The following is a 72,089-nucleotide window of genomic DNA, read 5'->3' as shown; positions in this document are numbered from 1 at the left end:
TATATGCAAAAATGTATCAATCAGTCAATACGTTAAAGCTATTATTCACAGAATCTATTTAACGTGTTATATGACACGCATGCACTACAAAGGATTTCAGATTAAAGTCAATGCAGTATAATAATGTACAGCTACTGAACTATTGTGCAGAGTGTGTTCATAGAATAGCGGTTAGGCAATTGAACCGTTCACTGTTCGGAAAACGCTTTCCAACACTTGAAGTGCCTCAATTCAACTTTTTATAGTTGTTGTGCACACCTCATTGCAACACGTGTTTATTTTTGGTCATATTATCTACTGAATTAACTTTATGAATCTTCTTATCGTCTCAGTAAAATATACAATTTTCGAATTCCTATCGTGTTTAGTTGTAACTTACATAACTGTTAACGCTTTGGAAATTATTAGCATTTCCGTTTTGAATAGAAAAAAAGGTAGGTACTAGGTATGTAAGTATACGTTTTGATTTAGTTTTGGTTGTTTTTTCAGATACAAAGCTACGTTTTATCGTTAAACTACATTAAATATTATTAGTTTATGATATAGAAAGTGAAAATAGGGATAATGCAATAAGCTGTAGAGAACATTATATTACAATTTATTTATTTATTTCCTTTTTGTATATTTTACTTTGACTTGTTTTGTGAATAATATTACAACTCATAGATTGCATTTTTTACATTTGGTATGGGCCTACAATCTTTGTATGTTATTGTCGTATATTTTTATTTTATTTTTCTTTGTCGTGTTTTGTATCAAATATCACAACTCAATAGCATAACTCAATAACATTTTGTTGGGCCTAAGTCTTCACATATAGTTTGCGATTATATTTATATATATTTTTTTATTAATCACCTACTTGGTTATAGTCCGTTTGAAAATTAAGGTGAGATGAGGGGAATTCCCCCAGTACTTCTTTTACTTAATGTATATGTTGCAGCAGATTGACGTTTAGGCACCCCTCAGCTGTTGATATATTGCATTAAAGGTAGGATTAACTGGGGAGAAATAGTTTTCTTCCTCTAAATTCACATGTTTTTTGTCAAAGATAATACGTAAGCAATATTGAATAAATATAACTAAGCACTCAGCCGCAATCTATTTAAAATGTTTTTACTTATATATAATGTATTAAATAATATTTATTTTATTTGAGAACAAAACTTTAATAGAGGTGAGCTTTTAAAAACAAATACATAGCAACAAGAAACCATTTATTATTATATGGTTAAATTAAAATATTCAAACACATGACACTATACAATACTATAAAAGTTGTAATTGTTTGAAAGCTTAAGTGCATCGCTCCAATGCACCGCGTCTTGTTAATCAATGTCAAAACTTTGCCCTTACGCTTCAGCTTGAGAAACTTGGCTTGAATATCTCAGCATTATGAATAAATAACTCATGCTTATAATATTACTATAGGATGGCTTTTTACAGTTGAAATATAATCTTTGACTATCAATACAACTATGTAACTGGCTCACAGAACTACATTCTTTTTTATAAAAGAAAAGCTACAGCTGATCCATATGGATAAGAAGTCTACTTCAGTATCCAATAGTCAATGATATCAGTGTTTAAATCGCTATCTTTTGCCTTATGCGTTGTATTGAAAATATTACAAAAAAGGACTTCAAACATATGTTTTATAAGCTTTTTATTTTTAGTTGAGAAAAAATGTCTTAATTTACTAATTGCTTGAAACAAAATGTCCAAAGGATAGTTTTTCTTTCAAACTGCAATACTAAACACAATAAATCTTAACCAAACCCAGGTAAAATGTTATCAAACATGTTCAGTGAGGTAGGCCAATAATAACATACCGTTTCTTAAACCGTGTATGCAGAGAGATTTTCCAAAAGCATAAACTAGGCATAATTACAAAGCCCCAGAAACCACTACAGCTGTGCAATGATATTAAACCATAGAACCAGTTGAATGTAGTACTTACGTATCCTTCCAAATCAAAATTACATCGATAATATCATTTTTGCTATTTAATTAATGGTAATTGACTGTGACTAGAGCTTAACGTGTGTTTGATATATTACCTTCAGAACCAAAGGCGTTTGATATATTTTTCAGAAACAAAATAAATTACATAGACTGTTATCTAACTGAGAATTGTATATCCTCAAATGAAAATCAGTAATAAAAATCATTTGAAACATTAAATAAGTAATGTGTTGTTTTCGTAATAATGCGGTAATTTTGTATCCATAGGTACAGTAAACATATTTAATTCCGTATCTAGAAATTTACCAGAAGATTCGTAGCAATGTTTTAATTAGGTTTATCTGCTTACTATAATACAAATTTATTTGGAATTTATAAAGTTTACGAACGTCAGTCTTCAGTTTCTCTAGTTACAGTGATTACAAATAAAACTAGTGGTTTGTAGGGGCAATAGACCCTATATAATATATTCTCGTAATTATCTTGTACAAATTATCAGTCTCATGGGTCACCCTACCTTGAGTTATCGAATGTTTGTATATTACAATATGTAGCCTAAAATATTTATTACATACCTGCATATTGCATTTTTATGTCTGCTCTGTTTAAAATAAAAATTCCAACGTACTGTTCATTAGAGGTGTTTATAATATAAACTTTCAAATCATAATACAACTAAGGAACATTTTATATAATAATCTTCATGACTATTAATTAAATATATTATATACTTTTCTTTGAATATAGACAAATTCACTTAGATAAAACACATAGAGATAATGTCATCCTCTAAATTTAAAATTATAATTCCATAACAAAATCTCTCTGAAAACAACATTTGTTGTATAGTATCCATTTTGGTCGATTCTTCGGTCTTTATTTGGTTCTAGTGCTATTTTAACATCATCTGGCCGCTTTACCCGGCTAAAAGCAACATAAAGTTGACCATGAATAAATACTGGGTTTTTTTTTCAAATAGATGCTAACTTTTGTGAAGGTTTGGCCTTATAGTAATAGCAGAAGCTAATCACAATGGGAATTGAATCCTTGTAAACCGGCAAATTAGGATCTGTAGATATTAGTTTTATTTTTGGCATGAAAAATATGTTCCTTTTGCCTATTCCAGTAATTACTTCTAACTTTAAACTTTTTTCAGACATACCTAACACAACCAATCGTATTCCATTCACTAATCCAGACCCCTAAAATTTAGAAAAGTATATTATTTTCAGCTTTATAATACTATATATTAATGTACATATTACATATTGCCATGTGCTTTAAATAAAGTTAAACCACATGTTTTAAAGTAAACAAAACAGACATGACCTAGATTCCCATGCTATTTAAATGTGAATTATTTTATTCCGTAACAACCGTTTGGTGCAATATTAAGAAAAATTAATCATTTTCCCCAAAATTTCATGCCCAGACCTTTAAAATGAGACCTCTCCCAGCTTTCTACGACCTTCCGTTCGCTCACAATATCATTGTAAAATTTTGGGCTTACGGAATTAGATATATAGAAGATAACATTGATAAAAACAAAAACCATTTATTCAATTGTAATAATAATATCCTACTTTACGATATCATAGTTACATTGTTTGATTATTTTACATTTAGAAGTGATTATAAGTGTATAAACAAAATTATGGAACCAATCATATTACGATAAATAAAATCCAATTAGTTTTTTTTTTTATTTATATACTTTTAAAAACAATTGCACAGTTTTATGATCATGACTGGCTACACAAGAAGAGTCGAAAGTAATGAGATGTTAGGTCAACCATGAAACAAACAGCTCAATAAAACAGATTAAATTACCTATTGTTTTGTTTTCCTCTAGTTGTGCCTATACAATATTGCATTGACATATTATGGCAAAAATGCATTTTTATTAAAAAATGTGTAAAGTATTTTATCTTGGAATAAGTGCTGCTGGTTGTCTTTGTAAAATTCTTTAGATGTAAAGTATACAAAAAAGCTTTAAGCTAACTGCTAAAATTACTGCTGACATAAGCAACATAAGCAAATACAAAACAACACAGAATAAACCAATCAAATGCTAGAAATTAAATCCAAAAACACGTGTTTGAGTTACAGATGTCCCAAAGGAAAAGTATGTTTAAGTAAAAGCAAATTTGTATTACATACATATAAGACACGTAATAATGATTTCCTAAGTAATACAAACAACATGAGTTTGTAATATTTTTTTCCAAATTTTTTTATTCACAGGATGCAGGAGATTGACAGGGGTTGGTCTAGGGTATTATAACTCTCTCGTATTGTTGGATTAGAAACACTAAATAAACACGATATTAAGATAGCAAACTCCTTGTACGGATTGTACATTATAATTGGTTAAATCTGGTATAAGCATTGAACAATACTCTCTATGGATATAAATCTGTTTCAGGAATTGCGATTAGAATTCTTAACCATCTAAGAATAAGAATATAGTTTTAATTTTTTTGGTATCTCATATAAAGTTTATCTTTGAAGTCTTAAACTGTTTAATTCCATCAATATTCCAATATAATAGGTCAAACCGTTAGTAACGATAATTTACCATTGCTGTCTCTTGGGTTTTAACAACCAAAACCTTTATTATCTATGTCTTGGAATTTATCTTTTCTCCTCACTTTATTGTGATAAGGATTGTACAATACAGACCTCTTCAGTTGCTGGGTGTTCCAGCTTTCAGAAATAAAATGAAAAAAATGCATACAGCTGTGAATGAAGTACATCAAATTTTGTAAATAGCTTAAATTATAAATGTAAATAGAATTGTTTGCTTGTATATATACTTTCTGATTAGATTATACTTTCTGTTATTAGTTTTATATAGTATTAGTAAATTGACAAGAGTTATCCTGTAAAGCAGTATATACTGAGGAACGCTTACTAAATAAAGGCATTTTTGATTTGATTTTGATTTGATAAGGTTTTTAGATAAAAATACAACTGTCAAAATATGGCAATTATTAAAATAAATTTCACTGAATACAAAGACGTATAGCGAAAATAAGGAAACAAATTCCTTTAGTGTAGGAATGGTCTCCCAAAATACTGTATGTCCGAGGATCTAAAAAAGTGTATTTGGTAGTGAATATTCTTTTCAGAAAAAAAGTCCACAACAGAACCAGAGCCAGTCAAAGTGATAAATTAATTTCCTACAACAGAAGTCGACAGGCCATTTTGATTGATAGGAACAATGTTTTTGTTCAGTTGGTCGGTTGTTTATCGTTGCCAATCACGTTAAAATCATGGTCAATGTCACCCGGGGCTTACAGCATTTAAATCGTGTGAATAAAATGATTGCTTGTACATTAATGGAAAAAATGTAACTTTTATACGGAAGAAATATATTTTAAATTGTCATTTCCCATTATAATTTTTAACATAGTGTTTATTCATTATAGATTTGTCAATTTTTTTGTATGTTTTGTTGAATAAAAAATGCTTGGTTGTAATTATAATGTTTTTTTTTGTTTTTTTTTTAAATAGTGTTTTTGAAATTATTCAATATGTTTCAGTAATGGCAAACTATTGCAAGATTATTTTGCTACTCAAAATTGTTCAGTTAGATCATTCACAGGTAAGAAAAAATTCCAATACATTAACTTATTATGCGTAATGAGACCTAATACACAGAAAACCATATTTGTATATTGATACATTTGGTTTACTTTTAATGAAATATATACTACGCGTATGTCATATGTCTATAACCTATCAAACTAAACTTCCAGTGACGTAGGTTATGAAAATTAAACTAAATTTAACCATACAATTATGTTTCAAAGCGTAAATAATAATGTGTACTATGAAATACAGTATAATATAATAAACCGAACACCAAAGTTTAAAATACTGGTTGGTTTGGACTGGACACAAATTTTGTTTCAGTGAATATTGTTTTTTTTTTTTTTTTTTTTTATAAAAATATACTAAGTTCTCCAATATCATATCTTGCTTAGAGTTACGACCAAAACTCATAATTTTGGTTAAATGTGGAGCAAACGCATAACTCATACAATGCGGACTGCAAAGGTTTTTCATTAATCGCAGTTTGTTCGTGTCCAATTATTTCGTGTTTGTATTTACAGCCTCAGTGTTTGAAGTGGTGTTTAAGAGCGGAGCTTGATGAAATTGATCCTATTTTAAAATCATTGATTTGTTTATTTTTCCTAATGTATGTTCTCGTTGTTCATTTTACTGTATCTATAACTTATAATAGTGGTGTTGATTCACAGAAACATAAGCTATACATAGTTGTTTGTAAAGGAAACATTTATTTTGTAAAACAGAAGTATTGTTTTTTTTAATTTAATGTTTGTAGTTTTGAGAGAATTTACTACTATACATATATCAAGGAAAGTTACAATGTCAACAAACACATAAGTATAAATTTATGAAATTACAACCAAAGTTCTCTTATAAAATAAATAAACTTAAAATAATGATAGTGCTATAAAGTCAAAGTTTACACTATCAGTTAATTAAAAACATGTAAAATTGATTAAAATATAATTTATCTTAGGAATGCGGTATATGGTTCGTTCAGTGAAGGATTGTTAATAAAAGAGCCAAACACTGGTTAACACCTAGATAAACCATTACTTCTTTTTCGAATCACTTGATATCATTATCTCCACATAAATACAATGTGTCACAAACGAAAATTAAAAAAAATAATATGATTGTCAACAATTTTAAGTAAACATTAAAAGGGGAAGAAGGGTTTTATTTAACCCCTCGTTACAAACTACTCAGAATAGTTTAGATTTCAAAATGGAAAATAAATTCCAATACGCCTTTTCTTGGGATGATTCAGTCGTAATACCTAACCATACGTGAAATTGTTCTGGGAATAGGCTACATTTTTCTTGTATTTCAATCGTAGCTTTTATGTTTTTTTCCATTCCTTGAAACGTTTTCCAAGTTAACCGTTGTTTTTAAAATCAATTAATGTTATTGTTTTGCAGGAACATCTATGTTTTGTGTGTTATTCGTTTTAGATTAAACGAACATTCACCAAATTAAATGTTTCCTGCCATTATTAATATAAAATTGTATTGGAATTTAGGGAAAAAAATAAATAAGGTTCAAAATATACATCTGTAACTTGTCTCTAATGTATGTTAAACATCTTTTCGTATGAATCATGTTAGTTTTATTCATAATAAGTATCGAAAATACATTCAAATATGATTCAACATTTACTAGATTAATTCATAAACCGAAAGAGAAATATTTAAACAATTTGCTCATAAACTTAATGTCACAGTGAAGAAATTGACCATTTTATCTTGCTAACATTCAATATGCATTTTAAACAGTATTACTAGTCACTTTCTCTTATGGTATAGGAAAACAGAACAACTTCCACGTGCTATAAACCCAAAGACATTTCAACGTTCCTGGTTTTGATAGCTCATTTTGGACCCATAACTAACTACTTCTGTAGAAATTTGCATAATCCACGTTGGGACCAAGTTTGTTGTGTACACGACACCTGTTTTGTTTAATCGTATTCAATGTCATAGTCATTGATCTTACGTATGGTAAATATTTTCAACCTAAATAATTAATGTTCACGTCAAATTGTAAAATAATAAAATGTTATTGACATGAAATACTTTGTTTATATTAAAATATATCATGTGTTTCCGCTGAGCGTTAAAAAATGCATTAAAACTAGCTAATAAAATGTTTTAAACGTTCCTATTACTGAAAAGTCTAGCAGTTTAAAGCTTGAAATTAAGTTTTGCTTATTAAAATGGTCTTATATGCCATGTATTTTTTTTCACCTCAAATGTGTAATAACATCAACTTTTCAAAACTATTTGCGAATCTACATAAATTATATTTTCCAAAGACCCATTAAGTAGCAACATCGGTCCGGTAGAAGTCTTGATTTAGTTGTACAAATTTAAAAATAAATATATTTAATTCATTATTTTCTCACCACAATAAATTTGGAGGTTACTTAGCTTATTGCTGATAACTATTAAATGGATCGGAAATCAAAGTATATGTGATATTCTAAAAAAAATAAAGTTTACTACATATAACTACTATGCATTTCTTAAAAATACTAAATTAAGGTAAACAAAAGGTGTCTACAAATAGAAACTTTAAAACAGAAACTTATAAGAAACAGTTTTAATGTATTTTTGTTATTTTTACTTTTTTACCACAATTATTCAATGCAATTACATTTTTATGATTGTTTGCAAATCTACATTAAATTAAGCTTTCCAATGACCCATTAAACAACAAAACAAAATCCGGTAAAATTCTAGATTTAGTTGTACAAAGTTTAACAGAAATATCTCTAACTCAGTATATTCTCATTACTATAATTTTGAAGGTTGCTTAGTTTTTTTGGAAATAACTTTTAAATGGTGAAGAAATCAACCAAAGTTGCAAGTAATATTCTGATAGAGAATAATATTTCCTAAAAAATGATACCATGCACTTCTTGGAAATACTAAAAAAAAACAGCCAAAAATCGCACACAAATAAAAAGTGTAAAAAACTCTGCTTTCAATCTATTTCTTATGGAAAACATGTTTTTTTTTCACCAATAGTCATGTCAAAAACAAACTTTCATTATTATTTGCAAATCTACACGAATAAAGCTTTCCAAAGACCTATTAGTTAATAAAATCCATTAGACCCCTAAAACTGAATTATTATATGTGGAATAGATTTTTCAATTAACATTGGATGAACATATACAGAACTTTTTATCCTAACTGCCTGTGGTGCGGCTGGTCTGTGGTTTAAGCAATTTCCAGAATAGACCCGTGGTAAAATCCACACAATCATCAATACTTTTAAGCTTTATTATTATGCACTATCCATGGAATTGAATATAACTAACTTAACTTTAAGCCAAACCTGTTAAAATTCTTTAAGTTTAAAAAAGAACCTTTTAGATTTTATGATTTTTTTTCTTTTACAACACTCAACACGTATCCTACTTGTAGAACGAAGTTATACCATCCGTTAAAGAAATTGGACATGTGAAGCCTTTTACCTTTGGTTTTCATTTGATACCTAGTAGCCTAAGTAAAAACCTATAACTTGGTTGAAAGTTTTATATAGCCATGTATAATATTACATTAAACATTTAAATAACATTAAATTATTTATCGAACTCTAGGTTAGTACAGTGACGTACAGTAATTGGTATTTTGCATTTAAATTTTAATGTGTAGAGCACGTTTCGGTCACCAAACAGATTTTCAAGGCGTTAGTTTGCTAACAAACCTAATTTAAATTCACTTCAGGAGAAAATCTCCGCGTCGGGCTTTAAAAGTTTGGGATCGATTCACATCAAAGTTTTCCTTCGAGCCGATAGACCGAACTGATTGTTTCTTCGTGTTCAAGCTTAAAGCTTTCTGTACTTGTAAACTAATATACTAAACATACTCACTTGTCATCCTTATAACAAGTTATTCCAAACTTAAGGCAACCTTCTCCTTTGGTATGAAAACATAATATAGACAGGCTATAATTTTACAGGGTATTTACAAAGTGCATTACTATATCTTGCTATTTCCATAAATTTAAAACTATGTTTAAACAATACGAAAATAATTGTTCATTATTTTTTGCCATTATGTAATGGCCAAGCGAAAAGAATTTATACGTAAAATTAACCAAATATTAAAACCGTAACCGTATATTAACAGTTGCATCCAAAACTATAATTTTTTTTTCGAAAAAAAAATAAAGCTTTACAGTAATATAACAGTATTATCAACTTAAAAAATATGCTTAGACATTTAATGAAGGTATCTTGTTTTTTGTACGTATGCAAGTTTGTTAGTTAATCTATCAGATACATATTTGATTAACATTTATAAACGTTGGAACACTTGTCATAAACAATGCATACTATTGTTTCACTACATTTAATTCTTAAACACCAAAACTTACTCGATCACATAATATATCAATATTTGTCAAAGATGTGCAAATAATGTGCAATATACCATGTTATTTGTTCTAATAAAAATAAAATTACATACATTTATTGATGGTTTTGGAATTTTTAAAGCATTCACTTTGTATTATTACAAATATACTTTGATCATTTGCTGTTATTTTTTTAATTATTTCAAAACTGTGTTTTGTAAAACTATATCTTATAAAGAAATAATAAATCTGAAATATTTTGTCTATTTATGATTTTCTCAGCAATATCTGGAGAAAAGTTAGTACAATGGCATAGGGTCAGTTAGATTCACAACCACTTGAGATCATCTGTTTTAAGTATATATTGAGTAAGTTGGGACTGTAGGCAGTTTAGATACCTAGTTCTAGCTTTTATGTTATCATCTTAAGTGTTTAAAAATAACATCTAGCCATATTAGCATTTTAAGTGAACACAAATTTTATAGCTTATCCTTTCTGTGTTCATTGTTTATTTTCCAGTTTTCGTGGAAACAAAAAATTAAACTCTTGACATAAAACAGTGTTTTTACTTTCTCCATTTGGTTATATTGGCAAAAAATGGTAATCAACCATAAATATTATTCTTAAAGTTATAAAAACATGTAAATCTTACTCTTCAACAACTAAACATTTTCAAGATTTTCAGCTTAGCTAAGTAGACTGTATACAGTATGTAAATTAAGTCCGGCACACATTTTTTATCTTTTTTTCTATAGTAGATAGAAGAAATCAATTTGCGGGACTGATTAATAACAAATGTTAGACACTTTTTAGAAATTTTGATAATAAAAATTCCCTTCAGGGCAAGAGGGGGGTAGGGGGTAACCAAAAATTTTCAAATGACAACCCCCATCTTGTGACCCCTCATTTTAAAGGTCATTCCAAATTTAACGATGTGTCTGAAAAGTCTTTTTTGCATCCTGTCTAATATGGCGGTTTAAAATGTACTTAGGGTTGAACGGGTGAACTAAGTCTGAAACACATTAAAAATTTTTCAGACACATCGTTAAATTCGTCTTCCAAAATGAGGAGTCACAAGATGGGGGTTGTCATTAGAAAATGTTTAATTACCCCCCACCTCCACCTTACCCTTAAGGGAATTTTTTTTCAAAATTATGCCAAAAAGTGCCAAACATTTGTTCGTACTCAGTCCCGAAAATTAATTCCTTCTAATCTACAAAGAGTACAAAAGATAAGAAATGTGTGCCATACCTAATTTACCCATTCAATCCTAAGTACATTTTAAACCGCCATCTTGGATAGGGTGCAAACATTTTTTTTTTATAAGGTCCAATGACCTTTAAAATAAGGGGTCACAAGGTGGGGGTTGTCATTTGAAAATTTTTAGTTACCCCCTAACCCCCCTTGCCCTTAAGGGAATTTTTATTTTCAAAATTTGTAAAAAGTGACTAACATTTGTTATTAATCAGTCCCACAAATTGATTCTTTTATCTACTATAGAAAAAAAGATAAAAAATTTGTGCCAGACTTAATTTACACACTGTATAGTAATCATCGATGCAGCCTTAGTTCAAATATCAATGTGTGTTTTTGGTCTATACAAAAATCTAAGCGTACGATTTCTGATATGTTAGAATATAATAATTTTAGAAAAAAATAATTATAGCCTAGATAAAATTAAAATTGAGCTTTTACGAGTACATTTTCTAAACAGGACACAGGTCTATAAAATATACTTATTACTCCCCCCTATATGTTGTCATATAAACCCGTCAATCAAAAAATGGAGTTATGCCAATTCATTTGTACCATAAAAATGGTAAATAAATTTTAAATCCAACGTATTATCATTTGAATTTTCTCAAAGAAACTGTAATGCAAATTCTATCTTTGCTTGTACATTTTTGAAAAAACTACAGAATGCACTATCAGGTTTATTATTTGTAACTAGTTTTTTTTTTATAATTTTGACCAGTTAGTTTTTGACGTCACATGATCATAAGTTAAAACGATCCTGTCACATAAAGTAAAAAAATCACTTAAAAAACTAAAAAAAAAAACAGCTAAAAAAACTACAACTCTGCCTCTGCTCTAATACACCTGCCTCTGCTCTAGATAACACACTTTAGTCAACTGAAGAGTAGTCGCCTTTATTAATAAATAAACAGTGTATGATCTCTTATGATTATGAAATTTGACTTAGGTACAACAAACAGTAAATAATTAAAATATTTTATTGATTCTGCCAGATAAAAATTTAATTATAAACAGGAATTGCTTTTGTGATTTTTGATTTGTTGTTCGGCTGTTAATAATTTGACCAAACAAACATTTAAAAATTTGCATACGTTATTTTAAACTAATTCTTTTATTAATAATATTAATATTTCTACTAGTTTGATGTGTAAATACTACTACTATGGGTAATTTCCACAAATATTTCTTAATAACACAATTACATGTTTGAAGCATGGAGTGTATGTTTCACTCGGGCAAAAAAAATCAATTATGAAACTTCAAAAAATATTTTAAAGTTTTAATTTTAATTATGAGATTAAATTAAGTATTAGTTTCTAGATTATCAATGCATAGGCTATATTTTTTATGTCTTTTCTTATAGGATTTACAAGTAATCAAAAGTTAATAAAAGCTTAATTATTTTTTTTCGTCTTAGATTTAGCGTTATGATTGAAAGATTTCTGTTTTAATTTTGATTTTATTATAATACCAATCCCCGTTAGCACACTATTCCTTAAGTTTAGCCATACTACATGAATTAACTCTGGTAAGAAGGCTGTCTCAAGAAACACTAGTTATATAACTTAATCAGAAATGTGTATTTAAATTTACCTGTGAATGGAAGTAATTCGTCTTACGGCAGTTTTGAAGAGGTAAAAAGACATCCCTAAGTGGTTTTGTGAGAAGATCGACTAGCAGTTTCCATGTCCCTTCCACCCTTTAACCACTTAATATTTATTGCGAACAGAAAAACCTGTTGCGAATATTTTTTTTCTATTCTAAATAAATCTGTTATGCTTCTGTCCTTCGTTTGTTTTTACGCAGAAATCCTCTTATTTTCAACTTGTTAATGGAGGTTTTGAAATATATTTATATGTATTTGAAACCAATTGTAATAGTAAAGTAACTAGACGAAATGGCGTTACATATTTTATATTGCAAAACTGTTAATGGCTCTCAAAGTGTATAAGATTTGCAAAAAAAAAAAAAAATAATTTACTAACAATTATTTTGAAGAGTTAGGTTTCTGTATTTTTGTAGAAGGGGGATGAATTATACAATACACTTAAAATGTCCATGCAGTCCATGTTGTTCTTTCTTTTATGTATACTGTGTTGAGACCTTTTTCTTAAAGGAGCGTTATTATTTGCAATTTTACCGAAGTCGGCTATGTTTAAAAGGGTGACACGTTAGTTTTACAGTTAAACTATTTAATCGAGTTATGAAAAAGCAATGAAAACTTTTGCCATGGCAGCAAATGTATTTAATTAATTCTTGAAAGTGGCATTACCTGATACATGAACAATTGCATTATTATGTTGCTTTACAAAAATTTACTCGTGCATTATAAATATCAATTTAAATCATTATTAAATTTGTTAGTCCTTGAAATTTGTTTGTAGGCTACATTTCATATTAAGAAAGACATATTTAAATATAGAAGAACATTTTAAAGTGCGTGTACTAAAAATAAGTCAACTCTTGGTTGTATAAAAGATGTATCAGTTTTGTTGCCTAAACATGTTTTGCGTTTATTTGCAATAAAAAAATGCTACGTTAGTAACCTATTTCCAGTCGTTGTGTCGTTGGTAAACCTCATAGACCACCGATTAATAATTTGTTATGGTAGTTGGTCATAGGTTATAATTTGCTCTCAAGACTTTTACCATTAAGCTGTCTGATCCTTAAGGATTTTCCCTGAGCCGTTCAACGTATTCTTAAACAAAACAATGCGCTTTTCCAAAGTGCTAATCGATTGGGTTGAATAAGAAAACAATACTTAAACAATTAACTACATTTATTTGATTTAATAACATTGTTTCGCTATTGGTATTGTTGAGATTCCAAATTGAACACATTTATCGGCCAAGTGGTCGGATTTAGCAATAACGTTGTAATCTAGTCGCAAGCAGGTGCTGTGTTAATTTATGGACGTCGAAACCACCAGTTTAGCACCATGTCTGCTTAGTAAACAGGCATTCAATAACGAACTTTGGAGACAGAACAATACCATGAATTAACTAGCAATTAATTGTGACTTTAGTTCGGCTTTAGTTGGATTTATATTACGCATACGTGAGCAGTGTGTACTGTGGAAATATGTTATAAAGGTAAAACTATATCGGTTTGTTTTAAATTACTATTTAACACATCCGTTAATCAATTCAATGATTTGTTGATGCTTTTGGTGATTATACTGAAGACTAGTATTGTTCCAAAATACATAGGTTTTAGAATATAAATAAATACTAAGAATAAAAGAACACAAATGTAAAATGGAAAATATAATTAATAAAAATGTCTTTCAAAACTATTGAAATAACAACCAGGAGTCTAAAAGAACCAGTACTCCTTTATGATGTAAAATATGTATATGGGATACTAAAATTGTGGATTAGTATATTTTAAAGAAATACAACTAGTGAAACAACGTTTTAGAAATAAATGAGTTGTACCCATACAAAGCATTTTGTCCTGCTATGAAATCATGCTATCCCTTAGTACGTGTTCTAAAATGTTCGATACTGTATTACATTTAAATCACTCACATGATTGGATATCCTTTTCTCGTCAAACCCCACTTGTTGTTATTAATTTGACCAAATGTACTCCAAAGAATATGTTGCGAAAATATAAAGTAAGAAATGTAAAGAAAATTAATGCAAGAGGTAGGCTTTATGAGGGAACCATTAATTGGAGAGCTATTTGGACTATCATAAACCCTAAGACCACAAGTACCAATATAAGCCCATGTGTGGCTTATGTAAGTGATAGCATGGGACTGGGCGTAACATTATACGAAAGGTTCATCATTATACAACAAAATGTGTTTATTAAAAGAATTAAATAAAGTGTAATTTTGCTGCCCCAGCAAACAACAAACTGGCATGATAGGATGCTTTTCACAATACTATCAGTATGCCATCAGCCAAATTAATCAGTTAGTATCTGGTAGTCTGTCAAATTGCTGCATCAGTAAATATTTAACTAACAATGGTTGTCATAATAAAATAACAGTTGCCGATACATCTTTTCGTTTAAAATCTATAACTTTTAGTAAGTAGTGTACTTTTCTGTATGAATTTTATACTTTCTACTTTTCGTGGAAACGAAAGTGTAATTCAACTCTTGACTTAGACTTTTTAAACTATCCATCAGGAATTTTTTTTCAAGCAGGGCCAAACAGTTTTTATTAATATTTGATTGTATATGGTTTTGTAAAATAAATACACTCTTTGACACTACAACAATCACAATAAATTATTTAGAATAATAAGATGGCTTTATGTCTCCGAACAAACGTTATGGATGCATATTAGAAAATTAAATAATATTTTCAATTTTTTTAAATATTTTTTTACACGGTGGTATTTTTGGAGTTTTCTAAACCAAATTTAAAAGAGCTTTCTTTACACTTGAAGATGATTACTTTTAATTATCCTACGAACTGGCTCAGTTTGATTATAAATGAACTATTGTTAAATGTCTAGTACCTATGCACTAGAAAGAGCGTGCAAGAAGTTGAATACATTTGGACTGATTGCATATACACTGCATGTATTTAGCAAATGCTACATTTATTGGAGCTGGGAAACGCAAACATCAAACCATGGTGGTCCAATGTTGCATTAATTTGCATAGTTTGGGATGGACTGCGGTTTGCAAACCAACCCATATGATTGGGTTGGCCTGCATAACTGCATGGTAAAACAATAAAACTAAATCCAGTTCAGTGTGTCAAGTATTTATATTGTTAGATACAAGTATATTTTGAAGTAAAACTATGTGAAATATAATGAAATAATAAGATACTCTAGTTCGTTAGTGAGAACTTTGGCCCTTAAAGAAATAAGGCCTTAAAACTCTTTACGTATAATACACGCGATGGAAAATATATGGTAGTTGCTGAATGATAACAAAATATGTACTACAGACAAAACCACCCCCATCAAAATACAAATGTACAAAATACTCTATGACATTAATACCTACGGGTTTGCATCAGAAAGTAAATACTTTACTCTAAATTAATACTTTTAACATCATATCACAAATAGAATTGTTCAAAAGCAGTCAATAATGAATAAATCCATTTTTAAAAGGTATTTTAAAGTATTTAATGGAATTAACTTGGCGCCTTCAATCTGGCAAGGTAATATGCAACACAGCGACGCTACATTATTGGTATTGGTTGTTAGGAACGCGTATCGTTCATACCTCCTAAGATACTGTACGGTATGGCAAGTTTTGACTCCGATCAGTATAATTATTATAAAGCGACGTTTCAGGCCATAGGAATACATTGTTGGCATGATATTACATGGCATGAAAATATTACATAAAAGTAGACTTCATACGCTATAATACAGATAATAATCTGACCTGTTGTTGTAAAACTAGCTCAGTGATTTATATTGGGATTCGTAAGACACTAATGGCACGTGACAGCATAGTTTATGACCAATGAAACCACCATAGACTAGAATGAATGAGACTAGAATGAATGAGCATTCAAACATCGACCTTTCAGTTACCTATGACAATGCCATCTACATGTCCAAGGAACATCAGCTCCGAATCAAAATGCACATTCGAAATTCAGTCGAAACTATGACATAACATTGGTCAATGATCAGGATTTTGTGTATATAAAAGTTCCATTTAAGTGATAACAAAAAATAGAAATAAAAACAAAAAATTATATACTGTTCTTTACAATGTAAGGTTATAATTTTTATACCTTTATTATGGGTAACGCGTTACCTTATAAATGCGTATATTTTTATAAAATCGTTTATGTATCTCAGTGGTTACTAAAGATTAGTGGTACGATCGTAGCATAAAAGTTACGTTAAATGTTAAAGATGACAGAATTTGGACTTTTACAAAAATCTTACAGGAACCTAAACAGATTTTAACTACGTTGAAATAAACAAAATGAAATTAAATCTAAGTAAAAGTTAAATACAAAAAACGTGATTCGTTTCTAATGGACGACAGCAAAAGTCAGTTATTTAAACACTTTTTGTACTAGCCCTACTGAAAGTTGAATGATGAACTGAGAATGTTTAACAATTTCCCTTTATGTGTGTATTCCGCCATGACGTTTTACCTGCAATTATTTAACCACAATTGTCACTGGCTCACTTCCGGCTCTGAATAGGTTTATGTGGCATTGTTGACACTGCTTACTTGATTACTTTGTTGGAATTCACCAGTAACTAACAATTTTATTCTAAATTGTTAAGTTGTGTTTGCGTAACTTTGCCTACTACTTGAGGTAACCAGCCAGTTTTGTCATATACCACATTCTTTAAGCAAAATAAAATATCGTAGGACAAAATGACAATGGCAATTTTTGTTAGTATAAATCATAATACTTAAGTTATGAACTGTGAGGATTTGTACAGACCTAAATCAAATTATACTCAAACCTATACCTACATCAATTGTAGCTCGTCAAGTTGTCGTTGAGTTATAACAACATGAATAAGTGTGTGATTATGGTTTAAGAGGCTGTCATGGGGCTTGAATACAATATACTTATCAGCCATCATTACTTGACTATCAGTCTTCAAGTAGACCTAAATTCTAAATTTTTGATACCATTATACGCTTGGAAATTAAGCTGCTCGTAAGGTGCGCACCTCCTTTTAGTCGTAGTCTAAATTTGTTTTGTACAACTTTTTGATTATGTTAACAAAAAATCTTTTGTTTTAAAATTCTGAATAAGCAATGTCCGAATGAATAGCCTCTGAATAGTTTTACAATTATATAAAATTATTTGTTTTTAAGATTCTCTGAATATTTATGAATAGTATTTTTCCAACAAATACACTGATAGCGACTGAGCCTACGCACAGGCTTCCAGCCCATGTAGGCTTATTTCCATAATGTATATGTTTAACATGGCTTCTCTGAGACCTTACATCCTTTGTTGTTATTATTAAGTTTATATGTATTTTTATATTTAATTATTTTTATCTATGCAATAGCAAGTAGGGTGTCTGTTCACTGGAAGTTATGTTATAATTTATATTCTGCATATTTTTGGAAATAAAGTATGTTTTGATTTGATTTGAATGAATACTCAAATTTAGTATACAGTCATTTTGGTGAGACAATCTAACAGTCTATTGTTGTTAATGAGTTCTTGTTTTTCACATTATATAATATAATGAATTATTACAAACTTTCACATTTATAATATTAGTAAGATAATGAATTATTGTTTTTATTACAATTTAAGCATTTACATATCTCTTTGGTAAATTGTTTAACGGTACAACAGACATCAACTTTTAGTAAACATCTTTTAAACTTCCAAGGAACCTAATAAATTGAAGAGTAGGTAAATATGTTACAGTATGTTAATAACTTTAATAATTAATGTCATTGCCTTTTTTATTTACAAGGAAATTATAAATATACGTCAATTGGATAAAGAGTGTTATCAGCATATTAATTTTGTAATTCTCAAAATGTAAAGGTGTAAGAGTTATTGGTTGGTTGTATATTTTGGCGTGTAAAAAATCTGAATGTTTTGAAAGTAGTTGTCTATATTAATGACCTTTCCAATAAAACTGAACATACTTTTGCAAACAGAAAGAGATATTTCAGAAAAACCCTACAAACCACTGGTAGTTTGGTTTGCTGTCTTTGCCCATGGGGTAGTGCCTTAGGTATTGAAACACCTTCACCAGTCGTTTAACTTTATTTCGAGTTTAACTATCAACGTATAGGTCTATTGCTACTGAAACGAGAGTTTTGAATGACATTAATATGAAAATAAATGTTAAAATGACATTAAATTTACATAAAAGTAAAATTGATTATCCTGTGAGGAAAATAATAGACATAATGGGGCTGCCTCTTTGGCAATTATTCAATGAGCTTGGAGTTGAGGTATTATTAATGCAACCCAAAGCCGTCTTACCTTGGGTTTGCTTTTGAATTGCTAAATAAATGACCAATGTTTAATGCAAACGGCCCATCTATACAATTATGACAATTATAAGGGTTTTAAACATCTATATACATCAGACATTAAACATATGTTAATATGTTCACATGTTTTAACGCTGACATAACTGCATTTACAGTTCAACAACCTATATGCCTCATTGATAACATAACCTATTTATAAATTAATGAGCCATAGTCCTATAACCAAGAATATGAGCGTTGACAATTTGAACCGACAAAAAGGTAGACCCCTCCCCTTATTTACATAAACAACTGTATTTTTGTAGCAGAGTCTATTTTAGACTTAGTATAACATATTTTGAATTAGCTTAAAGTTTTTGTTTCATTCCTTCTAAGTGGCATACTCATTCAAAATTAAACGGCGCTGAACTGAAACAAAACATAAGCAAACGACAGTGTGTTGTTCTTTTTATGTTTTGTAGCTAATAATTGTCAACACTGATAAAAAGTCAGAATAGGATGTAATTAACTTGAGTACGATTTCTTAACTAAATATAAACGGCAATAAGAGTTTTTAAATCGTGTTGACTACAAGGAAACTTGCTACTTGAATGTGGACGAGATTAAAACATCACATTCCTGCACGTAGTTATCTAATGCTCGAGTACATTTGCATGTCCTAGTTTGGCTTTATCCTCTCCTCTTGCATTGATTGTTTCTCTGGTATTTAACAAGAAATTAGCTTTAACTTCGATTTGAAAGCTCTACAACAGATTTTTTTAGCTTACCTTCTTAAGTATTTTTCAACTCTCACTAAGTCAAATGCACTTACCCTAGCTACTCTCTTACACCTTAAATCCTGTCCGCAATAATGATTCATAATTTTACCTGTTGTATTATTACACAAATTGAAGAAAATTGTGGCTACTTTATTTGTAAATGATATAATCGTAATATGAAATATTTTATTCTAACTTTTTTTGTATTTACACGGTGTTATTTGGTAGGAGTTTAGTACGTTCTTAATTAAGCAGATAACAGCGTGAAAGCAATATGTGTAGAGTATAAACCAAATCGAGACGAATTTGTTTACTTAACGACGTACAACTCTTTCCAAAACTATAGCTTTCCAGTTGATAACCCAAAAAAAATCATTAACAGATTTACACGTATTTGCATTATTCAAATATAGTATGTATAGATTTTCTACGAGGCCTTGTTATATCTCTTTTTGTTGTATTTTATTTAACTTATAACTTATATACCCACAGTTAAAGGCATTTTAACCCGTTTTGTGTTGAACGCATTATAAACTGATTTTCATAAATTAGAAACCGTATTAATATATCCAGATTCAAACCAGCTTTAAAATTATGTTAAAGCATATTACAGGAATATAATTTTACAAAATTATACGTCATATGCTTTGTACGAAATACTTGTTTTAAAAACTTCCCATAAAACCTAGTTTCCTTTGTTCTAGTAATTGGATACTTGTGTTTAGGGGTGTTCCCCTTCGTGGACTAGAAAGTACCAGGGGAAATAAAAAACTGCGTTTTCTCATTAATTTTTCGTGGAAAAGTCCTTCTTTTGCCACTTCTCTAGTTAGTCATACTGCCACCTTAACTGTGCTGAGTTTGCATTTAATTAGTAACAATTTGTTTGAACACAAATTTGTATTTAGTTTTAAGTTAACAAATTATGGTTTTTATTAGGAATTTAAACAGTTTTTCATATTCATTTAATTATTATAAAATAGCACAACCCTTTGATTTGATATATATAGAATACGTGGCTAAATTTCGAGTTATTGGTTACCTGATCTATTGATTGTAGGGCATTAAAATATAGATATGTTATTAATGCTGCGTAATTAGGTTCAATGGTATCAAATTTACCTCACAAATGATCTTTAGACTGTTTTGTGTTGTATAGGTGTTATGTATCCTCCAATAATAATGCACACTGATAGTCAACACAACTAAAAATTTTCCGGTTATGTGAAGAAATAATTTGAGGAATCATCAAAAATGATAATAAAAAGTTGCTAGGCAGCGGTGAGAATAAAAAAATTGTATTGCAATGCTATGGATACATATTGTGCTTTCAATGTGCATTTATGTTTTAAGAAAGTAAGCGGGCTGCTTATTTTGTGGCCCTAGGGATGTAAAACCCTGCTCGGTCCCCAAATAACCATGACAACTGCAGTCATGCAGTCAGCCATGGCATGACCTGCAAAATCTCACTTTCAGCCACCAATTAACGTATGTAAAACAGCTAAAAACATAAAAGTGTGATTAAAAAATAAATTTAATTAAATGTTCCAAAAGTTAAAATAAAAACGGGAGTAGAAAGTATATCATCCCTAATTTTATGATCAACATCAAATCTTTAAAATTTTAATAGGGGATAAGAAAACAAAGTATTTATTTTTTTAAATGAGAGATTGATATAAGTTTTAGTTTAGTATTGATTCGAATAAAGTGTCATTGTTCCCCAATATATGTCTATTTATTACACCAATGTTTAGAAATAAATACAAGATAACTAAAATTAAATTTTGTCATCCCTAAAAGTGTCGTAATTTTATACGGCATCCGTTAGTATTTGTATAATAGATGACATAAAGATGTTACTTAAAAATCGATTTTACATAACCGCTTATAGACATGTCTGTACAAGATACTCTACTTGCATAATTCATTATCATTCATTCATTATACATCTTCGGATATTTTATCAAAGTCTTGTTTTAACCTGCTATTTTTTATGAGAGACATTTTATATTTTGGTGTAACTTAAAACTAATTGAATCGCGTAAAAAAATATGTATGCAAATTTTGTATTTTTTCGGAAATTACAATGACTGAATTATATGAAGCCTCAATGTGTTTTAAGATCCCAACTCAAATCGAAACATACACTTCTTGCTTTAAATTAAAAAGTCATTAAGATGCTATGCTAGACGTTACAATTTGTTTCCGTTGATCTGTAACGTGCTTTAATACAATTTAAGATGTGCATACATAAGTTTATCTGTATGCGAAGTTTCACGAATAATAAATACGTTACAATGTATTGGAGACTAAAAACAGTGTTACCAGTGTTTTATCGATAGAAATTTGTTAATTTTGAAATATTTATTTACGATTTGTTCCCAGAACAAGCAACAGCAAATATGTGTTTCAGAGGGTTATTAATGTGTTGTAAAATGATTTTCCACTATTTTATCATTACGACGGAATACCTAAAATAATTAATTGAATTTCAAATCCACTAAAATTTAAAATGTCAACCTTAAGATAGTTTTACTCTCTGAAAATATAGTTATATACTTACCTTGACTATAGAAACAGTTCTAAATTTTATGCAATAGTATTTCCCTTAATAAAATTTATTTTGGATGTATTCATTCGACTGTGTAAGATAAAAATTATGTTTAAATATACTGCAATATAAATGTGCAAAAATGGCAAAACGTAGAAGCATGGTGGTATTATTACTGTTACATTTAAGTTTTATTCCTGCAGCAGGACGAAGTGGTGTAATACCTGAGGGGATTATTGAGTACTTAAGTAGGACTACTTCAAAGGGTTAAGTAGGTTCCTTCACTGAGGCATAAACCTTAATTTGTGTTCAAAATATGCTCAGTATATTCTCTCTATTTTTTTATTTTTTATTTACCCATATACGAAAAATACAAATACGTATTATTCATCTCTATGTTTTAGATGTTGTGTGCAGTTAAACATAGTCCAATGATTTGGTAGAGATGACACATGCATTTTTCTAAATGAATAACCGGATACAATGAATCATTTGCAGAAAGTTATCGTGAAATAAGGTGGAGCAAGTGTTTGATACATTACAATTGTTTAACAAATCTTAAATTTTGTTTCACAAGGTTTCTACCAGAGATGACCATTTACTAGATATTTATGTTGTTAATATTCAGTACCTTTGTTATAAATCCATCTGTTATAATAATTTGTTGTCCAACTTGTGATGTGTTATATTAAATAACAATAAATAAATGGACATCGCTCTTTAAAAAAGAAAATTCAACCACGCTGTTTATATTTTGGATCTTGTAGTTTTAGGGTAGGATAATGAATATAGATATGGGTCCTAGCTCTTATAGTCGAGTAAAATTTTTAAAGAAAGTTTATTGCCGAATATTGATGTTTTACGATTATTTGCATATTATTGATAGTATTTTGATACCAGTACATTATATACTAAAATAGTTTTATTATCTAAAATATTTTTCAGCAGGTTTTAGGTAGCAACTGTTTTTGTCAGTCTCAAATAACTTTTAACTTGAAATATTCAACTTTTAATTTTTAAATTTCTTTATAACTTTGTCAGTGAACTCTAACCTAATGTAATTTGATATTTATAATATTTAGTAGTTTAAATATTGTCCATCAAATAATTGATGCGTGACTCGAAACCCCAAAAAATACTTTACTTTTCCAAAACTAAACTTAATATGAAGATTATTTCGTGGAACAATCAGTGCTAAATTACCACTCCAAACAGTTTTAAAAAACTTGAAAGGATTAATAGGTAGAAAACTCCTATATCTCATACAAATTGCAAGCCTGGTTTCAAAGAGAACATCATAAATTAAAGAGCTAAGAAACTAAGTTAGAGTCATAAGCTCGAGTGTTGCGCTAAGAATCGCTGTATTTTTCTTCATAACGACGTCCTTAGTTAGGTCTTAAATTGCTTCTTTAAAGAAAACTTTTATAACCAGTCATATTAAAAGAATAAGTTTGAATATAAAATTAAAAGCAGATGATTTAGGGGTTAAAACGTGAGAATGTTCTGAGGTTCTCATATACTAAAAGTATGTGCAGTAAATACATATTTAAATTGTTATTATTTTAAATATAACCAAATAGCATGATCTATTAAAATATATCTATTAAAATATCCTCGAACTTAGAATCTCATACAATTTTTTTTTTGTTTACTTATTTGTTGAACTTTACGTTTTTAGGCGCGCGAGGATGCTCTGTGTGACCGTGACCTGTTACATTTCGTTAACCCGGTGAGAGATTTTTCAAACTTCGCGTCCGCCGCACCACGAGAACGAGCTCAGTGTGGCATTGGCCTTTAAAACCTGTAAAATAATGACATATTTTTTGTGTCATTATGGACTACAGTAGTCGGCATGTTTGCGCATTAAGAATATAGTTGAAGATAGCTATGATTCTGAGGTTACTTTAAGATACTGTTGTTACCTCGTTATCGGCTTGGTAAGAGATATTGGCCCTTCAGCAGTAAACTTTTTCCATTGATGGCGTTGTCTATTTCAATAAAAACAAAGTAGCTTGATAAAAGGCCTATGTTCTGTTATAACGTATTCTCCATGAGGTTAGATCATAATCTTTTCAGGGGAAAATGGGAAAATGAATTTATGCAGAAAGGTAGCTAGCCTGTAGTGTGTAGTGTGGGATTCCATCGGGTTAAAGGCCCAGAGACTACCCACTAAAAACCTCATCTACTATTTGGACACTAGCCTGGGAACACTTTTCGCACTTCATCAGAACTAGGCTGATTAAATCCTAATTTTACTCAGTAAATAACTAAACGGTTTTTCATAATCTACTTTTTCCATTTTCAAATATTTTAAATTTATGTTTGGAAAAGTACAAATCAATAGCGATTTGAAAAATTAATTCGTAATAAAACAACATTCTTTACCTTAAAGCGCATGATAATAAATTGTTGTGAAGTGTAAAATTTTAAAATGAAAACTCTAGAATAAACACTTGCAAAATTCTTTTTGTCCGGCAAATTTTGTAAGATTTAGCGTATTACTCCCCACTGTCTAGCCAAGGTTAGTCTGATTAGAAGTAGGTTGAAAAGAGGTGAAAAGAAGGATGCAGTTTTTGTCATTCTGGTGGTGCCCTATTGTGTTTGCACCCTTACCATACTCACACCTCTAATGACTCCCATACAAATACTCCGTTATGCTGGACCTGACATTTAAGTCATCATTAGCTTTTGTATTCTGTTTTAATTTCTAACAACTGATTACACCATCAATTAACTGTATGGTAAAACGTACAAAACCATTTGTTGAGGAATATTTCAATGTGGATTTATGGTTGTGGTTGTGGTAAATTGATTAAGCACTACACTACTAGTGGTTCGTGCGATTTAATTGTGAGGTTTTTATACTGCCAAGAATAAAATTAATTGATATTAAATTTATTGCGTATTTTCAGCGTAAAAATAGAACGCAAATCGAATGTGGCAGGCCAATCAATTGTTTACATATTAAGTTTGTTTGCTAAGAAATCACAAACATTTTACGTTATTTAAGATTCATTGTATGGAATCGAACCACTGAACTTGAGATTTGAAGGTAAGCACATGAACCACTAGGCCCTTCAGAAGGATATTAAGTATAAGATAAGGACTTTATATTATGTATTGTATTTATGTTCTACTCACCGAATACTTCCAAGACTTATATCTGTAATGCTTTACTGCAGTTTGGCCCTAAGCGACTGCTAACCCTATTTTGCACTTCCCCCCCCCATACTTAAATCTTGGTCTTAATCGTTTCCTGTAATCCCCGTAAAGTCTTTTACGCTCTCTTCCGGGCCCAAAAGATAACTGTGCTATTTAGTATTCACCCTTTTTGGATCCAAATTTATTATACTAGATATATTTTTACGTTAGAGTTCTATACGGGAAACACAGGTTTTTCTGTAATAAGAGTTTGTTCTGGTAACGGAGCTATTTTTAAATTGTAATATTTTCATTGTAAGATGTGAATGTAATATCCTTAAGCTATATATTATTTTTTTACATCTGTCATACTGGACAACTAAATGACTTCAGTATATTTACAAATCGACAACCTCAAACTTTAAGTTACAATAAAATCTATATGTTCTTTTTTTTAGAGGAATAACCGTCATCATTCTGGTTAGTAATAATGATATCAAATTAGCATTCTTCTGAAGTAATTTAAACGGTCAACAATGTAAACAATGATATATTTTATCCTACCTGTTTAACTCAGACAAAACATTAGCGCACTAAATTAATTAAATAAGAAACAAACAGCCAACAACAAAAAAAGGTGTTTCTTAAAACACATTTTCATATTAATATTTAAGTTTAGTAATAGTTAATCCGTTGCATATTGACAAGCTATTGTCGATTGACAGATTCATTTAACAATGATTGACAATATATAAAGGCGATTATCAACACATCTAAAATGCTTTTGATATTGTTACCTCTCAAATAAATTTTAAATAAAAGTTTAAAAATAAAATTGAAACCGTTCATTCCGTATTTCGTTTAGTAGACTATAGGAGTATTGGCTTCGTATATTTTGATATAAAAACGCGTTTCTAGCTTATTATCCTTTACTACAACAACTTAATATCGTACATTTACGTTGAATTCCAAAGATAAATCAACGTTAAAATACTAAATTGTATACATAGGATATAAAAAGTCAAAGTAATAGCATAGACAAAAAGAATTGTAATAGGTTCAATGCAAAATATTATGATCAAAAAATCACAAGTTGAGCGGGCTGCTACTACCAGCTGGCTCATATTGGTTTTTAAGCTCAGCCTGTATATAGGACGATTCCTTTATTGCGAAAATACGACATGACTGCCCAAATTGAAAGGTAAGGGCAACAAATAGTGTGGCTTACTCAATATGTTGGAGTAAAAAAATGGTTTAGGTATTTATTTTTTGGGTTATGGACGAGTTTAAGTAGGATTTCAAAATTCAATAGTTAAATCTGGGCTCCGTTCCATCGGGTCAAGTTTTCAAACGCTTTAAATATGTTATTAGCAGTGTTTAGACCCCAGTCCCTTTACCACAACCCTAGACAGATAACTACCCTTTGACATCATTGGACTAAAAAGTAAAAGTATTTATCAATTATACATAGTTGAATGTCGTTTGTTAATATTAGGATTATGATATTACGAATATTAAGAGTTTGTTGTAATTGATTACGTAATTTAAAAAAAAATCCCCAATTATCATAAAAAGATAAGTCCTTCTATTGAAATGTTTTTTAAATTATAGATAAATACGTATTTTCTCGTAATTTTTAGACTCTTTTTTCTTATAAAGAAACATGCATGTAAATCATTTATAATTCTGGTACTTTGGTATAATCCGGAGGCAACTTATCTTAGAAGATTTTTTTTTACCGGAGACAAAAAATGATTGCGTAAAGAAAAGAAAATACTTTAATTGGCTTCCTCTCAAAATGTGACATGATTTTCGGCCTTTGAGTTCTGTCTCCCAGAAAGCAGCAATATCGGCGAGGATTGAGTTGAAACGGAGGCCACCCTTATAGCGCGGTGTGGCGGATATGCTAGGTTGCCTTATCATAAATATGTTTTAGGACTTTCCTCGTTTTTTTCAACAAAGAAGACAAAAGAAAGTAACTCATTATCGTTTACTTCATAACGAAACTGGGAAAGTACTACAAACATATTTATGATAACCCAACCTAATATAACCACCACAGCGCGCTGTATTAGGGTGGCCTCCGGATAATACCAAAGTAACAAAATTCTTTGCTAATGTATAAGTCCGTTCCAGCTGAAAAAGTAAAATATTTGTATGCCAAATAACCGTTACGCAAAAGATGAGAGGAGGGAACAAGCTTGCTGTTAAATAAGAGTCGTGTTCGAATCAGCACAGTAAAAATGTCTTTTTATAGATTAAAAAATCTCATCTTTGTCTCTGTTATCGAAGAGATGCAATTTCCTTCCCCACCCCCTCCTAGTTCCTTGTATCTCTCTCGTTCATTCAATTACTGGTCGAGAGGCTTCATTCATATCTTCCCCCTTCTCCTATCTATGGTATGACTCAAAGGAAATATGTTTAGGTGTACGTAATATGTTATTCGTAATGTGAACAATATGTTCAATAGTAATAAGTCATAAACCTTTATTAATTGTAGAGAAAATATGTGTAGGCTATCGTCACAAACTTGAGCGTTATTAGGAGGTTTAACACTGCTCTAATTTGTTTAATTATATAATGTTACAAATAAAATAACAATAACACATTGTATGCTGGCTAACAACACTTTAGAGTCGTCAACCACACTAATTTTGAGCTTTTGTCTTAAATTTGAAGATTAATGTACTTTAATTATAACACTTCGTTAGCCTTAGAAGTTACACGTTACGTGTTCTGTTATGTTGTACAGCCAAGTTAAATAAGTGATTTGATAGGTTTTAGAAGTTATATTTTTTTACGAATATTAAAATAAATACTGTCTAAATAATAAATGGACATATAAAAAAACGTGTTCATTGCTTACCTGAAATACTATACTGTATTAGGCAACTATAAATTTACGGTATTTCAGAATATAGTTGTAATATATAAATAATAGTCATGTATTGAGATACATCGACAAGTAAAAAACGAAATCGAAATATTAAGTATCTGATCTACAGGGTTATAGTAGTATGTTTTCTGTGTCTACACTCTGTGTACGTATCTTCGTAAAATTTTGCTGATTGATTTATTTTTCTGTGAGGTACATTTACTTGAGAAATCGTGCAAGATGTTTGTTCATCATATTTTCATAGTTCGATAAAACCTAAAACCCAACTGCATACCATAATATAACCGTCAATATTAAGCGTAATTCCTTAAGTCAATATAACATCGTAATATCACCCAACAGCTTCTCATATGCGATTTACACATGCCATGGCTCCTGCTCACATTCCTAAATATTCTCTAATGCTTTCGTGCTGCTAACCTAAGTAGCATATGCTCGCATTATTCCTACTTAACTGTAGGAACATTTAGATTTTATTCATAAATTTTACTTAGGGCATAGAAAACAACGTTATCCTAAAAAAAGACGGTACAGACCTAATATTAACGTTGATTTCTAAACGATATTGCCTTTAATCCTAAATGTTTCCTAAGTACTTTTATTATTACGAATACTTCCTACTAGATTTCCTCATCAACATTCGAAATATTTAACGTATTTTATACAACTGAACAATGTAAATAAATCTAACCAAAATAAAATAGGCACAATGACACAATATTATTCACCGAACACATAGACAGAGTGTATAATATTGCGAAACCATTACGACATTTATAGTCATTACAAATTAGAACTTTTCTAGTCCAAATGAAATGAAATGATTTACTTATTCAGGCAAAGTTAGGGCCACATGGCACTCCCTTACACTTACCCTGTGGATAAAAAGCCAAACATACACTGTACAATATATCCTAAAATCTATTTACAATATTTAATGTAAAAAGAAACAAAAAATTGGTAAAAAATAGAATACTTAACACATTTTTCACTTTACATGAACGCCTATCACACACGCACGCATGCACCAAGACCAAAAACTAGCACGCACAATTGTCAGTGAAAAACCAGGCGCACGCCTAGGACATACCAACCATGGCCATACGCCCAGAAAACAGATTTTTTAGTGCTGCCACAAACTGGGGAGTAGAGGGAGATCATTTCAAAGGCGACAATCAGTAACAACAAATGCTCTGTCGTAAACTGCCGTTCTATGATGAGGCATACGCAAAGTAACTGAAGCAGAACGTGACTTCTTTACACTTTCTCCAGCTACAAATTTAAAACATATTTTGGAAAATTTGTTTTTCATATTGGATAGGTTATCAAAACATTTTTTTTATATTAGATCACATAGTTTAGTTACTTAGTTAGGTCAAATGTGTGCTCTCTGACATAATGTAGATTTATGAAAATGTGTTTTCGCCCTTGAACTCAAACTGATGGGAAGTCTAGTGTTGACATTGTGCCAAGGTGGCTTGGACCCAAGTCTGGCTCCACGTCTGGGACATCCGAGATTTTATAGCTTCGTCCGTCTTATATCCGTATTTGTAGACTACATGAGTATCTCATTACCACCAACAGTAAAACAGCATTAGGAGTGAATATTATTGAAAATCCCACTGAATATAAACAAAATCTTCAGGAAACCTGTTGAAAAATATTATTTAGTTTGTTAATAACTTCGTCGTACATTTACATGCGATTTTCAATACTTGAAAACTAGATTCATTTCTGATAAGAAAAAACGTGTATTAATTAGATTTTAAAATTGTATACTCAACTGTAGTCTGCAATTTCGGAACAGTTGGTTTTCTCGGTATCACGGGACCTCAACAAGAAAAAGTAAATTGGTCCCAGATAGATGCCTTACCATGTGACTGACGGTAATAGCTTATTTCCAAAACGGGAAATTTGCTAATAAGGATCTTTAATGAATAGGGTGGAACTTTTCTTTGATATCAGCCTTATGCAAACTATGTAATTGATCCACCTAATAACGGCTAACATATTGCAGCAAATTTTAACAGAGTTATTTAGAGAAACAGCAGGGAAGTTTATAAACTAATTTCAATTTCATAATGGATGTACAGTTTAAATCTATAACATTTTTTCTATTTTTACATTAGCCTAAAGGGTTGCTATGTAAGGGTTGAAATGTAAAATAAAATAAATTAATAAAATATGATGGTTACGAGATAACAACGTAGATGTAAACAAAGAATCATGGCATATGATTATTAGCAAACTAATATACGATGTTAAATACAGCACAAAATAAAATAATGGTGGAAATAATTGATAAAAGAATTAAAACAAAATTAATAAAATCGGTTTCCTGACATGAAACTGTTGTGTTCGAGTGTCAGAACAGAAACTCCGTTTCGTTAGAAATATCGGTGCTAGATCGAACAATTTCGGTACAGTTTTTTCACCTAATGTGTAGACCAATAGTAAACACAGCGTAAATAAATTTAAATATTTATTTGTCATATACAGTCTTTTTTTCTTTCTCTGTTGTCAGCCCATATGTAAAGGTTCTAGGAAGTGCAAGAGCCATTTTTCTGCACACCCCCCTCGCTAACTCAAACAGCTCCCACGTTTTGGGGTGGTTTGGTGAAATTGATTCCACGTACCTCTAAACAGTTCGTAACGCATTCATATGAGGACAATTTCCTTTAAACGTTATGTCATGTGGATGTTTTTAGCGTTTGTATAATTATCCACTGTAAAATAACACGTACAAGGCTAGCTGGAAAAAGAGTCAAAAGCCGTACTAAAGCTTTTATTACGTTTGAAGTGTTCTTCACATCTATTTAGTATAAGATATACTAACGATATTTTGCTGGAATTTGATTTAATTTGAGCCTGGTTAAATTCAACGAGCTCTCAAGTGCCACCGCTTTGTCAACTCAACTATTTTTAACGTCGTGCATTAAGATTATCTTCGATTATAGATAGAGCTAGTTTTGCCATTCCCGTGTAAATATGCCAGCTGGAGATTACAAACGAACGTATTTGAATGAGGCTATTGATAAATAGTTTTACGTAACTTACCTTTATGACAACTTTAAACTGGAAGGACTATTACTTTTTGTATTACATGGCAGTTTTATGTGAAATTTATCATTGTAAAACTATTAAATAAGAATAATCTTTCATATCATCTTATACATTTTAAAGATACATAGTGCGTGATAATCAGAAGAAGACAAATAATTCAGTAAAACATTGAGTACAATTTATGGAAATTGTTTACAAACATATGATTAGTCTTTTGAGAGTGAATCTAAGTCTTAAATATTATTATGAATGTCTTAAAACTCTCTCGTGGAGTCAATCTGCAGGGCTTTAAAGATTTACCTACAAAAGTAGAGCAGAGTGACTGACGATCATTAATTAAATTTATTTTTTATTCATATTATTTCTTCAAAATAATTAATTAATTTTAGTTTCTTACCACTACAGTCTTCCTTTACGACTTTTACTATGTCAGCTTAATAAACAGAATGGCATACAGTATGCGTATGAATAATTATTGAAATTTGAACCCGTGGCCTGAAATGCTTAAAACTATGGCTGTATGGCAGAGCGTTGCCACTGATAGCCATATATCATGTTTATTACTGTGCTGTTGGCAGCCTCAAGTGTAGGGGTCTTGTGATACTGAACCTTTGCCAGGATATGCGAACGTGTGTTGGGATATCTTTGCTAGGTTGTATCTTATAGCTAGTAAATCTTTGGTGGATTTTATCTTTTTGGTCTTTGTGAATTATTTTCTTTGTGTTAGTAACCAAGGTAAATTTTTTCTTCCTCGTCATAGCACCTTAGAGGATTTATTCTATACTTTATAGGCTTTACTAAAGTGTATCCTAAATTTTATGGATATGAATCGGTAAATGTTTCTACTATAAACATGGTGGAATTTTGTACTTTGTTCGGTCAAATGCATACCCTAAACATAAACTTTAATTTGCAGTACAGCAACTAAACAAATAACTTAAATCGAATTATAAGGTGAACTAGGCATAAAGTCAATTAGCTAGCAATGTCTTCTGCATAAACGTTTTTGAGAATGATAATTGTTGTTATGAACATATGTAGTTGTTACCATAGCAACCAAAATGTTTATTATCAAATGCTGTTTACTTTTCTATTCTGATTTTTAATATAACACAGTTACTTCTATTTCAACACTCTGTCTTTTTATATTCTAATATTCCACTCGAAAGTTATCTCAGTTGGCGACGATTTGGTAAAAAACTATCATCAATTCTTGTTTTATTCTATTATTTTCAAGATATTTTATTTTGTTAAACATTTCAACTTAAAATGAATGAAGAACAATTTGAAAGACTCATGAGTGTTTTGGCTGAAGCTCTAGGTAATAAAACTTCAACTCCTCAGATCAATCCTTTTGAACATTTTGATCCAAATAATGATAAATTCAAATCATATTTGGAACGTTTTGAAAATTATTGCAATTTGAAGAACATTAAAGAAGACGAGATGAAAGCTCAACTCCTGTGCTCATCCATTGGTAAGGAACATTACAATAATCTGACAACTCTTTTAGGCCAAGACAATCCTGTAAAATACCTTAATTTTTCAAAATTAATCGAACATTTCACAGTGATGTTGTCACATACAGTATCTCATATTGTTGCACAACACTATTTCCTCAGTGTTTCACAACAGTTGCATCAATCTATCTCTGATTTTGTCACAGTCCTGAAAAGTAACCTGAATGATTGTAATTTTTACACTTCTTGCAATGAATGTGAAAGTAAAATTTCAATTGCTGATGAATTTCTCCGCCCTCAATTTATTAGAGGACTAAAAGACAATTGGATACGAGAACAACTTCTACAAGACACTAATCTCAACAGTTTTGACTCACTCCTCAAAAAAGCAATTGCCCTAGAAGCTTCCCGCTATGAATCAAATAAAATTTGTAATCCTGTCACACAATCGTCATGTGAAAATGCAGATACACACAAAATTGATAGGCATTCAAGGTCTAAGACAAAGGAATATCAAAGTTTCAAGCAATTTAAGACACACAAATATGATGACCGCGGTTCCAATAGATCTCAATCACATTTCCGTAACAAAAGCTTAAAAAGACACGTTGACTACAAAGCTTTGGGTATTGATGGACTTTGTTTCAAATGTGGTCGATCAAACCATCAGTCTAATGAATGCAAAACTAATCGGAATTATCTTAAATGCACTTCCTGTGGAAAACAAGGCCACGTATCAAAAGTGTGTATAACGTCTCTACTAAAGAGCTCTAAAACAAACACCCTGTTGTCTCACTACACAGAAGATGAATCCAGTCACCCAGATGAGTATGGAATCACACAAATCAACGATGTGGAAGATCTTTACATAGTAGGACCAGACTCAGACAAATACATGGTTACAGTCACTATCAACAACAAGCCTCAAACATTTGAAGTAGACTCTGGTGCACGATTTTCCTTAATCTCAGAAACGGACTTTGATAAACTTGGACTTAAAGTGCCACTTTAACCAACTCCTATCTCATTTCGCTCCTACTCTGATCATATAATAAAACCTAAAGGTAAAGTAACTGTCTCAGTCTCTTACAAAGCAAAATCACTAAATGCTGATTTGTTTATAGTACCTGCAGGTCATTCTGCTTTGTTAGGACGAATTTGGATTCGTGGACTTGGAATTGAACTCAGTGAGGTAGACAACAGAAAGCAATCACCGATGAATACAGTTGATGTTAGGCCTAATTTAGTTCCGTCTCTAGAGGATATATTCGAAAAATACTCAGAAATTTTCGAAGAAAGAATCGGATGTGTTCCCAATGTTGAAGTCAAACTCCAACTCAGAGATAATGAAAAACCAGTATTTACTAGGGAACGTGATGTCCCTTTCGCATTACGAGAGAGAGTAGAAAAGGAACTTACAACCCTCGAGTCGCAAGGAATCATAACTCCAGTCGCATCAAGTGATTGGGGGTCACCATTGGTTGTTATCCCAAAGCCAGATGGAGGAGTAAGACTATGCGTGGATTACAAGTGTGGGGTTAATTCAAAACTTGTCTCATCTAACCACCCCATTCGACGCATTGATGATGTCCTACATAGTCTCCGCGGATCAAGATACTTCTGTAAGTTGGATCTTCATAAGGCTTATTTGCATCTAAAAGTCGATGAAGAGGGAAGTAAGATTCAAACGATATCAACACATAAAGGAATGTTCAACATGAATCGTCTCAGTTTTGGAATAAAAACAGCCCCTTCTGAGTTAAATTGAATTTTGTCACAATTGCTAAACGGATTATCAAAGGTAGAAGCATACTTTGATGATATCATTTGTCACGGAGAAACTCTCGAAGAGTGTATGAAGAACCTTATTGCATGTTTGGAATGTCTCAAGAAGAATGATCTACATCTTAACAGAACAAAATGTGTTTTCTTCAAGGAAAGTATTAATTACCTTGGACATGTGGTGTCATTCAATAAGATTCAAAAATGCCCTAAAAAGGTTGAAGCAGTTATTCAGATGCCTCGCCCTCGAAATGTTGATGAGTTAAGACGCTTTCTTGGCTTAGTTACATACTATGCAAAATTCATTCCTGACTTCTCTTCAAAAACACATCCGCTACGATGTTTGCTTCGAAAAGGAGAAAAATTCTTTTGGTCAGCTGCTGCTGAAGCCTCATTTCTGAATCTGAAATCTGAACTTTGTAGTAATACAGTTCTTATTCCTTTCGACCCATCAAAACCAGTTATTCACACAACAGATGCTAGCCCAACTGGAATTGCTGCAATACTCAGTCATGATATCGATGGTCAAGAAAGACCAATTGCATATGCATCCAGAGCATTGCCTCAGGCTGAAACCAATTACAGCCAACTTGATAGAGAAGCTGTAGCAATCATCTACGCAGTCACCCATTTTTACAATTACGTTTTTGGTAAAAAATTCACTCTCGTCACCGATAATGAACCATTGTCACATATCTTTCATCCAGGACGTGCCTTGCCAAGAATGACATCATCTCGCTTATTGCGTTATTCTTCATTCCTCAGTGGTCTTGACTATACAGTTCGATGCAAGAAAGGGAAAGAAAATGAAAACGTTGATTGTTTGTCTCGAAGCCCAGTTCAATCATCAATTTCATCTGAACTAACATTCGACAAAGAAATAAACACAATCAATGCAGAAACCTTACTTCAAATCTCAAGCACAGTGATAACCGCAGAAACGATAAAAGAAGAAACAGCAAAAGACCCTGAGCTTCAAGTTATTTTACATGAACTGAAAAATAGTCGCAAAGATAGCCCTTACATGATCTCAGACAACATACTTTTCCGATCAGATCGAGTCGTAATTCCCAAATGTCTTCAAAATCAAATTCTAAATGAGCTCCATGAATCACACCTCGGAATTACTAAAATGAAACAGCTTGCTAGAAGATATGTATATTGGGAAGGTATGGACAAAGACATAGAAAGATTAGTGAAAAGCTGTGAAGCTTGTGATAAAGTTCGTCACAATCCACCAAAAGCTCCGGTACATCCGTGGGATCAACCCGATGATAACTGGGAAAGAGTGCATATTGATTATGCCGGTCCATTGGATGGAAATTATTTCCTCATGTGTGTAGATGCAAAATCAAAGTGGGCAGAAGTTCGCATTCTTCGAAATGCTCCTTCCTCAGCAATGACGATGGCACTACTTGAAAACATTTTCTCGGTTCATGGGTACCCCTCGTTCTTAGTCTCGGACAATGCCACTATATTCAAAAGTGAGGAATTTATCAACTACTGTAAAGAACGTGGGATTTTCCAAAAAATTACTGCTCCTAACCATCCTGCAACAAATGGCCTGGCGGAACGAAACATACAAACCTTAAAGAGAAGACTTATTGCTGCTGCCGATGATCCAACCCCAATTACCACAAAGCTACAAAACATTATGTTCAGATATCGAGCAACACCTTTGGCATCAGGCAAGACTCCAGCAGAGTTGTATTTGAACAGGAAGATTCGGATTAGACTTGACACACTTCTCCCTAACCCAAAGGCAAAACTTCCATCAAAATCAATAATTGCTCCTCTTCGCGTCCGCTCTCTTAAATTGGGGGAGAGAGTTCAGGCAAGAGTTCACCTGGGAAATAAAGACATATGGCAGTTTGGTACAGTCAAGAGAAAATTAGGTCAATACCATTACATTGTTGAATTGGATTCTGGACGAAGTTTAAAACGACACATAAATCAATTGATTTCGACTCTTGTATCCAAGAAGAAAGTTACATTTAAAACACACAACGAACAAGATAGTTCTGTTGTTCCAAGACGGATACCTATTATAGACCGTCAAACACCACCACAAGAGATCCATCCAGAGTCTGAATCAAATACAAACAATCCAACAGAACTAGACGGTACTCTAAGGGAAGAAAATCTAGACAGACCTCAAGCCACAGAACAAAAAGAAAACAAATTAACTCGTCCTTCCAGACAGCGCAAGGTTCCGTCCTATCTTAAGGACTTTGCTCTCCAGCGATTAAGTGGGGGAGAATGTTATGAACATATGTAGTTGTTACCATAGCAACCAAAATGTTTATTATCAAATGCTGTTTACTTTTCTATTCTGATTTTTAATATAACACAGTTACTTCTATTTCAACACTCTGTCTTTTTATATTCTAATATTCCACTCGAAAGTTATCTCAATTGTCTTATGTAAACAGTAAACAATTCGAAATATTATACATTTTCAAACAAATAAACTGTTTGCGTTATTATATTTTAAACTTTTACCTTTGCAAAATATCATATACTTTTCAATACTCGATTTACGCTGTTCGCAATGTAAATGCAGTCTTTTGACGTGTTTCAAGTTGATTAAATATTGCCACTTTTCCCTAAAAGTTAAACAAAACCCACGTTTTTCATAGATCACAGACAACGTACATATACCTATTTTTAAAACAAATTCGTAAACTTATATAATTTGAAAGGTGGTGAATGGTCCTACACAACATTCATTATATCGATATTACTTTTTACTATTATAACAAAAATATCATGAAAAATAAAAACATGAACTTAAACTGCTTTAAAGATAAAAGTGGTTCAATTGTTTAAACGAACAGTCATTATTGAGCTCCGATTTCCGGAAAATTGTGAAACGTTTTCTCTACGAGAACTAAAGAGCGTTAAAGCTTTCACGTCATAATAAGTTCTCTAAATTATCACTTCTATGTGAGAAAACCTTTTAGATGATTGGAGCGAATGTTCAAGCGAAATTAGGAGCTAAACTGTCGTTGTTAGATAAAACAGTCGAAAGCGCACTCCTCCTACTGTGTAAAGGAATTTAAATTATCCCTTATCACAGCATTTAACACGTTAAAAAGACATTTTGTTTGTATATCGTGCTCAAACGTTTAGAGATGGTGTATTATTTGTGGTCATTACATAATTTATTCCACACATAAAAAGAAGTTTTTATTGGAAATAGTAGTTTTGTCAAACTTAATTTTACTGTCCGGGCCAGTACATTTTTTTAATAAATGAGTTCTTAAAAGCAAGTTTAGGTGCAATCTTAATACTTTAGACTCATCCTACTTTATTTAACAGCTCAGATCGTGATTTTTGAGGTATTGTTCACTCGATCTTTTTGAACATGGTGACGTTTAATTGAATTGCCCGTCAAATACAAATTATCGGTTGGACCAATATCCAAACGGTTGGACCAAGTAAATTTGTCTTTTAACATAGATTTCATTAAGCTTAATTTAAACGTAATTTTTCATAAAGATTGGTTGAAACAATCTATAGATAAATATTACAATTATCTAAAAATACAAAATGGTGAATACGTGATTAACGAAGATATTTTGGTAAAGATTCATTCTAAATTTTCTTAGCAAATCAAATCAAAATATACGGTACTTTATTTCCAAAAATTTTGACAGAATAAAAAATAGACATAAACTTCCAGTGAAACAGTCCCCTTTCTTGCTATTGCATAGATAAAATCATTAAACAAATACATACAAACTTAATAATAATAACAAAGGAAGGAATGTTTCAGAGAAAGCTATTTTAAACATAGACATTTAGGAAATAGGCCTACATGGGCTGGAAGCCTGTGCGTAGGCTCAGTCGCTATCAGTGACTTACGCATTTGTTGGAAAACAATAATATTCATAAATATTTAGAAAATCTTAAAAACAAATAATTTAATATAATTGTAAAACTATTCTGAGGCTAAATTAATTATTATTATTGAAATGAGCAATTTGAGGAATGAGGCAAGGCGGAGGGCATAGACATTTAGTTTGACCCATTAAACAGTTTCCTGAAGTTTGGCTGTTTACCCACAGGATACCATATTTAATAAGTTAACTTAATCATAAAAAAAACTATTTTAAATTATTTGCTCTCAAGGTCATTATTCCAATACGTCTTGACTTGCAATTGACATTATTTTAAACAAATAGTTATATTTACATTTGATATTATTATCACCCTGAAATGTTGTTTCTTAATTTGTTTGATATTAATAAGTAATAAGTATGGATATATAGAATCATTAAACAACAAAATAAATCTTATGAACTTTCCTTATAGGCTAAAGTAATATTAATTATTTAAAAACATGAACTTGGAAATATTTACAAGATATTTTTCATTCATTTAATCTGAAATAGCCTCTATAATTTAATGTTATTTATGTATTTAATGAGTTCTTTAAATAGCATAGTCCTATGTCCATTACCATGGAATATTTTCAAAATATAAAAATTAATACCACAACTTTTAACAGAAATCGGTTTATAGGAAAGGGTTATATACACATTAAAATAAATAACTAAAGTAATGATTTAATTAACTGATATATGTGTAAGATGTAACGTGGGTTTAATTTTAATAGTTTATCGGGTCAAAGAAACATATATTTGTTTAGCTTAAATTGTTTCCACTCTCTCACTTTTGTGTGTTCTGCATTAATATTATATGGGACAATGTTTGCAGTTATGATTACAAGCTGATCTCTTTATCGTTATTTGCCATTATTGGAATATTTGGTTCGTTATTTTTACTTTATAAGTTTTATGAGCAGTTTCGTTCATGAACTAATTATTTTATTCTGAATTTTGAAACCTTATTTACCGATTCATATTTTATTTAAAAACGAACACTGATCATAAAATACCTCAACACATATATATTTTTTTACTTATTGTTCCATCGTTTTAAAATATTTATATTTTTTCACGATTATTACTCTTCAAAACGAATTGTGAAACAAAAGTTACAGCTTTTAATTTGCTTTGAAAATATAATTCTTAGAATTGCCTCAAAACATTTATGTTTTAGTTACTTTTAAATTTTGACTTTAAACTTATCTTAACTTAACTTTTAACTTGAACTCTTTAAACTTTTAGTTTTAAGTCGTGTTAGATTGTTAGAAGTTATGGATACATTGGTTAAAATCACATACGGAGAGACAGAACACCAGCCATCAGACCTACTGTATATATTTATAAGATGTATATTTATTCAAGGAATTAGCTAAGAAAATCTTACTGGTGAATTTCTATATATTCTGTATAATTTTTATTTAAATATCAGTATAAAAGTAGTAAGCCCATTTGTGTGCATATCTAGCAAATATTACCTTTTTATGTTAAAACACGTTTAACAAGATAGGAGAGCACATGAATAAAAGATATCAAATTAATTGTAAAATGTGCAATAAAATTGTGCAAGTAAATCAATCTTTCAATTTATTTGTGGATTTACATTTGTAACCCTTAATCCAATGGTTGGTCCATCAGGTGGGCGACAACGTAGCCTCTGACAATTGGAATTGGCTCAATCATCGACTATCAGGTTTATATTTGATCGGATTGCGTCAGTGGTTGGTTTCACCCTTAATCTTTTTTAATTGCATATCAGACTAAAAGGCTATCAGCAATTAAAAGTCGTCAATTGAAATCAGTTCTGTCACAGTATGAAATGTAAAAATAAAAAAAATATATGAAGGCACAAATAATCAACCTATCGTATTATGATGTTGGTTAACGTTTATGTATCAATCTGCAACCATATTAGCTTTTTGAAGCATTCCCTTAATGTTGCTCTGGATATGGAAATCCCTAGTAGCCTACATTACACACAAAAACAACATAAAAAATATTACCTTTGACTATTATTAGAAATTAGAATATTACTGAACACTATAAATTTGATAGTACAATTGAAATGATATTTCCAATGGAGATTGTTTTTAATAGCTTAGACTAGCGGAAACTAATCAGGGAGTAAAAGTCCTACTGTATTATAATTTCCACTTAAAGCCTGACTGATAAAAGAGGAGTAGTTTATGTATAGGAAAGGATACACAGGACCTTTACAGTCAGCCTGCTAAGACTGGGTAAAAAAGTTAAACACCTTTTATTTTAATGAACCTTTTCAGAACTCAAGCACGAAGCTATTGGAAGTATACGTATAAAACTCGGCACATTGTAGACACTTTTTAACGTAAAGGAGATCAAATGAAACTCACTATACGTATTATGACTGATTTGTGTGTGGTACTGCAAAGAATAACCAATATAGTTTTTAGCTTTATAAACATAATTCGGGACGATGAAATGTTCACTGTAAGTAAACCTACAATTCAAACAAACTCGTGTTGAAAAAGTTCTGCAATAAATTGTGTGATGTTGAACGGAAACCCTGTGTTCGTTAAACGAATCATTGGAACATTCACTCAGGGTTTGTCCGCATCATATTGAGTGGTAAACCAATTCACACCATGAAACACAGTTTGGCTGCTTTAGAAGAATTGATTACTTTATACATCACTTCCTAGAAACACAGTTTAATTAAATAACACCAAACACATTAGTGGATTGCAAGAAATTAAATATTTTAACTTATCAATATGTATTTGTAAACGTAATTCAAAACAATGAAATTAAATTATTAATGTTATTTAAATTAAGCTATCCTTTGGGGCAAAAGCATGACACAAACTAATGGAGTACTATGAATTTTGTTAAACATTTCTGGGAAGCCAAAATATGATTTAAGATAGCAATTAAAAGAAAAAATATGAAACGATTCACACCCACACATATTAAATATTTTCTTCTTTTTTATTATTTTATCACCTTGAATGCCTTTGTGATTATATTAAAATACAAATAAAACACAATTTGAAAATGTTCTAATTCAATGATAATTTTATAATGTAAGCAATCAAAATGTGCATTTTTATTATCAAGGTAACGCATTGCTTTGTTCCCAAAGAAGAATGTTAGACCTTCTGTTCTACTCAGATGACTGTTAAACAGAGAGTGTGTGTAGCTGTTATAATGAAAGATACTTTACAATCCCAGCTGTAAGAAGTGACAACAATACAACGAAGCGACAAGGAGATACTTCTTTGGGCCAGAGGCGGTTTTGACACATCACGCTTTTCGTTACTCTAACAATGCATCACAAGAACAGTTCCATAAATGTTTCCACTTATAAATACTTTTGACTTAAACCGTTTAAAGTGGATGTATATCTAACCGTGGTCACATGAAAAACACAAATATAAAACACCAACATTTCGTTACGTTTTTCAACATGGTTTAAACGTATTCACCAACACAAAAACCATTCAAAAACCGCTTAACCCTAACTTCTCTAATCCCCAAGTCTGAAGGACGTAATATACAATGAGCCTCTGATAATTCGTTTAATCTGTCACAACTACATATGATTGGTCAAAGACTTAGATACCTATTGGCCATTGACAATTAAATTAATGATGTTATCCAACCAGACATCGACGAGAGATATTAACGAGATGGAGATGTTGCCATACTCTTCAACATACGTAGCAAACGCCAATATAATAGAAAAGCACATAACCCACAAATAATATAGAACATTAAAAAAACTTTTTTTCTCCATTATTTTGGAACAAAACAAAATTATATTCACTCTGAATTTATGTAAAATCTGTTATTTAGTTAACAAATTAGTATAATATTATTATATTTTTGATAGCTTCAATCAATTTGGACTCAATCAATTTGAATATATATTCAGACGTTTTTCCAGATACTTTAGTTAATTCTAATAACATTATTTTCCTTCCAATAAAAAGCTACAAAAATATTTACTTAAAAAGATCCAACATCGTATATGTTAAAATAATTTTTTATCTTTTAAATACCTTTTGAAAATTCTAGCAGTAAAAAATATGTTGATTCAAGACAAACTTCGTCTGCAATGCTTTTTGATGCAGCATATATTGTTTTCAATAACTCATACATGATTCATAGTGGGTTTGATGTTTTAGTAAAGATATGCCTAGAACGAAGTTTTAATGTTAACAAATGCTAACCTTTATAACACTCATGGACAGTGACATATAAAAATAGTCGTGTTAAGGTATAGCGGTTACGCTCTGAATATAATTATGGATATTTGACTTTTTAATTTCAGAAGTCAGAAAAATGTGATATGTTTGACCCAAGCTTTTTATAAGAAAATAATTAAGTTTGACTAATTTGACAACAAATGTAGATACTGTATAGCGTTTCCAGAAGATGATTGACTTTATTGAATGTACATGCTGCTGGTTAATATAAGCCCATTCCTATTGTATAGCCAAGCTACTGAACAAGAATTTGTATATACAATTCCCTTTCTTTAACAAAATGTTTAAGTTACTTTTATTCTTTTATTTAATATATTTACAGCACAGGATTATATATAAATAAATATTTGACTATACGCAAAGGAATAAGTGTTTTTTTTCTTTAACAGATAGTAGTTACGTTATAACCTTATTAAAGCTAGAAAAGTAGACTACCAGTCGTAATTTCAAAGATCTCTCTTATAACAAACAAACTTAGATTAACAGCATTATTTTGCATATGTAAGAATGTAAACATTTAATATTTAAGAAGGTATATTTAAAGTATATCAAATACAGTTTATATTTATACAACATTTGGAGACTTCTGAGATCTGAAACAAATCTTAAACCCGATTCGAAATTCTTTAAGTTACATTAAATTTAATGCTCAGTGTTCAAATATAGATACATGTCATGTCGAACATTGAATAAAACAAGAGTAACATTACGTGTAAAGAAAACAGTAGAGCAAATGAACTAAATATTCAATGCATGAAATCTGTCACACCTGGGAAAAACTGTGGCTTTCGTGATTGGCAGTAAAACCTTGGTCACTTGCAACAAATGTATTTCAACTGTATCAAGCGTTTGAGATTGAATATTGGTAATATGACTCAATATTACTGGAAAACTAATGAATAATCGGACACAATTATAATTTATAATATTTATTGTGTTGAAGAGTTTATAGTTTTAAACCATTTTTCCATTTTTTAAACCACTATGTTTCCTACTTGAAGAATCTCAATAAAACTTTAATCGTGTGAATAGCCTTGTGCAATAATAAAAACCCTTTATTAAAATGAGCTAATTATGTAATTGACAATGTTTTGTAAAAGCTAATTACAATCGTAGAATATGAAATGTCTTGTAAAACGTTGCTCAGTTATTTATTTTGAATAGCATAGGACGGTATTAAAACAACAATTTTCTTAAGATATTTGGAAAGGAATTTAAAAAAATAGCTTAATGTACTTCTATCAATGTGGTTTAATAAACCGTGCACTAACAAACTACGCCACTGACTTATCTAGGTAATGTATTACTTTATTATTAGTAAGGCAAACGTGCAAGTGAAAACCGAATGTTTTGCTTAATACGTTTCTAGACTACAGTTTCGAAACCCTTAGAGATATAGCCAAAGTTTAAGTGTAGAAAGGGCTTGTTTGAAAGTAATTTTGAATACAGCTTTTTTACCTACGACCATTTTTTAAAGTAGCCGATTCAGTTCAATTCTTCACATAAAACATTGTTTACTTTCATAACAGCATAAGTTTACCCATAATAGTAGTGGGGTATTAGTAGTGGGTAACGGACCAATGAGGTTCAATGATTGAGAGAGAAGAAGTAAAATCGTAATTATTTAAACTTCAACTAATCTGTTCAGGCCAATTTAATTCTTGAGTGATGCAATTTTTTGTTTGGTACAACGTTTCGTTACATCTCTGTCAGTGGCAATGAAAGGCTATAAACGAAAACAAACCTCTCTTAGAAGTATGAATAGTGATTTTTAGTTATTACAACACTGACGTAGGTAAAGTAGTGTACGCAACTTGCGTAGATAGTGTTAACGACATTCGTAGAAGTTTTTTAAGGTATTTGCCGAGACTCGTAACTTAAATTTTATACTCGTGTCGTTAACACTCTTTACGCAATTGTTGCGTAAACTACTATTTAATTAGGTATAGTCTACACAATTTCTATTTCTATTTGAATTTATTTACTTGTTAACTCTGTAATTGTCTGAAATGTCTTGTATTAAAAAAAATTATTATTTTAAGGTGAGGTACATTTGAGGATATTTTTGAAAAAACCGTCCTTTCGTTTGTTTTAGAGAATTATTGTGTTCTACATTACTGTAGGGTGTTGCATTAAAATTAACTGTAAACACCAGCATTTGATTACTTTTTATAGCTACTGTTTATCTTGATGATAGGTTAAACATTTTTATCAAAATTATGAATGAAAATTACCTTTTAAAAATTGAATTAATCAACCTACTTTTACATTTGAACATTTTCCAAAAACTACGCCTTCCTCCTAAAAATACTCTTTCGCTATGTAAAGAGATTTCCAAATAATCTCTTAAAATTTTATGGGGTAAACAAAACAAATAATTTAGTATACTGAAGCATCGTTGTATGCCAGGCAGTTATGGAGAAAAAAATTATATTTTCAATGTCATTATTATGGAGAGTAAGTAAACTGTTGTAATTTGCTTGTTTAAAAAATGTTTGATCAAATTTGGAAAATTCATTTATTTTATACTATACTATCAACATTAACTAGGAAAAAAACACTTTATTGCCTTCCCTGTATAAGCAAACATAAGTAGTCGTTAAACTAATGTTGTTTTAAAAGGTAATGAATATGATATTTAGATATTTTAGTGGGAATCCAATCAGGCAAATGAAAATTCACTTAGTCCGCAGGTTTGCTGCAGAGGGGGGTATTTTAATGTTTTATAAGTTTTAATTGAGTTTCATGCACTTCATGCACTGTTGTATACACTGTTGTATAATATTACTTTAGAAAAGAATATCAACACTATTTTATCAAAGCAACGCTCTAGGTTGAAATTTAAAGGATGATTAATTCCTTTCATTGGTTTCTGTCAATCCTATCTTCAGTCATTTGTCTTCCAGTTTCCTGATCACTATTTATATTATTCAGTGTATTTCAATGAGCCTATAAATTATCACTCAAGAATATTATCTTCTTCGTTCATCATTGATTCGTAGGCCTTAACAATACATCAGTGATGATAAATGAAAAGTCATGTTTTAAACCGTTATTAATGTTCAACATTTTATGCAATACTTGAATTATTTTATTTTTTCAAATACGTTTTGCAAACCTGAATAGGTTGATAATGGTATAATATTTTAAAATACTTTTTTTCAAGTCAGTTTGGACTATTTAGATGTATTACTAAGATTGATTGATTTAATTAAATTTTATAATGCATAGCTGAAACAGCAACGAAACTCACTAACACTGTTAGCGAAAAATAAGATTCAAAATTCTAAAAATTAAACTCCCTAACTAACTCACATCTACGTGTCCATGCAATAAAAAAAAAACTTCCAAGGTCCCACGACTCCCTCCTATTTTTAAATAAGACACAAACTCCTCACATTGTATTTTTGGTTTCCCAAAATACAAGAGTCGCAGGTAATTAAACACAGGGCAACTAGTCACACAAAGTGAAACAATTTCATTCTCGTTTAAATTAGAAGTGTGGTTTTTGGCAACAATCCACGGTAAATAGTTAAAAACTGTGGGGTTATTATATTGGACAAATGTTAAATGGACATTATCCCAACACAGCAGACGGGGTTGTATGGCCATAGCTGAATATGTGCTTTTGTGATGATGTGGAGTAGTATGAGTGTAAATGAAGATACCTGGGCCCTATATATCTTCCTCTAACCACTGCCAAATCACGCACATCTCCTGTCCTAACCCAACTCTATTGCAAGGAATTAATCTAACTCGTCAAAGTGCACAATATTACCTTAGCTGCCTATCACAGCCAGCTTTTATGTTCTTAATGTATCTAATTATAATATAATGAACAGAGAAATATATATATATGGACTTATTCTAATTCGTGAAAAAGGTTACTAGACTTAGCAAATGTGAATTCTAATTTTACGATATTAATTGCCAGACCACGACCCTTCGAGAACCTAATAAACTACATGATTGAATTACCTTTTGCCCCAACCTACACCCTTTCCCCAACCCCTACTTCTATTAGCTAGACATCTTAGGCTACAGTCTACTTATCCGATCAGATGTACAGCTCCAGGCGCTCGACACTACACTGAACTCGTCTCTTGGTTCGCTGCGCGTGCCTACCCGGGTCGACTGCGCGCGCATCGTGGTCACGTGACTTGCGCTATTGTAGCGGTCCGCTACATCCTCCCCCCGGTGGGGTTGTTTTTTTTTCTTTTCCTAGTTTTGGGGTGATTTTGGGGTTTGGGAAAGATGAAGGACGAAGAAATTTTTTTTTTTTTTTTTTTTTTTTTTTATTGTGCTCGCCGTGAGATTGTGTCGTTGTGACATCGGTGTCGGTGTGGGAATGTTCCAACAGTTTTCTGCACTCCTTTTGGTTTGACTCATTTGAGGTTATAATGTGTGTCGGTCTTGCTTATAAACTATTAACTATTTTTTTTTTTCTAAACTAAAGGTGACTATGGTTTTGAATGAATTTCTTATAACTATGTTTGGTGGGATTGCTTAATCTAAACCTGCTCTAAAAAAATGTGGGCGGGCGTATATCAGTGATAGATTTAATTAAGTTCGGTTGAGAAAGATCTGTTGGTTGATGAAGTTGGATATATGATTGATGATGATGAATTTGGGAATGTTGTCGAAATAGTGAGGGTTGATGAAATTTGATGGTTGTATTGAATTCTGGTAATTGCTGGTAAATTTGGAAGGTTGCTGAAGTTTGATGAGTTTCTTGAAGTTGAGTATTTGGAAGAATGAAGTTGTGTAAACTGAAGAATGAAGCTGGAGTAGTGTTCTGAAGTTCTTGAAGGTATACTGTTGTGATGTGATGTGACGTAATTTCGTAATTAGCTCTTGAGCCCTTACTAAATTCGGGGCGCTAATTATATCGCTGGACGCCTCTTAATGGTGGATGAAATGCGTTGGGTTTTGAAGTTGATATGAGGTTGATGATACGCTTACTCAGATGTGAATTTGGAGATTGTTTTGATTGATGATTAATTATTTTGATGTTAGTTATCACTGATATATTCCCTAAATATTCGGTAAAAATTGATCGCGACTACTCTACTTAAGTTTACTATTGATACTTATGATCTAAATGAATTTACTAATAATAAGAAATTGTTCTACTTAATTTAAAAAAAGGAATTTAATTTACTGAGTATAAAAGGGAAAAAATCTAATGTTTATCTACTTAAATGCTATGGATTTGATTGACTGGGAGATATATTACTAAGTTTCTGTTGATTTACTAATAATAAATTAATTAACTAGTGTGACACACATTATACACTCTTTCAGTTTGGATGCTATTCATGGTTGAATGGAGTTTCGAAAATCTGTTGGTTGATGTAAGGAATGATAGTGTTATTGTAAGTGTACATTCATTCGAAGCTCCTCTAGTGCCAATTATCAAGAATTATGCACAGAGGTATTAAATAATAATTATTTATTTCACCGACGGCTTAGCACAATTTAATTTTTTGAACAAATATTGTTTTAATATTTTCCTTCAATGTGAAGGATTGATCGGTGCTTGTTTTGATTATTTATATAGGGCGGAAGTAGAGGTTTGAATGGAACAGGTGTTTGTACTGATAACGACGGTGTTATCTCGTGCCTGGCGCTTGCTATTGTCTGTTTCCTACTAGTCCATTTCCTTCTCTGTCGCTCAGCAACATAAATATATTTATCTATATTTTTGTATTTTATTTTAACGCATGCAAGTGTATAACACATAATAAACATTTAAATTACCCTTTATAAATATATAATACATAAACTCTTCTGCTACGCTCAGAATACTACTTGTTATTTACAAACATATGTATTGTAATGTGCGCTGTTATCTACTTTGATAACGATTGTATTACGCCTAAATACCATATATCTTATTTTAATATACGTGGATGACTTTACTTACTTAATACTTTTTATGTAATGTTGTATTTACCTTTGCGATTCAATTGCTTATATTAACACAGAAATACTTAATTTTACTTAATTCTACTTAGTTCTACTTAGCCTAATTGCCATAGTTTAAGTCTAGCTTGGTCTGTAGTCAGTTGTCTGTATCGTTCCTGTGTTGTCATTTTTCAGTCAAGTACTGTTAGTGAGTGTTTGTTGTCATAAGTAAACTGTCGGCTGCACTATTCATATGACAGTTGCAATCTGTCATAAGAATGTGTTATGGCGAACGATTCCCGTCATAGCCAATTTGAGCAAATTAAAAATAAAAAATTACTTAAAAAAAAATTAGTCGTTTGCTCAGATTGTAAGTTTTAAGGGGATTGAAAAAGTTGTTGATTACTGGGGTCTGGAAATGCATATATTAAGTACAAACACTATGACGTGTTTCGCTGCCAACTTGCCACGTGTTGTCGCTTCCGGCTTTCCGGCCAAGCGGTGCATCGAGAGGTGTAGCCGCACCCTCTGTGAAGGTACGGCTTAGACTCAACTCCCAACACCCTATCAGCCGGGGCCGGAGTTGTATTGTGTACCGTATTGTTGAGAAGTATTGTTGCGAAGTATTGTTGTAGTCAGTTACTCGAGATTTCTTGCTAGATGTTCACTTATAACTAATTAAACTAGGCTAAGGTTCTATTGTGCACTCTGACGACGTTTATTTAATAAATTGGTTGAAAAAATCGTTTCAATTGTGAAATGTGGGCTTTTGTCACAATCTTACCTGTTGAGGGGTTTACCAGCTTTACTGACACTGGTGATGAGAAACTGTCAATCACGCACGGTTTTGACCAGGCGTATTGGAGTTTATAATTGACGTTGTCTATTGCTTTGGACTGTGGGTGCATTTTATACATTACCCAATCGCCTACTTTGTAAGGATTGGGTTGACGACCGCTGTTATAATATTGTGTGCGTTTTTCTCTTGCCTTCCGTAGGTTATCAAGTGCATGTTGCCAGCGATTGTCTGTGGTTGGTTGAGGTTCTTCCCCAATTAATTTATTTAAATCCCAGGCTAATTGTAGTGGATGGTTTATTTCTCTCCCCAAAAATAAGCTTGCAGGTGTCGAACCGGTGCTTTCATGTTGAGCGGAATTGAATGCTATTTGAAACCAATGAATGTTTTGATCCCATGTTTGGTTGTCGGAATTGTGATATATTCTCATAGCAACTTTGAGATTTTTGTTGACTCTCTCTACGTTGTTTGCGCTTGGGTTGTACGGTGATGTAAATATGTGTTTGATTCCGAAGTTTAAACACATTTCCTTCATTTGTTTTGATTTGAAAGATGGTGCGTTGTCTGATACTAAGTATTGCGGGAAACCGTAGTGTGAGAATATGTGTTTTGTGAGAAGTGTAGTTGTGGTGGCAGCTGTCGCGTTTCTAGCTGGTAAAAGAATTACAAACTTTGAAAATGCGTCCACCACAGATAGTAGGTATGAGTTGCCTGACTTTGTCCTAGGAAGTTTGCCTACGTAGTCAATGTACACTTTTTGGAATGGTTTTGTTGCTAGATCGGATGATAATTCGCCTACCCTGGTGTTCGGAGCTTGTTTGGATCTTTGGCAAGAGAGACATGTTCTGACTTTGTCGGCTATTATTTTGTTTAAATTTGGTGACCAAAAAAATTGATTTATTTTATGTATAGTTTTCTTGATTCCTAGGTGTGCTGATGTAGGTGCTAAATGGTAGTATGTGAAAATCATGTCAATTAGTTTCGTGGGGAGTACTATTCGTGGTGTCTTTTGGCCGGGTGCTAAATGCATTAACACTCCGTCCTTTACTGTATATGCCTGGTTTCTATGTGGGTCCCTAATAATTTTGATCAACGTGGGGTCGTCTCTTTGATGTTCGTCGATGTTTTTGAAAGCTTCTGGAATTTTCATCAAAATGTTTACTGAATGTGTATTAGTGTCATCGTTTAGTGTTACTACTGTTGGTTGTGTGTCGGCGTCCTCGTATAACCTAGATAGACAGTCGGCGACTGGATTATCACTGCCTTTTATGTGCTCAGAATGAAATTGGAAAGAGTTAATGAATGTTATCCATCGCGCAATTTTACCTACTTGTCGTGGATGATTTAGAAGCCAAGTTAATGCTGAACAATCTGTTTGAAGTGTAAACTCCCTGTGTTCGAGGTATTGTTGGAATTTTGTCAATCCGAACACGACTGCTAGGCATTCTAATTCAACTGTGGATTTGTTTACTTCGTGTTTGCTTAGTGGTCTCGACGCGTAGGCTACTGGTAATAAACTACCTTCGTGTTCCTGTGCTAATTGCGCTCCTAGTCCTGTGCCTGAACCATCTGTTTGTAGGATGAATTTTTTATTGAAATCTGGGAGTCTTAAAACTGGTTGCGACGTTAGAGCTTTTTTAATACTTTGCAAGGCGGCTTCCTGTTCAGAGCCCCATTCAAATGGTGTATCTTTGCGTTTGAGTTTGTTTAATGGTGCCGAAATGTGTGAAAAATTCGGTATGAACCTCGCGTAATACGCTGTCATCCCGATTAGCCTAGAAATCTGTTTGACATTTTTGGGGGTTGGGAAGTTAAGAATTGGTTGAATTTTTTGTGTGTCAAATGTAACTGTGCCGTTGCGAAAAATGTGGCCTAGGAATTCGATGTGATTAGATGCTACAGTCATTTTTTCTGGGTTGATCGTAAGACCTGCGTTTTGTAATCTAGTTATTACTTCCTTTATTTGATTGAGATGGTCTGAAAATGATCCATTTGAATAAATTACCAAGTCGTCGAAAAAATTGAAAATGTATTTGTATTTTATGTCTCCAAATATTTTATCTATTAACCTTGTCAAAACCTGTGATCCTGTGGCTAATCCAAATGGTACAACGTTGAACTCAAATTCCCCAAATGGGACGACGAATGCTGTGTACTTTTTGCTTTGTTCTGTCAACGGTATTTGCATGTATGCGCTGTTCAAATCCAACAATGTATACCACTTCGCTTGAACTAGATACTGAAATGCTGATTCGACGGTTGGCATTGGCGTAGACTCTAAATTAATCAAGTCGTTGAGCTTTTTGTAATTGACTACAAATCGCGTTTTGTTTCCTTTTTTGGGGACTACAAATCCTGGACTACTGTATTCGGAGGATGATGGTCTTATCACGCCCTTTTGTAATAGGTCGTCGATTTGTTTTCGTAATGCTTCGAGCTTTGGCGGTGCGAATTGGTACGGCCTACTCCTTACAACCTGCTGAGATTTTAATTTTATGTCGTAGTGTATCAATTTTGTCTGCCCTAATCGTTTCGATACTGTGTTTGGAAATGACTGTAATAATTTGTGTATCTGTTGTATCTGGTTTGGTGTCAAATTATCGCCCAAGGTGTAAGTTTTGTCTTCCTGTAGATTACTATCGTGTTGGTCTGTGTGTAATATGGCCATGACCGGTCTTGTACCGTATGGAAATGTTACATTGTGATTCGCCACGTCGATGATTGCTTTTGTTTTTGTGAGGAAATCTAACCCTAATACAATGTTTATTGGCAGTTTAGGTGCTATTAGGAAACTGAATGTCCAAGAGAAGTGTCTAATTTTAAAGTGTAGCTTTGCCATGTGTGAGAACGTTACCTTGTCGCCTGAGGCTGAAATAGCGAATTGATTGATCGGAGTGATTGATTTTGTAAGTAAGTGATTATTTTTGATTCTATCAAAAAAGGATCGTGAGCAAATTGACGTCGTAGACCCTGTATCTATAAGTGCATTTGTTTCAATGTCGCCGAAAAAAATTTGTATTGTACATGTTTTTAATTTAGGAAATTTTGGGGCATTTTTGTTTTTATGGCTATGTGTGTGTGTGTTTTGGTTGATTGTTGTGTGTGAATAGGCGCTATGACGTGTCGGAGGTGCGAGAGCGCCCATTATCGGCCTCCTCTGGAGTTTAACTGTGTATTGTGTGTAGGTGTGTGTTGGTTTGTAGTGTCGGTGGGCGGGCGGTAGTGTCTGGGGTCATTGACCTGCCTCGGTGCGCCGTGATATGCGCTGTTGTGCACTGGTGTCCTATAGTATGTACTTGGCTGCATGTGTGGTCGATGTGGGAATCTTGGTTGCCCATGTGGCTGTTGCATGTATCGTGGTGTGTATTGCTTATGTTGAGGTGCGAATTGCCTATTTTGAGGTGTGAATTGTCTATTTTGAGGTGTGAATTGCCTGTTTTGAGGTGTAAATTGCCTATTGTTTTCTGCTCTGGTTTCCCATCGGCGTGATTGCGAGTTGCTACCCTCCTCTAACTGTCTCACAACTTCTAATTTTGGGATAAGCGCTATTAAATCATCAAGTTTGGTCGGCGGCGGAAACCCTGCAAGACGTGCCCTATTTGTCGCGTTTATACCTGTCAATATTACCTCCAGTAAGTCGTATTCTGTTGGTATTAGGATTTCTGCTGACTCTTTTACCTGGATAATGAAATCTGAAAGTGACTCGAATTGACCCTGTACCCTATAAACTGTTTGAGTCAGGAGCTGTTGTTTTGCCCTTTCTGGCAGAAAGGTACTAATTATAGTAGGAATTGTTTTACCCTTGACCTCCCAGTTCTCCTGTAATGCCATGGTCCAAATATCCCTTAATTGCCCTGCTGTTTTGTGTAACAATGCTATTGTGATTGATTTGTCGTCGGCTAACTTTAATTTCTCAATTTGAATGGCCGTTTTCAAGAAGGCTAACAATTTGCTTGTGTCAGTGCCGTCGCAGTTGGGAGCTTTCGACGCTAGATCGTCGACTAATCTCGGGTTTGTGTGGGTGTGTGTTGATTGTGTTACTGGTTTGTTTTGAGATAAAGCTTGAGCGATTGAATCGCCTATGGCTTGGGCTGTGATTCTAATCATTTCCGCCGTCTGATCCGCTAAGATGGGTGTGTTTTGTTCCGTGGGTTTTGGTGTGTCTGGTACCGTTGGCACTTGCGCTGTCACCGCGTTCTTTAAAATGACCCTATTTTCTTCCAGTGTCTTGGCTGGGGTTAAGCCCCACTTCTCGCACTGTAGAATTGCGCTTTGCGCATCAAAATCTCGTATCCATGATACCCCTGTGGGTTTTGTTTCCCACTCGTAAATCTTGGACATCTTGCCTTGATCTACTATTATTTGAATAGTAAAAAAAATTCAATACCTAACAACTTCTTTAATATCAACTATTTTATCAAACAGGTGGGAAGAGTTTGGGCTGGGCAAATTGTAATTTAACAAGAAAAAGAGAGAAATTATTTAAAAAAGGTGTGAATTTTGCCTAATGATTGTATTTTACTGCAATTGGTGTGTCAAATGTTTGACTAAGATCTGATTCCCTATATTGTTCAAATGTATGTCATCCCTACGATTTGAATGCCTATATGTGTTTAAATAATACTTATTTGAATTTAAAACATGTGTTAGAAAAATTGGCTGGGTATTTTGATTTGACAATGTGTGTAAAGATGTGTTGAATTGAGTAATTTTATCTATTGTGTGTGGTGTATATTCTGACCTAGGGAAATATGGTAATCCTAACAGTATCAACCTGGTGCCTAGATAACGTTTCCTGATTACCCTGAGCAATGATACATATTGCTGTGTCATCATTGTTATTGATGTATTGCTGAATATGTCATTGGTTCCTATCCATAACAATAATGGTATTTCACTGTTGAAATATGGATTTGTGATTTTGATTTGTTTCTTTAATTGTCCAATTGTTGCGCCTGAAATTCCCATACTGTATTCTAATTTTAATTTACTACCTTCTCGGTTAACAAAATATTCCAGACGTTTAGTCAGTGAATCGCCGAGTATTTGAATTTGTATCATATTACGGTATCAAGGTGGTCGAAAGAGTGTAGCAGGGTAATGGCATGTCGGTATGTCGGAATTCTTTTGTTTGGTTGTAGTGTCGGGCCTGCATGTTCAAGGTCGCTGCGAGTGAATGAAATTTTGTGAACTGTAAAATGTAAAACTGCATTGCGTTTTATGTCTGACATCTATTGCTGTACTGATTGTTGTGTTATTGTTGTACGAAATTACATGATATTTTATGTAAGATAATAATATGTTGATGTGAACAATGAATTGACCCTGTGATTTTGGCCTGATTCAGAAGGAATCAACATTGTCAATTAATGGCCTAAATTGACTGAAATGTTATGAAGTGACGATTTACTCAAGCAAATGTTGTACACAGGCTCTTGGCTTTCTTTTGATTATGTAGTACATTTTTTTTTACATTTATTATTATTATATATTTTTTTTTTACGTTTTAAATGTTTTTCTGTTTTTATATTTGAGGGGTTGAGAGGCCAAGGGAGATATGTGACTTTTTAAAAAATGTTGTCATGGTAACGGGTTTTGTTAAAAAAGGGTGGAATTTCAACAAATAATTCATTTATATCCCTTGGCCTCCAAACTAAACACCTAAGAGTTGGAAGCCAAGGGGTATAAGTGAATTTATTTTTATTTTTATTTTATTTTTTATGACTCTGAAAAAAATACAATGACATTTTTTAAAAAGTCACTTATCTCCCTTGGCCTCTCAACCCCTCATTTATTTTATATATTTATTTGTATTTTTGTTTAAGATGAGCCTGTAACAACTGTGTGTAATGTATATTTAAATCGTGTATGTTTGCTTGGAAATAACAAATCTGGCCTTAAATCGTCGCTTTATCTTTGAACTTCTGTTATCTAACATTCCAGTTCTGTTCTAAGTCTGTCTGGCCTATTAATGACATGGACTCTCAACTTTCACTAGCCCACCTCAAATATCAAAACTTTGCTGAACAACTTAAATTCTAAACACAACTTAAATTAAGGTGATGAGTTACAACTAAAATATGTCAGACTACGCTTTAAAATACTATTTTAATCATTAATTAATTCACTGCAGTACCCTTTCGGCTGTAAAAATTATGAAATAAAAATTTTTGGGGATATTTATGACTTTTTGGGGTTGGGGAGGTGACATACAAATGAATTTAAAATTCCCCCCAATTTTGAATTTTGATTTTTTTTGGTCGTGGCCTGTAAACTATACTGATGTGCACTTTGACTCCTAATATTTTGCTTTCCTTAATAAAAATATTCATCAAACACTCATTCGGCTTGTCGTCGAGGTATATTTAATTTAATTACTGCCTTTCAGACTTGATGTCGAACTCGTGAGTGATTACATAAATGCATTTAAACATATTTATCAACTTGGTTTGGTAAAATATTAATAAAAAACATCAAGGTTCTCCTAATTCTACTTTGAAATTAAAACATTCTCATCAAAATTGATTTTTAAATTTTCCTTGGAAATAAAATAAATTGAATGATATTGATTCACATTTCATGACGTGCCTAGCTATGCATGCTCGTGCGTTCCAGGTCGCCACGTGGTGCCAGACCTGTAACCTGTCGATTTCCTGTCTGAACAAAGCACCTGGCTGGTCTGAGACACGTTTTAATCTATTCTATTTCTGTTAAAATTGCACTTTTGGCCGGATCTTGACGCTCTGCTACCACTATGTGATGATGTGGAGTAGTATGAGTGTAAATGAAGATACCTGGGCCCTATATATCTTCCTCTAACCACTGCCAAATCACGCACATCTCCTGTCCTAACCCAACTCTATTGCAAGGAATTAATCTAACTCGTCAAAGTGCACAATATTACCTTAGCTGCCTATCACAGCCAGCTTTTATGTTCTTAATGTATCTAATTATAATATAATGAACAGAGAAATATATATATATATGGACTTATTCTAATTCGTGAAAAAGGTTACTAGACTTAGCAAATGTGAATTCTAATTTTACGATATTAATTGCCAGACCACGACCCTTCGAGAACCTAATAAACTACATGATTGAATTACCTTTTGCCCCAACCTACACCCTTTCCCCAACCCCTACTTCTATTAGCTAGACATCTTAGGCTACAGTCTACTTATCCGATCAGATGTACAGCTCCAGGCGCTCGACACTACACTGAACTCGTCTCTTGGTTCGCTGCGCGTGCCTACCCGGGTCGACTGCGCGCGCATCGTGGTCACGTGACTTGCGCTATTGTAGCGGTCCGCTACACTTTGGAACAAAATAACTATATTTTATTTTATGTAGGCCTACATAATATGTAATCAAAAAATCACTTTATTCTATTCTAGTGGTAAATTATTGTCATTTGAAGTACACAAATATGTCCCTGTATTACAGAGTGAACGTTTCCGTATACAGAGCGAGGATAAAACTGAGAAGGGGATAAAATATTACTGGTGGCAAAACTGACACCAATATGATAACTCTTGGTGGAGTTTTATAGTGAGGATGGCGCCACTCCGTAAAAGGTAAGGTAATACAACTGTGGGAGGTTTAATTATTTTACAATTGTAGATTGATTTTTAAGGAGGTTACAATTTAAATTAGGAATTTTTAGGTAAACTATAATGTAAATTAGTACAAAACATTTCCTTAAATTACCAACAATTATGTGGTAGTATTATTTTTCATTTCATAAAGTCCGACTACTTTCTGATTGTTAGGATCCAAATATTGTCAGAAAATAATTGATAATGTTATATAGTTTGTATAGTAAAGTGACGATACATTTGATACATTTTATAATGTTGTCATAACAGGTAGTCTAAGTAAAGTAATTTCATGGATAAATTGATAATGTGAAACATCACTCAAACACTTTTTCCCTAAAACTATAGTTATTTGTGCAACTAGTGAGAAAAGTGAGCAATTGACTCACTCGAGAGAAATCCTTACTCACGAGCCGAGTTGCACATTATACTTTTCCTACAGTTACCATAAAACAAATAAATTTGTGAAGAAACATAACCTATTTTTACACAAAAGTGAACTTTTAATATAACATTCAATGTGAAGTGACAAATACAACAGTACAACAGCTGGCCAGCTGATTTACAGCCAGGGCTGCCAACGTATTTCGCGCGCATATGACGTTGCCTGCAGGTTACGCGCTCACTATTTCGTGCCTTTACTTTGCAAATCTGGAGTGGGACAAAGTAATTAGAGTGAGACAATGTTAACATTGTCTCACTGATGAGCGAATTGGCCACTTTGCTTTCTCAAATCAGTGAGAGAACATGTACATTGTTAGGTAACTGTAGGAAAAATAGTTTTTTTTATCTGCGAGTCGTTTTCTCATTCTATCTAAGTGTTTTATAATGATAATTATAATGTTTTATGTCCTTACGTAACTGATACTTGTTGGTTTATGTTTTCATAAATATTAAGCTTAGTTACTGTCTTTTTCAGCAACTTGTTGGTATTTTTCAATTTAATAGGACAAGTCAAAACACGGCTCGTAATATTGTTATAGACAAGGTCATAATTGATATTTAATATCGGCGAATAAATCGTCATACGAATGATAAATACATATTCAAAATTAATTACGAGTATTCCTGAAACAGTTACTGTATGTATTTCTTCTACCTAAATTTAGCATCTATTCATTTTATACGAGGCAAATACGGATTCTAAGAAAGTTTAGTATTAATTAATTATATTAAACATTATTTTACAAACAGCTGTTCCACTGTAAAGTATTTTAATTAATGGAACAAGGGAGAAAGAGAGAGATTTATTGATTTATAGATCTATTTTTGTTAATAATAGAGTTGTTTGTCATACCAGTTAAAATATATATAATTAAAAGGTAAATTGTACCATAAACTATATTAATGGACTATATTAAGTTTAAAATGTACAGTATGTAGTTTGAGTGATTCTGACCCATTCATAAACATCACCGCGTCATTATTAAGCATTTACATTAATTAATTATACTAGTACTGTATTATTTAGCCTGGTATTAGACATAAATTTTACATGAGGAGAGCGTTTATTTCAGTAAATGTATACATTATAAAGACAATGCGTAGGTCTGTAGCAAACGTATAACTCATGACTGACTAAATATAGACTATTTTATAAATGAAATATCTTATGCATTATACTACATTTTATATATTTGTTATAAACAACTGATATAACTGAAACACACATTACATTGAACTAGAATAATATCAATTAGTGTTGGAGGTTGGGATTAGCATATAGCTGATTAACTCTTCAGGATATTGGCATTTAGCTATTGCATGTGTTGCTAATTTTCGGTTCGGTTTTCTATTAGGAGCAAAATGTGTTTAATATTTATGCATATTTTTAGTTGGGCTTTTGCACTAAATAAAACTAACTACACTTTTTCTGCTGGATAATAATGGAAAGAGTTATAATCCAAGAATAAAACTGTTATAAAAAAATTTCACCTTCAATTTTAATGCTTCGGTGGCTTAGTCGCTAGCACCACGGACTTCGGGCTAAAGGCAGCTATGACTGAACCAATACTTTTTAAATTCGAACCGATAACAAACGCACGTTGCTCAGGTGACTAATGATTTATGACCACAGATAATGGCATCGTGAGGGCTTTCCAATGAGTCTAACTCTCAGACGGGGGAGCTAGCTTGTCTAGTGGTTAGAGCGCGGGACTCTGGTTCCTGGAGTCCCGGGATCAAATCCCGCCAAATCTAAGTGATCATGCCGTAACCCCTAGGTCTAGCCTGAAGTAATGTCAAAAACAATTCCGGGCTCGTGCCTAGGAAAAAAATACTCTCATATGATCTGTCGCTGAACAGTGCACTGCATAAAATAGATCGGGTTTTTTGCCGCACCCTGTATAGGCATGTATATACTGTAATGTTTACTTAGCAACTTTATGACATCATTGATCACTGAGGTCCGATTAAATCAAATTCAGCATGATCATGTAGTGCTGAATACACTTGAATGAGTTAATGAATATGCATGGTTCTGAAAATGATGTGTTATGAGTTAATACACCTGTAGATTTTAAATACTCCGCAACGCCAAAATAATAAAATAAAATAATAATAATGATAATTAAATAATTAAATAAAATATTAATAATGATAATTAAATTATAATAATAATTAATTAAATAATTAAATTATTAAACTAATTATGTGGTAATTCAGGTACCTAGTACAACTACCAGTAACCAGCAGCAAATCTAGGATTTCCATTTACCGATCTGGATATAGTATGGATTTATTCCCTAACCTGATAATCTAATAAATCTAAAACACCTATTTATAAACATTCGATCGTTAATTTCGGTCTCCATGAGTTTAGGTACATAGTATATACAATGAAAAATAATTTTGTTTAAACCCATTAACGTTGTATAAATTTTATGCAGTTTTCAACATATTCTTTTACGTGTTAAGTTTCCAAAATAAAATAGATTATGTAAATATTTACTGTGTGTTTATTTAAAACGATTCGAAATTTTTAAATTAACCTAATACAATCAAATAACATAACTGCTAGAGCAAAGCAAGCCGATGACGGTTGTATATAAAGGTATTGGTTGTAATCCTTACATTATAAGGGATGTAACTCATTAAAACAGTGTGTTGATGAGTCCTTTCTAGATTTCAGTTGACAGACTTCTAAGCGTTAAAAGACATTTCCAATTCCATCAGTGGAAGTGGCGTCGTTTGTTAAATGGTTTACGAGGCCTTTAGACCTCTGGTTTGAACACATCAGGCTCTCACCTGTTCTCATCAAACAAAAGAACAGTCTCCAGTACTTCCGTAATATACTAAATTGTCAAATGTTATTTTTCTTTTAAATCCCTTTAAAAGATGCATCCGAGTTACATAGATTTCACCGTGCCAAAAAAAGTCAAAGGAATAAGTACTAAAGTATATTTAAAGATAGTGGTATTCTGCACTTAAAATATCGTTTAAAATCAAAAAAGGAGTAAAATAGCTTATTTACAATGTTTGTAGAGGAAAATTATTGTTTTTACTATTTTATTGTCCCAGTGAATGTACCAAAGTATATACGATAGCTGTTAAAATAATTTTACTGTTTTTTTCATTTTAAGAAAGACTTAAAATTCAAATAGCTACAACAACGGTAAAAAGGCTTCATTTTTTTAATACTATAAAAAACAACATTGAAACACTTGAAAACTTATGTACAATTAATATACCTAATTTTCATAATTACCAAATATATTTTTTTATTTAGCTTTTTTAATTCCCTATCAAAAAGACGCCAAGTTAAAAAATATCGAATACAAAATAAATAAAATATCACAATATTAATTGTAAAATGAGGCAAACCTGGCTAGCTTAGCATTCAATGCTTACTAGTATTCTAAATCATTTTACATTTACAAATCGTGATAACTCTTCTTTTTTCATTAGATCTATTAACACTTGGTGCCGTTTGATAGGGACCTTCAAATGCTAATTAAAAGTGTTCCTAAGCATTTCGAACTTAAAGGTTTATGGTTTTTACAACAAGTCCATTTAATCTCTATACCGTAATTATGTCAAAACCGATCATATTTTGTTTACCTCGGTTAATTATTAAATGTTGTTTGGTAGACTACCATCAACAATACAAACAATGAGTAAGAGGCGGAGGAATATTATCGTGATGAAGGCCTTACTTGACACCTGATGTTTTGTCGTCCATGTAGGACATTCTAACACAGGCTTTTGTCCTGAAATAATTCAACATTTTCTGTGTTTACGAAGTTTATTTAGTCAAAGTGAATTATGACTGTATATTTAAGTTATTACTTAGAGTTAACGAAAATACTTGGAAAATAGTTTTTGCGAGCTTATAAATTACTCTGTAATTAATTTCATATCTTGAACTTGTTTCCCCGGATTTTTGTAAACTTTTTAATTGAGAGTTATTTAATGTGCCGTTAATGTGCTATTGTGATAACACATGGTATAAGAGGACACAAGGTTTTTCTTATTATTTATAATCTGGCCAGATAAACATCCTTAAGAGACCCAAAACCACATTAAAACCGTTAAAACCTACTTAATTACAAAATATTGAAAGTAGATCATGGATGAGATATAAAGCTTAAGCTATTGATAGTAACCACTATCCAAAACTTAAATATTAACTTAATGCTAAAAATTTTCAAACGAGTCTAATTTACTTACACGTTTGAAAAATTCAATAAATAAGAACACATATCAATGTAGTTTGAAAGAAAGAGTTTCTAGTTTAAGGAATCTTATTCATTCTAATACGCTGAGATATAATTGAAAACAACCTATGTATTGGAAAAGTCCATAACGGACTGTGATATATATATAAACTTTAACAATTTTTTTACGCTTTGATTTATTGTGTAAAAATATAACCGATGAGAAAAATTGCCAACCAATCATTCCAGAACGAATAAGATAACGAATAAGTCCTTGATTGATGGAATACTTGAGAACACTGAATTATATAAATAGTAATGCGAAATCTGGAAGACGAATGATGTAAGAAAGGACCTCCAGTGTCCAATGAAAGGAATCAATCATCCTTTAAATTTCCACTCTGACGAATTCTTTGATAAAACCCTATTATTAATTCTATAGGCTAGCCGACCATGATTATTGACTTGTCAAAATAAAGACGTAATTTAAGAATGATTGATTTAAAAATGATCTTATGTTATTTGCTAATAATATTTGGTCAAGCAGATATTTTCTTGGATAGTTTTTTTTTATTATTTGTTTTACGTTTTTTTTTTTTGCATACGACATTAAGGCACTAAAGTGTCGTGCCAACGTATTGGCTAAGAGATTATTACGTAAAGCTTAGTCTTCCAATCCCTAGATTTGACCCTTATACTAGCTGAGAGAAGCACTATTGGTAGAAGCAATACTGAGCAAGAAGCTATATTGGTTTTTGAATATTGCAAATTTAGTGCATAGTTTTGATAACTGTGTCGAGTAAGCATATTTTAGTATACTTATTTATGATTTTAGTAGGTAATCTAGAAGTTTCATTTGAAGAAATCTCTTCTTATTATCAACTGTAAATCATTGCAGTTTATATCATTTCATCATTTAGTTTGCGGCTCACTATGATTTTCTCTATTAACTGCAATTTATTTCATCTGCAATTTAGCAGAGCTAAAGATATTGAATGAATTAATATTAAGTTCTGTAATAAATAACCTTTTGTATCACTATAGTGTTTAATTTTCATTCAAATCCTTTTAATGATGATTTTGACAGTTTAGCTTATCCTTCCTAGTAATATTTACATGTATTAGAATAAATCGTATTTAAGATATTAAAAATAATTAGCCCTATCCAAAATTTATTTAAATATTATAGGTTCAAATTTATCGTATAGTAATACAATAAACTTGAAATACTGCTTACAGATTTGAAAAGCTTTGTTAGGGCCATTTCAAAAGACACTTTTTAACACATCTATTTGCGTTTCAAATGTATTTCTTTAGGGGGTAGTAAAATAGCTTTCAATTAATCGATTTAACTTATTTAGAGGTCTAGTTGCAGAAGCCTTAATTTTATCTAAGGAAAACCTCATACGATATTATTGTCAATATAAAATGCTGAGTTGCTTCAAATACATTCGAGATATACGCATCCAGTGCCAAAATGGTATTTTATACATGATGGATAAATTCAATTTCCGTCTAGAGATAAAACAAACAATGTATTTTGCACCCGTTCACAGTTACTCTGTACAGTTATATGCTAGCCATTGTGAACTCAAATTGTATGATGTGACTATCTTGATGGATACATAATTGTGATAAACTAATAGAATAACAGCACCAATGGTCACATTTATGAATTCAACACAGTTTCCCTAATTGAGTAGCTCTACGAACGTTTGGTTTGTATATACAGGGTGAGTTTTAATTGTCCCCCCCCCCAACTTTTTTCTACATTTTTTCAAATATCAATCCCAGACCACTTCCAAACATTGTTGGGTAGTAAGTACTTCATTTTGACAAGGTGGTCATTTCCGGCCGCCATCTTGGATCCGCCATATTGGATGCAAATTTTTTTTTTCAAATGTAAAGGTGGGGTTGTGACCCATTATTTCGAACTACATTTTTACCCTGATTATAATGCCGCAAACCGTTTAAATAAATCTTGAATTATTCTAAAGTTACGAGGGCTTTTTAAAACTTTATTTTTAGCCCATTTTAACATTGTGCATTTACAAACTAAGACCATAATCCCCAAATAGTGCTAGATAATGATAAGTATACACTACCAGTAATTGTCCACCTATTTTCACTTGGTTATGACTGATGTATTTTTTTTCGGCCGCCATCTTGGATCCGCCATTTTGAAATGTGATAAATTATTTTAAATATGAAGGGGGTGTTGTGACCCATCATTTTGAACTACTTTTTTAAGCTAAACTCAATGCCGCAATCCATTTTTTGTTATCAAGTTTTATTTATGAAATATTGAAATTTTTTTGTTAAAAATGTCAATATTTCAAAATCAAAAAATGAAAATGAAAAACGGATTATGGAATTAAGTTCAGCTTAAAAAATTAGTTCAAAATGATGGGTCACAACACCCCCTTCATATTTAAAATAATTTATCACATTTCAAAATGGCGGATCCAAGATGGCGGCCGAAAAAAATACATCAGTCATAACCAAGTGAAAATAGGTGGACAATTACTGGTAGTGTATACTTATCATTATCTAGCACTATTTTGGGATTATGGTCTTAGTTTGTAAATGCACAATGTTAAAATGGGCTAAAAATAAAGTTTTAAAAAGCCCTCGTAACTTTAGAATGAATCAAGATTTATTTAAACGGTTTGCGGCATTATAATCAGGGTAAAAATGTAGTTCGAAATAATGGGTCACAACCCCACCTTTACATTTGAAAAAAAAAATTTGCATCCAATATGGCGGATCCAAGATGGCGGCCGGAAATGACCACCTTGTCAAAATGAAGTACTTACTACCCAACAATGTTTGGAAGTGGTCTGGGATTGATATTTGAAAAAATGTAGAAAAAAGTTGGGGGGGGGGGACAATTAAAACTCACCCTGTATAAAAAATAACAATTGTATTTCAAATCAATTTTGAGTGTAAAAAAAGTATCATTATCAAAGTGTTTTGTTTCGAAAAATTAATTGAAATACGAATTATTTGAATTTGAAATAGAGCAATGCAAAATGCTTTACTACAAAAGTGACATCAGGTTTTGCTGGCATAAAAATTTAAACAGCTAAATCCCTGTTAAGAGCCGATATCAGTGTTAACTATGTACCATGCAGATGTATGCCACATGTATACATTAAAATTCAAAGTGTATCCTATAGAGTATAACTTTTATGAAATGCACTCTTTTAGTTGAATTTATTTACAAAAATTTAAAAATAAAACTAGTTTGGTTTTACACGTTTTCTAATATGAGTACTAATTTAAGGTATCTTCAGGCATTTTATTTTTTTTCATATATTTTGGCTTTTATTAGTGATTTACCTACAAAAATCCATAAAATAACGGAAAAATTTGATTTTCACAAATGGCCTGATTTTTATTAAAAGGTAGTAATTTATAGTTTTCCTAATACGGTACAACCCCCATCGATGTAAAAATTAAGGCTTGAAATGTATTGTAAATTCTTAGATATTTCTGGAAAAACCCCACACAACATGGAGGTTTAAATTGGGTAAAAAGGTTCTCAACTGATTTTTATTTAAACTTAGAATAATATGGCACATATAATTCAAAACAATATTGCCCCACTTCCATTGGTGTAGAAATTGCATACTTGTAATATTGCTGATACCGTTTTTTGCCTTACTTTCAACCTTTAGAAAGAATTCTATAATTAAACAAAGCTTGGTAAAGCAAGCAATTTTTTTTTCTCATCTAGGGGTGTGAAGCTCATGGGTTCAATACTCACAAATGAAGAAAGTGTCCTATTCGGTTCGTAAGTAATGCACGTCTCTCAAATTAGGCTATCAAAAGATTACTTTAACTTTACTTTAACTGTAGTCTTCAAATTTGTTTTCAGACTCTCTAACTTTATTATTATTAGAGATCTGACTTAAATTATATAGGAGAGTGACTTACAGGTTGTTAAGGCGGTTTCGTATATTTCCGAAGCACCGAACAGCTCAACCTTTTTCCTAAAGTACATAATTAATAGAAGTTTGTTTTTATACAAATAAAAACTTATCTAAATTAGGAAAGGAAATTGATTTTGGATGGTAACATAAGCATCTCAGGATTATCGTAGTGCAAATCCTGGAGAGATCATGACTGAGCTCTATCATCCTTGACCTTAAAATTACGTAATGGTTTAATTTGCCTAATTTTTACATCCATGCATTACGCTTGACATTCAATAAAAGAAGTAAAAGAATTGAATACATGTGACCAGTAGTAGTTTTTAGATTTGCCTGACTTAAAACACTAATTGAATCAACAGAACTTGGAGTTACTATATAACCATGATTGGACCAGCAAAGACCATTATCATGCACAGAGACTCACGGGTGAACCCTTGAGACATTTAATTAGTCAATTAGTCTATACCGACAGTATACACTATACAGAATACACGTCCTGATCTAACTACAGGAAGATAATTAACATTGAGCTCAACATTATTTTAAAGTTGAATTCAGAACCAACAAAGAACAATTATTATTATATTAATTTTAATATTTAGTTTAAACATGTAACGAGTTATTTCTCCCAGGGGGGTATATTTTCGTTATTTGGGCCGCGCGTCTGTTGAGGTAAGCAAGCGGCGGCGGCGAACCTGGCTAGCGCTCTTTGACCCGGCTTATCAGTTCGGATAAGCTTGGGTATCCCGGGACTACTGGACAGCCGAGAACGGACATTCGAGTCGTGGATCCCGGTCAGTGAGGATAGCGTGTGTCTAGTGAGACGTCCAGTGGTGTACGTGACAGTGGTGTCGGAGTATGCTGGTGGTGTGATCGCGCCGAGTGTTGGTGTAAGTTGGGTACTGACCCACTTGTGGTGAGTGGACGACTTGATATTATTCGTTTGATAATATTAATATCTGGTTTTATTGCGAGAGTTAGAGTTGTAACCGCGCTGGTCAAAGCCTGACGGTAGTTAGGATTTATATTAGTCAGGAATAATATTTAAAGTGTATTCCTGACGGTTCTGGGCAGGTGCTAGAGCGCAAATAATATAATTTAATTGACTGTAGTAGATATTATTTTGCGTTGTACATAGAGTTAGTTATATTACTAATAACTCTGAGGCCCGACAAACCTAGGCTGCACGATTTAGCGTGCGTAGTTGGAAGCACGAGGCCAGTAGGCTAGTAGCTAGTTTTATTAGCCTATTAACAGAAGCCCGGCTAAGCAATAACGTTGATATAGTAGCAGTAGTGGTAGTAGCAGTAGGGTTGGTATTGATCAATCATTTAATTATTTTAATTTAACCTGAACAGCTTGCTTAGTAATCCAACACGTTAGCTTGGTCGCTTGGATAGCGGAGTACCGGCTACCAGATAATATATTTATCTAGTGTTTGGAACGTAGTTAATATTTATTTATCTGCTACTAAGTAGCTCAATATTTTAATAGTGCAATTGCCATTTAGTTTTGCTTGTTTGGCTTGGTATTTATTGAGACCAGCTACGAGTGGTGTAGTCACTCTACCTATAGTGTACTTGTATATTATTATGTGGTACGATTATTGAGTGAACTGTTTGATTCTTAGCTTGGGCATTAGAGTTGTGTATTGGATTATAGTGGCCTAGTAGACCCCGCCTGGCGATAACACGCGTTGTGGTTTTTATTGGCAAGTCGTCGTGTAACTCACCGTGTTTTAGGCACTCTGGGCTTAACTATTGGATAGTTAGGACGAAGCCCGAGTTGCGTAGTCAGCAACGACCCCCTAGGAGTGTGGAGAATCGGCGTAGGCCTGGTAGTGGATTATTGCACGTTTGTTTTGGTGACTTGTTTTTGACTTGTTCACAGTGCCCGTGTATGAGCCAGTCCTATACCGGTTAGACCCGGCTATTGGCCTAGTGGTTTCCCTGACCTTATCGCAGACCCTGGAACTTTACCCAGCCATTGTAGGCTGAGCTATCCCCGGCAAACGGTTGCGACTGCACTTTTAATACTTTTTTCTCCAGTGCAGAAAATTTCGTCGCAAACATAATATTCTTTTGGTATTGATAATGATAAATCGTGAACAAATTATCAACCAAAGTCCAGCCTGTCTGTGACTGTTCTGGGAACGGTAAACAGTAACAGTGACCCATCAACTGAACCAACAATCATTAGCTACAAAACGTCAAAATCATTAGCTACACGTTAATTTTGTATTTTTGATTTTTGGCTATTGATTTGCTCACTACACTTATAATTTTAATTGTTATTTATACTATAATGGTCAGATAAGACTAATAATAATTTCTCTTTGCATGACTGTAGAAAGTATGGTACACAGCTAGACTACTTTTACTTCAGGATTCAACACACTATGGCTACGTAAGTAAAAAATAGGCACCTCAAAAAATTATGCTTTGTGAAAAAAATTTTTTTTTTTGTATGCATCCTTAAAAACATTGGCATAAAACTTGTTGACTTCGTCTTTTTTATCATGTTTAAATGAGATAAACTAACAATAATTTTGATTAACAGATTGTAAATCTGAACAATAATTTATTTCGATGAGGGAAAATGATCAAGATTCTAATGAATTTAACGAAGTTGATCTTTGGTCATATTATACAGTAATTAGATGAACGAAACTGCTATTTTACTATCTTAAGCAGACACTTAAAATTTAATGCTAATATATTATTAATTGGTTTATTGAAGCGAGAACTTTGAATGGATTATCTCTCTGTTGGTTTATCTTGTTCTCCAAGGATTTCGCACACAAACACACATGTGCGGTTCAACACTGTAAGCCACGTAAACTTTTGTCATTTACCTACAACAGTGTTGGGAGCTTAGAGGATTTGCAGAGGCTTTTATCGTGAAGTGCGAAATTCAATGGATTCACTCCACCTTGTTAAAACACAAATAAAAAGGAATTGTTTCAATGTGTGTCAATTTCAATTCTATTTAGTTTTTGTGGTATTTTAACAGTAGTTTTGTGGCTTTTCAGTTGTAGGATAATTTATAGCATTTATTTTAAAAGAAGAGTTTTTGTGTAAAAATTAATTTCACCTTTTTTCTGAATTTGTTTAGTTTAATCATATGACGCCATGAGTGGACGTGTTTTACATCGAAGGGAAGTACTACTGACTAAATGAAAAAAATAATTTATTACCCAAAATACAAAAACACTAAATAATCATAATAATAATTGAGATCATATTAATTATCAGAATAATTATAAAAGGCCACAAATAGTGTGACCAGCTACAAAGTAAAACTTATATCATAAATAATTAAATTTAAATATTTGAGCCTACCATCAGATAACAAATATTTTAACACTCGCATTAACATATGTGGCAAATTTAGTTATAGAATATACAGGTTGAATACAAAGTCAAGACCCCATATTTTTTTTAAATATACAAAGATATCCTTTTAGTGATCGTGCAATCTTAGGACGAAGTTTAATTGTTTTATTAAAAATGTTGAGCAACCCCAAAAGATAGGGGGGATGTGGGGGCAATTTAAAACTTCTACATGTGAAATTTAAATTTGCATTTTTCTCTTATATGTTACCGTAATACTAATTTAAGCATTATAAAAAAAAAACATGGTGTTGTCGTAAAAGTAGTTTGTTAAAAAACTTAACTTAAGACAGCTCACCATAAACATAGCAGGTTGTGTAATATGGCGTAGAACAATTTACTCAACCATGCAACAATGTAAATATATTTTTATGAGTAGTATAAAAACATAAAATTATATTAAATAGTGGTAGGAACGACAAATGTTTGTCGGTTTATTATAAAACAAAGATGAAAGGTAAGAGAGACATCAATGAATTGATCTAGATTCTCATGCAAAGATATTCAGCCTCACGATTCTATTCAACATCGCTTGTCATTGTTTGTGATTCAATTATTACTAGGACCATATGTATTGTGTTTCAACGTGCTATATCTATTACGAGAATACGATGTCATATAATTTTTACAACAAATATGAAACAAAATGTTATAACAAATAAGAGGGTAAATGTATTTATAACAAATAAGAAGGTAGGGTTAGTGCGAGAAGGATGTACGGTAGTAAATTAATCTGCATTTAAGTATAACGACATAATAATAATACGTATTTCTGAATAATAAACTAATGATAATAACTGCACATATTGTACATACATTATCATTTTTGTATCGAATAATTAACAGTGATTCTCTTGCACAACATGAGCATTGAGCATAGTCCCGAGTAGTATACTAAGTTGAACCTTACGACTACAAGTAGGCCTAATCTCTAAAGAGATTTGTAGCTATGCAACGCCTGAACAGTTTGCCAACCCATGTAGGTTCGTTATCACAGATTTTATCCCAATATAGTTATGGTTCTTACGATTACCTTATTTTTTCACGATGAAAAACAAACGGGATTTATTGTGTCCTTAGAAAACATGATTAGTAAATAGACCTTTGTGAAATAGTATACTTCGTACCTAGGGCCGAAAATTAGGTTTTGCCGGCTCGAGATAATTTTTTAAGTTCCAGACGAAGTCGAGAACTTAAAACGACCGAGAGCTACAAAACCATTTCGGTCGATGGTATAAACGCTATTTTTACCACTATACCATATTACCACTATTTACCACAATAATAATGCACACTGATAGTCAACACAACTAAACATTTTCTGGTTATGTGAAGAAATAATTTGAGGAATCATCAAAAATGATAATAAAAAGTTGCTAGGCAGCGGTGAGAATAAAACAATTTTATTGCAATGCTATGGATACATATTGTGCTTTCAATGTGCATTTATGTTTTAAGAAAGTAAGCGGGCTGCTGATTTTGTGGCCCTAGGGATGTAAAACCCTGCTCGGTCCCCAAATAACCATGACAACTGCAGTCATGCAGTCAGCCATGGCATGACCTGCAAAATCTCACTTTCAGCCACCAATTAACGTATGTAAAACAGCTAAAAACATCAAAGTGTGTTTAAAAAATAAATTTCATTGCATGTTCCAAATGTTAAAATAAAAACGGGAGTAGAAAGTATATCATCCCTACTTTTATGATCAACATCAAATCTTTAAAATTTTAATAGGGGATAAGAAAACAAAGTATTTATTTTGTACAATGAGAGATTGATATTAGTTTTAGTTTAGTATTGTTTCGAATAAAGTGTCATTGTTCCCCAATATGTGTCTATTTTTTACACCAATGTTTAGAAATAAATACAAGATAACTAAAATTAAATTTTGTCATCCCTAAAAGTGTCGTAATTTTATACGGCATCCGTTAGTATTTGTATAATAGATGACATAAAGATGTTACTTAAAAATCGATTTTAAATAACCGCTTATTGACATGTCTGTACACGATACTCTACTTGCATAATTCATTATTATTCATTCATTATACATCTTCGGCTATTCATCTAAGTCTTGTTTTAACCTGCTATTTTTCATGAGAGACATTTTATACTTTGGTGTAACTTAAAACTAATTGAATCGCGTAAAAAATATGTATGCAAATTTTGTATTTTTTCGGAAATTAAAATGACTGAATTATATGAAGCCTCAATGTGTTTTAAGAACCCAACTCAAATCGAAACATGCACTTGTTGCTTTAAACTAAAATGGCATTAAGATGCTATGCTAGACTTTACAATTTGTTTCCGTTGATCTGTAACTAAACGTGCTTTAATAACATTTAAGATGTGCATACATCAGTTTATCTGTATGCAAAGTTTCACGAATAATAAATACGTTACAATGTATTGGGGACTAAAAACAGTGTTACCAGTGTGTTATCGATAGAAATTTTTTAATTTTAAAATATTTATTAACGATTTGTTCCCAGAACAAGCAACAGAAAATATGTGTTTCAAAGGGTTATTAATGTGTTGTAAAATGATTTTCCACTATTTTATAATTACGACGGAATACCTAAAATAATTAATTGAATTTCAAATAATCTAAAATTGAAAATGTCAACCTTAAGATAGTTTTACTCTCTGAAAATATAGTTATATACTTACCTTGACTATAGAAACAGTTCTAAATTGCATGCAATAGTATTTCCTTTAATAAAATTTCTTTTGGTTGTATTCATTCGACTGCGTAAGATAAAAATTATGTTTAAATATACTGCAATATAAATGTGCAAAAATGGCAAAACGTAGAAGCATGGTGGTATTACTACTGTTACATTTACGTTTTATTCCTGCAGTTAGACGAAGTGGTGTAATACCTGAGGGGATTATTGAGTACTTAAGTAGGCCTACTTCAAAGGGTTAAGT

General features: G+C 31.9%; 1 protein-coding gene across 1 annotated transcript; it reads left to right on the top strand.

Annotated features, from left to right (window-relative positions):
• The first annotated feature begins 35,911 nt into the window (after positions 1 to 35,911).
• LOC129003279 (uncharacterized protein K02A2.6-like) lies at positions 35,912 to 37,018 on the top strand. The gene has a single exon (XM_054431569.1). The coding sequence runs from the start codon at positions 35,912 to 35,914 to the stop codon at positions 37,016 to 37,018; it is 1,107 nt and encodes a 368-aa protein (XP_054287544.1).
• The last annotated feature ends 35,071 nt before the right edge of the window (positions 37,019 to 72,089 follow it).

The sequence above is a fragment of the Macrosteles quadrilineatus genome, unplaced genomic scaffold, assembly GCF_028750875.1.
Source record: "Macrosteles quadrilineatus isolate MER2022 unplaced genomic scaffold, UCM_ALF_1.0 Scaffold_9__3_contigs__length_116548681, whole genome shotgun sequence".
Taxonomy (NCBI): Eukaryota; Metazoa; Arthropoda; class Insecta; order Hemiptera; family Cicadellidae; genus Macrosteles; species Macrosteles quadrilineatus.
This window is presented reverse-complemented; position numbering and strand designations above follow the sequence as displayed.

Coding starts and splice junctions, on each gene's coding strand:
- LOC129003279 (XM_054431569.1), top strand. CDS start 35,912: ATGGACAAAGACATAGAAAGATTAGTGAAAAGCTGTGAAGCTTGTGAT.